The sequence below is a fragment of the Canis aureus genome, chromosome 9, assembly GCF_053574225.1.
Source record: "Canis aureus isolate CA01 chromosome 9, VMU_Caureus_v.1.0, whole genome shotgun sequence".
Taxonomy (NCBI): Eukaryota; Metazoa; Chordata; class Mammalia; order Carnivora; family Canidae; genus Canis; species Canis aureus.
In genome coordinates, this window is record NC_135619.1 from 472,734 (window position 1) to 544,231 (window position 71,498).

The 71,498-nt window shown below is 46.2% G+C and overlaps 2 long non-coding RNA genes across 2 annotated transcripts; both read left to right on the forward strand.

Moving 5' to 3' along the window:
• Window positions 1–316: 316 nt before the first annotated feature.
• On the forward strand, window positions 317–21,411 carry LOC144319984 (uncharacterized). The gene is made up of 3 exons (XR_013385600.1): window positions 317–1,067; window positions 19,462–19,598; window positions 20,846–21,411. It is a non-coding gene; the product is annotated as an uncharacterized LOC144319984 (long non-coding RNA).
• An 891-nt stretch (window positions 21,412–22,302) lies between these two features.
• LOC144319985 (uncharacterized) lies at window positions 22,303–58,508 on the forward strand. Its single transcript, XR_013385601.1, has 3 exons — window positions 22,303–22,524; window positions 56,783–56,919; window positions 58,363–58,508. It is a non-coding gene; the product is annotated as an uncharacterized LOC144319985 (long non-coding RNA).
• The last annotated feature ends 12,990 nt before the right edge of the window (window positions 58,509–71,498 follow it).

Sequence of the window (71,498 nt, forward strand, 5' to 3'; positions counted from 1 at the left end):
GGGTTGAGTGAGTTTTGCAGGATGTGGTAAAAGTCTGGTCCACATTTCATTTCGTGTCCTGTGGGCTCCAATTCCTTGTCCTTAGGTATTTCTGGGGAAACCGGGTGTTGGGCTCTGTTTCAGTGAGATGTTTCCGATGCTAACAGGCCACAGCTGGAGCCTGGATGAGGCAGGTGCGGCCTCTGGAGCACCCAACTCCTCCTGCATGGCCTCCTGCAGCACCTGAGTGTCCTGCAGGGGGCACCCGAACCCAGGCCCCACCCAGGGGTGCGCATGCGCAGTAGTCTTCCTCTGTCTTCACTAACAGGAGCCAGCCTGTGCTGGGGAGGCCTGAGGAGGATATGGGGACGAGTCCACGCTGATGAATCCCAGCCTCCTCAGGACCCGCGGGAAGTCTCAGGGGGAAATTGGGCCGCGTTCACACTGACAGGAGCCCTGGTCTCCTCAGGACCAGCGCTGAAGTTCAGGAAGATATGGGCCCGCATCCACGCTGCCAGGAGCCCTGGGCCACCTCAGGTCCCGCGGGGAGGCTTCAGGAAATTGTGGGCCTGCATCTACGCTGACAGGAGCCCCTGAGCCGCCCCAGGACCCACGGGGACACTTCAGGAAGATGTGGCACCGCTTCCACTCTGGCAGGACCTCCCGGCCCCCTCAGGATATAAGTTGAGGCTTCTGGAAGCTAGGTGCCCCATTCACGGTGACAGGACCCCCATCCTCCTCAGCATCTGCACTTTGGCTTCGGGACGTATGGGGATGCGTCTATGCTGACAGGAGCCTACAGCCTCCTCAGGATTCGCGGTGAGTTTTCTGGGGGACGTGGGGCCATGCCCAGGCTGACAGGAGCCCCGGCCTCCTGAGGACCAGCTGTGAGGGTTCCAGAGGATGTGAGGCATAGTCCACAGTGATAGGAGAATAGGCGTCCTCAGGACCTGCTGACTATGACTCAGGAACATGTGGGGCCACGTCCGCACTCACATGAGCCTGGATTATTCAGGACCCCGTGGAGGACTCTGGAGGCGCCATTGGGGGCCACGTCCACATCAGAAGGGACTACTCACAACCATAGGGTAAGTGAATGGGTAGAATAAATGGTAGGGTCAGGGGAGGGGAGGCAGTTGATGGTTAGGCTTAGGTTAGATGTTAGGAGTTATGATTATGCTTATGGTTACGGATTAGAGGTTAGGTGAGGCATAAGTGTAAGGGTCAGTAGTTAAGAGTTAGGATGGGGGTTAGGGTTAGGGACAGGATTTAGAGTTAGGGTTAGGGTATAGGCTCTAGGGATTAGGGCAGGAGGTTTGGAGTTGGGGTTAGGGTTATGTTAGAGTTATGGTTGGGCTTAGGTTTGCATTTAAGGTTAGGGGTTAGGATGTGAGTTAGGGTTAGGGTTAAGGGTTAGGGGTTAGAGTTAAAGAAGGGCTAGGTTTAGGGTTAGGGCGAGGGTTAGGGTTAGGATAGGGATTAGGGCTAGGGTTAGGGTTAGTGTTTGGTTAGGGGTTAGGTTTAGGGTCAGGTCATGGTCAGGGTATGGATTTGGAAAGGGGTAAGAGATACGGTTAGGGAGTGGGAAAGGGGTTAGTTTTAGGGTACAGGTTAGGGTACAGTTTGGGATATGAGATAGGATTAGTATTAGAGTGTTAGGGTTAGCGTACTGGTTAAGGTTAGGAATAGGATTTGAGTACATTAAGTTAAGGTTAGGGTTAGAGGGTAGGCTTAGGGTTAGATTTAAGGTAGGGGTCAGGCTTAAGGGTTTAGGATAGGTTTAGGAGTTAGGGTGAGGGTTGGCAGGAACATTCAGTGAATGTGTTTCGGTCTTGGGGTTTGTGTTTGGCTTTTAATTAGTGATAGTTCTTGTTTAAGGGTTAGGTTAACGTTAGGATTAAGTGTAGGGTTAGGGTTATGTCTGTGTATGGTTAGAGTTTGGGTCTTGGCATGTGCCTGCACTGGGACTCCTAGTGTCTTGGGCAGTTTAGTTTTATGCACTCTATTTAGGTTTTGGGTTCAAAGATAGCCTGACTCCACCAAGTCAGTGGCCTCCCCAGAGAATCAAAATCCAGGCTTCTGCTGGGGTCAGAATAGACAGGGCAGGCTTCTCCTGAGCTGAGCTAAGGAGGGGATTTGTGCCTTTAAATACTCTATTTGGATTTTCAGTTGCCTTTCTGATTTTATCTCTTGTGTGCACATGTTTCATCAATCATACCAATTATCATTTTAAAGTTTTACTTGAATTCCTGTTTGTAAACACAGTATGATATTGTTTCAGGTTTACCACATAGTGATTCAATCCTTGGATACAACTCCTGGTACTGGTCACAGGTGCCCTCCAGTATCCCCATCCCCTGATTCCCCATTCCCCCACCTTCCTTTGGTGTTGATTAGCTTATTCTCTGTGGTTAAGAGTGTGTATCTTGGTTTGCTTCTCTCATCCCCCCTCTGCCCCTTTGCCAGTTTGTTTGTTTTTTTAAAATTCACATGTGAATGCCATTGTATGGTATTTGGTATCTGTCTTTCTCTGACTGAGTTCATTTGGCATAAGTCTTTTCCACTTTTCCACGTCATTTTAAATGGCTTCATTTCATCCCTTCTGATGACCCAGTGATGTCACAGTGTGTATATTTAGCACATCGTCTCTGCCCATTCTTCTATCGATGGACATCTGGGCTGTATCCACTGATTGGCTTTTGTTGATAACACTGCTAGAAACACTGGGCTGCGTGTTCCTCTTCCAATCTACTAAACTACTTTTGTATCCTCGTGGAAAATACCTAGCTGTGCAATTTTGGAATCGTAGGCTAGCTCTATTTTTAACTTCTTTTTATTTTATTTTTATTTATGATAGTCACAGAGAGAGAGGCAGAGACGCAGGCAGAGGGAGAAGCTGGCTCCATGCACCAGGAGTCCGATGTGCGATTCGAACCCGGGTGTCCAGGATTGTGCCATAGGCCAAAGGCAGGTGCCAAACAACTGTGCCACACAGGGATCCCCGATTTTTAACTTGTCGAGGACCCTCCAAACTTTTCCACAGTGGCTGCACCTGTTCGCATGCACACCAGGAGTGTAACAGGGCTCCCTCTTCTGCATAGCCTCACCAACACCTGTTGTTTCTTGTGTTGTTAATTTTAGCCATTCTGATGGCTGTCAGGTGACATCTCATTGTGGTTTGCATTTCCCTGATGATGGGTGACACTGAGTGTCTCTCCGTGTGTCTGGTGGCCATCTGGATGTCTTGTCAGAGACAAAGTCCATTCACCTCTTCTGCCCATCTGTAGTTGGATAATTTGTATTTAGAATGTTGAGATTTATATTTGCTTTATGTATTTTGCATACTAACTGTTTATTGGATGTGTTGTTTACAAATATCTCCTTTCATTTTGTATGTTGCCTTTTAGCTTTGGTTGTTTCCTTCACTTTGCAGAAGCTTTTGAATTTGATGAAGTCCCAATAGTATTTTTGCTTTTGTTTCCCTCACGTCAGAGGCATATCTAGAAAGAAGACCCAATGGCCAATATCAAAGATGTTGCTGCCTATCTTTTCTTCTTTGTATATGGTTTCAGGTCTCACATTTAGGTCTTTCATCCATTTTGAATTTATTTTTTATATATATGGTGTAAGAAAGTGGTCCAGTTTGATTCTTCTGCATTTGGCTACCTGGTTTTCCCAACACCATTTGTTCTTATCCTGGGGTCAGTGTTAGGGTTTGTTGAAGAGACTGTCTTTGTGCCATTGGATATTACTTCCTGCCTTGTTGTCAATTAATGCATCATAGAGTTACAGGTTTGTATCTTGTTTTGGCTTTCCATTCTGTTTTATTGATCTAAGCATCTCCTGTTGGGAGATTCTTGATTGCAGATTCAATTTATTTGCTGGTTATCTGCCTGTTCAAGTTTTTTATTTCTTCTTTTTCATTTTTGCTATGTTATATATTTCTAGGAATTGATCTATTTCTTCCAGGTTCGAGGTTGCTGGCATATAATTTTTCATAATGTTCTCTTATAATCGTTTGTATTTCTCTAGTGTTGGTTGTTATTTCTCTTTTCTCATTTGTGATTTTATTTGGGTCCTTTCTCATTTTTTATATTTTTTCTTTTTTAAATATTTTATTTATGTATTCATGTGAGACACAGAAAGGCAGAGGTAAAGGCAGAGGGAAAATGAGGCTCCAGCTGGTCCTGATGGTGGACATGATTCCCCCGGACCCCAGGATCATGATCTGAGCCAAAGCAGATGCTCAACCCCTGATACACCAAGGTACCTTGCTGATTCAATTCCTTTGCAAATTATGGGTCTGCTCACATTTTCTATTTCTTCCCATTTCAGTCTTGCTCATTAGCACATTTCTAGGGATTTGTCCATTTCTTACAGGTCCCCCAGTTTGTTAGCGTATAATCATTCATAGTATTCCCTTATAATTGTCTAATTTTTCTGGTGATGATTGTGATCTCATCTCTCATTTGTGATTTATTTATTAAGTCTTTTCTCTTTTCTCATTGATAAGGCTGGCTAGGGCTTGATCCATTTTCTTAATTATTTTGAAGAACCATCTCTTTGTTTCATTATTCCATTCTACTGCTTTGTTGTTTCTGTATTGTTTATTTCTGCTCTCACCTTTTTTTCCCCTTATTCTGTAGTCTTTAGGCTTTTTTTGCTATTCATTTTCCAGACTCTTTAGGTGTAGTGTTAGGTAGTGTATTGGAGACTTCTTGTTTCTTGAGGTAGGCCTGTATTGCTATTCTACTTCCCCCTTAGGACTGCCTTTTCTACATCCTAGAAGTTTGGAGAAACATGTTTTCATTTTAATTTGTTTTAAATTTCCTCTTTAATTTCCTGTTTGCTCCATTCATTCTCTAGTAGGATGTTCATAATCTCCACGTATTTTTGGTCTGTCCAAATTTTTTCTTACTGTCGACTTCGAGTTTCATAACGTCGTGGTCGAAAATGTACAGGGTGTGATATCAACCTTCTTGTACCTGTTGTACCTGTTGAGGGCTGATTTGTGGCCCATGATATGACCTGTTCTGGAGAATGTCCCATGTGCACTTGAAAGGAATGTGTATTCTGCTTTAGGTTGAAATGTTCAGACTATATCTGTTGAGTCCCTGTGGTCCAGTGTGTCAAGGCTATTGTTCCCCTGTTGATTTAATGCATAGATGATCGGTCCATTGATGTAAGTGGGTGTTAACATCCCCTGTCATTGTATTATTATCAGTGAGTTCCTGTATGTTTGTTGTTAATTGGTTTGTATATTTAGGTACTCCCATGTTGGCAGCATAAATATTTATTTGTTGGAACTTTTTTTAAAAATAAATTTATTTTTTATTGGTGTTCAATTGACCAACATACAGAATAACACCCAGTGCTCATCCCGTCAAGTGTCCCACTCAGTGGCCGTCACCCATTCACCCTCTCTTCCCGCCCTCCTCCCCTTCCAGCACCCCTAGTTCATTTCCCAGAGTTAGGAGTCTTTATGTTCTGTCTCCCTTTCTGATATTTCCCACAGGTTTCTTCTCCATTCCCTTATATTCCCTTTCACTATTATTTATATTCCCCAAATGAATGAGAACATACACTGTCCTTCTCCGATTGACTTACTGCACTCAGCATAATACCCTCCAGTTCTATCCATGTTGAAGCAAATGGTGGGTATTTGTCATTTCTAATGGCTGATTAATATTCTATTGTATACATAAACCACATCTTCTTTATCCATTCATGTTTAATGGACACCAGGCTCCTTCCACAGTTTGGCCATTGTTGACATTCCTGCTATAAACATCGGGGTGCAGGTTACCCGGCATTTCATTGCATCTGAATCTTTGGGTAAATCGCCAACAGTGCAATTGCTTGATTGTAGGGAAGGTGTGTTTTTTCTTTTTTTTTCTTTTTTTAATTTATTTATGATAGCCACACTGAGAGAGAGAGAGATGGGGGGGAGGGCAGAGACATAGACAGAGGGAAAGCAGACTCCATGCACTGGGAGCCCGACGTGGGATTCGATCCCGGGTCTCCAGGATCGCGCCCTGGGCCAAAGACAGGCGGCAAACTGCTGCGCCACCCAGGGATACCTTAGTTCTAATTTCAAGGCATTATGGTCTGAGAATATGCAGGGGACAATCCCAATCATTTGGTATCGGTTCAGACCTGATTTGTGACCCAGTATGTGGTCGATTCTGGAGAAAGTTCCATGTGCACTTGAGAAGAATGTGTATTCAGTTGAGTTTGGATATAAAGTTCTGTAGATTTCTGTGAAATCCATCTGGTCCAGTGTATGATTTAAAGGTATCGTTTCTTTGGAGATGTTTTGCTTAGAAGACCTATCGAGGGTAGAAAGAGCTAGATTGAGGGGATCCCTGGGTGGCTCAGCGGTTTAGCGCCTGCCTTCAACCCAGGGTGTGATCCTGGAGTCCCGGGATCAAGTCCCACATCGGGCTCCTTGCGTGGAGCCTGCTTCTCCCTCTGCCTGTGTCTGCCTCTCTCTCTCTCTGTGTCTATCATGAATAAATAAAATCTTTTAAAAAGAAAGAGCTAGATTGAAGTAACCAAGTGTAAGTGTATTATTATCTAAGTATTTCTTCACTTTGGTTATTAATTGGTTTAAATATTTGGCAGCTCCCACATTCGGGGCATTTATATTGAGGATTGTTAAGTCCTCTTATTGGATAGATCGTTTAAGTACGATTTAGTGTCCCTCTTCATCTTTCACTACAGTCTTCGGGGTAAATTTTAGATTATCAGTTATAAGAATGGCTACCCCTGCTCTCTTTTGAGGACCCTTTGAATGGTAAATTTTTCTCCAACATTTCACTTTCAGGTTGTAGGTGTCCTTCTGTCTAATATGAGTCTCTTGTAGACAGCAAATAGATGGGTCCTGCTTTTTTATCCAGTCTGAAACCCTACGCCTTTTGATGGGGTCATTAAGCCTGTTCACGTTCAGAGTTACTATCGACAGATATGAGTTTAGTGTCATCATGATATCTTTTCAGCTCTTGTTTTGTGGATTGTTCCACTGAACTTCTTCTTAAAGGGGAATTTTAAGAGTCCCCCATAAAATTTCTTGCAGAGCTGGTTTGGAGGTCACATATTCTTTCAGTTCCTGCCTGTCTTGGAAGCTCTTTATCTCTCCTTCCATTTTGAATGAGAGCCTTGCTGGATAAAGTATTCTTGGTTGCATGTTCTTCTCATGGAGGACCCTGAATATATCCTGCCAGCCCTTTCTGGGCTGCCAGGTCACTGTGGAGAGGTCTGCTGTTACCCTAATACTCCTCCCCATAAAGGTCAGGATTTTCTTGTCTCTTGCTGCTTTAAGGATCTTCTCTTTATCTTTGGAATTTCAAGCTTCACGATTAAATGTCAAGGTGTTGGACAGTTTTTATTGATTTTAGGGGGGATCTCTCTATTTCCTGGATCTGAATGCCTGTTTGCCTTCCCAGATTAGGAATGTTTTCAGCTAGGATTTGTTCAAATACATATTCTGGCCCTCTGTCTATTTTGGCACCATCGGTAACCCCAATTCCACGTAGGGTTTTCTTCCTCAGGCTGTCGTTTATTTCCCTTAATCTGTCTTCCTTGTCTTTTAATTGTCTGTCTCTTTTTTCCTCAGTTTCTCTCTTTGCCATCAACTTGTCTTCTATGTCACTCACTCGTTCTTCCAACTCTTTATCCCTCGTCGTTAGGACTTCTAGTTTGGATTGCATCTCATTCAATTGATTTTTAATTTCGGCCTGATTAGATCTAAATTCTGCAGTCATGAAGTCTCTTGAGTCCTTTATGCTTTTTTCTAGAGCCACCAGTAGCTGTATAATAGTGTTTCTGAATTTGCTTTCTGACATTGAATTGTAATCCAGATTTTGTAACTGTGGGAGAGACGACTGTTTCTGATTCTTTCTTTTGAGGTGAGGTTTTCCTTCGAGTCATTTTGCTGAGTGCAGAGTGGCCAAGACAAATTGTATTGGGAAAAGGAGAAAAAGAGAGCAGAGAAGGAAGGAAAGAAAAGAGAAAAACGAAAAAGAATAAAGGAAGAAAGAAGGAAAAAAGAGAATAAAAAGAGACAGAAAAAGAAAGAAAGGGAGGAAGTGGAAGGTGAAGCAATCATAAATAAAAAAACATGGGGGGTATCTTCTGATTCTGTATACTTTAAGTTCCTTGACTTCCCGTGGAACTTGTCCGTCTAGCCGGTCTTCTGGGGTAGGGGGCTGTTGTGCTGATTTTCAGGTGTTAGCACGTGGGGGAGCTGCTCTGTCCCCTGCCTGGTGCAGGGCTCAGTGGGGGTAGTTTACCCCGTGAGGCTCCAGGAGGAACAACCCCAGTGTCAGCGACCAGCTCTGGAATCCTGTATTCAGCCCCCGCAGTAACACGGGAGCAGTCCATCTGCAGGTCCTGGAGGCTCTGGGGCTGGGCCGCTGATCTGCTCAGCTCTGGACAGGAGCGTCCTTGGTGTCCTAGGCCCTCTGGGCCTCTGTCTGTCCCGGGGGAGACCGAATCCTGGGCTGTGTCCCGGCACCCTGTGCTCCGGGGCCTGCACTGTTGGATTCTCGCTCCCAGCTGTACAGCCACCTCACTGTGGAGCCACCGCCCGAGCTCCTCCAAGTTGCTCCCAGAGCTCCAAATCCCCCTCTGAATGGAGCCTCTTCCGTTGCAGGAGGCGCCGCTGCCAAGCTGCTCCTGGGCCGTGCAAACACCTCTGTGCAGAGCTGCTCCACCTGAGACCCTCAGAGCTGCTCCCCGGTCAATGCATGTGCCCTGCAGCCCTTAGGGAGCTCGCTGCACTCTCCTGGGAGTGCATGTTTCTATTAGTGTCCCAGGGTGCCCTAGGGCATCCCCGCTTTCCTGGGGTCCTGCTCTGACTCCTTGAAGGGGCCATTCTGCCCTGGAAGATTGGTGAAGCTCCTCCTTCTCCCAGGACAGAGCTCTTCTGCCCTGTGAGCACTCACCCCGGCCATAGCCAGGCTCCTCACAGGGCCCCTCACCCTTGGATGCCTTTTGTTTCTTTATTTCTTTTTCCCGTCTTCCTACCTTTATAGAATCACGAACTTTTCCACTGTAGCATTCAAACTGGTCTCTGTTTAAATCTCAGGCTGAATTCGTAGATTTTCAGGATGATTTGAAGGTTATCTAGGTAATTTCGTGGGGACAGGTGATTTGGGGACCCTACAATTCCGCCATCTTGCCCCTCCTCCTGTATGTTGCCTTTTAGCTTTGGTTGTTTTCTTCATTGTGCGGAAGCTTTTCAATTTGATGAAGTCCCAATAGTATTTTTGCTTTTGTTTCCCTCACCTCAGAGGCATATCTAGAAAGAACATCCAATGGCCAATGTCAACGACGTTGCTGCCTATCTTTTCTTCTTTGTATGGTTTCAGGTCTCACATTTAGGTCTTTCATCCATTTTGAATTTATTTTTTACATACATGATGTAAGAAAGTGGTCCAGTTTGATTCTTCTGCATGTGGTTGCCTGGTTTTCCCAACACCATTTGTTCTTATCCTGGGGTCAGGGTTAGGGTTTGTTGAAGAGACTGTCTTTGTTCCTTTGGATATTCCTTCCTGCCTTGTTGTCGATTAATGGATCATAGAGTTACAGGTTTGTATCTTGTTTCAGATTTCCATTCTGTACTATTGATCTAAGCGTCTCCTGTTGGGAGATTCTTTTTTTTTTTATGATAGTCACACACACACAGAGAGAGAGAGAGAGAGAGAGAGGCAGAGACACAGGCAGAGGGAGAAGCAGGCTCCATGTACCGGGAGCCCGGCGTGGGATTCGATCCTGGGTCTCCAGGATCACGCCCTGGGCCAAGGCAGGTGCCAAACTGCTGCGCCACCCAGGGATCCCCCTGTTGGGAGATTCTTGATTGCTGATTCAATTTATTTGCTGGTATTCTGTCTGCTCAAGTTTCTTATTTCTTCCTTTATCATTTTTGCTATGTTATATATTTCCAGGAATTGATCTATTTCTTCCAGGTTCTAGGTTGCTGGCATATAATTTTTCTTTTTTTTGGCATATAATTTTTCATAATGTTCTCTTATAATCGTTTGCATTTCTGTAGTGTTGGTTGTTATTTCTCTTTTCTCATTTGTGATTTTATTTGGGTCCTTTCTCATCTTTTTATCTTTTTCTTTTTTAAAGATTTTATTTATAGATTCATGAGAGACACAGAGAGGCAGAGGGATAGGCAGAGGGAAAATGAGGCTCCATGCGGGGAGCCTGATGTGCGACTTGATCTCCCAGCTCCCCGGGATCATGACCTGAGCCAAAGCAGATGCTCAACCCCTGAGGCACACAGGTGCCTTGCTGATTCAATTCCTTTGCTAGTTATGGGTCTATTCACATTTTCTATTTCTTCCTATTTCAGTTTTGCTCGTTTGCACATTTCTGGGGATTTGTCCATTTCTTACAGGTCTCCCAGTTTGTTAGCGTATAATTTCTTTGTATTCCCTTATAATTGTCTAATTTTTCTGGTGTTGATTGTGATCTCTCGTCTCTCATTTGTGATTTTATTTATTTAGGTCATTTCTCTTTTCTCATTGATAAGGCTGGCTAGGGCTTGATCCATTTTATTAATTATTTTGAAGAACCAGCTCTTAGTTTTGTTATTCCATTCTACAGTTTTGTGGTTTCTGTATTGTTTATTTCTGCTCTCATCTTTATTTTTTCCCTTCTTCTGTAGTCTTTAGGCTTTGTTTGCTATTCCTTTTCCATCTCCTTTAGGTGTAGGGTTAGGTTGTGTATTGGAGACTTCTTGTTTCTTGAGGTAGGCCTGTATTGCTATGTATTTCCCTCTTAGGACTGCCTTTGCTACATCCCAGAGGTTTGGAGAAACATGTTTTCATTTTCATTTGTTTTTTTTTAATTTTTATTTATTTATGATAGTCACAGAGAGAGAAAGAGAGAGAGGCAGAGACACAGGCAGAGGGAGAAGCAGGCTCCATGCACCGGGAGCCCGACGTGGGACTTGATCCCGGGTCTCCAGGATCGCGCCCTGGGCCAAAGGCAGGTGCCAAACCACTGCACCACCCAGGGATCCCCCTCATTTTCATTTGTTTTAAATTTCCTCGTTAATTTCCTGGTTGCTCCATTCATTCTCTAGTAGGATGTTCATAATCTCCACGTATTATTGGTCTGTCCAATTTTTTTTCTAACTGTCGACTTCAAGTTTCATAGCGTCGTGTTCTGAAAATGTACATGGTGTGATATCAACCTTCTTGTACCTGTTATACCTGTTGAGGGCTGATTTGTGGGCCATGATATGATGTGTTCTGGAGAATGCCCCATGTGCACTTGAAAGGAGTGTGTATTCTGCTTTAGGATGAAATGTTCAGACTATATCTGTTGAGTCCCTGTGCTCCAGTTTGTCAAGGCTATTGTTCCCCTGTTGTTTTTCTGCGTAGACGATTGGTCCATTGACATAAGTGGGTGTAAAAATCCCCTTTCATTGTATTATTATCAGTGATTTCCTGTACGTTTGTTGTTAATTGGTTTCTATATTTAGGTACTCCCATGTTGGCAGCATAAATATTTAGTTGTTTGATCTTGATAGAGAGTCTTTTTAATTATGAAAAAATGCCCTTCTTCATCTCTTCTTACACTATTTGTTCTTTCTTTTTTGAAATTTAAATGTTTTATTTATTTATTCGTGAGAGATACACAGAGGAGCAGAGGAAGAAACATAGCAGAGTGAGAGGCAGTCTCCCCTAAGGGAGGCCGATGATGACTCGATCCTGGGATCCCAGGATTACACCCTGAGCCGAAGGCAGATGCTCAAACACTGAGCCAACACGTGTCCTCCAGGGTTTGGTTTCAAATCTCGTTTGTCTGATATAAGTGTGGGTCCTCCACCTTTCTTTTGATATCCATTAGCGTGATAGACGATTTTCCATCCCCTGACTTTCAATCTGTTGGTGTCTATAGGTCTAAGGTGAGCATCTTGTTGGCAGCGTACAGATGGATGTTGTTTTTTTAATAATAATTTTATTTATCAGAGAGACAGAGAGAGAGAGAGAGTCAGAAAATTATGCAGAGAGAGAAGCAGGCTCCCTACCAGGAGCCCAATATGGGACTCGATCCCAGACTCCAGGATCACACCGTGAGTTAAAGGCAGAGGCTCAACCCCTGAGCCACCCAGGCATCCCGGATCCTGTTTTTTAACTACTCCATACCCTATATCTTTTTTTTTAAGATTTATTTATTTATTTATTCATGATAGTCACACAGAGGGAGACAGAGAAGCAGAGACACAGGCAGAAGGAGAAGCAAGCTCCATGCACCGGGAGCCCAACGTGGGACTCGATCCAGGGTCTCCAGGATCACGCCCTGGGCCAATGGCAGGTGCCAAACCGCTGCGCCACCCAGGGATCCCACCCTATATCTTTTTATTGGAGCATTTAGTCCATCATCATTCAGAGTGACTATTCAAAGATATGAACTTTGTGCCTCTGTGTTACTGGAAGAGTTGGTATTTCTGGTGACGTTCTCTGGTCCTTTCTCGTATTTATGCTTTTGGTCTCTTTTTCCCCCCACTAGAAGAGTCCCTCTTAAAATTCCTTACTGGACTGGTTAAGTGGTCATGAACTCCTTTATATGTTGCCTGTCTGGGAAAATCTTTATCTCTCCTGAATGACACCCTTGCTGAAGAAAGAATTCATACAAATTGGATGGCAATAAAAAGAAATTTAAAAACATAAAGTAAATTCTTGCTAATATAATTGAGGAAAATGTATTTAGGATGAAAACCAGAAGCAGAAAGAGAGGAGGACGGATTTCATCCTCCGTAGCCTTCACAGGGACCTGGTTTCCTTTCCTAGGAGTGGCCCCCCCTCAGGATGATGCTTCCTGCCCCTCTGCCCTCCTTGTTGGAACACAGCCGGTACAGCTCCAGCACCTCTACAGTCGTGGTTTATAGCGTTTTCCATGTATCCTATTGGGGACCACAGCGTTGTGTATGTAACCATCTGGCTGCTGTCTGACAACATTGGGGGGATTCTGACTTTTGTTGCTTTTGAGGTGTGTGTGTCTCTATCACATGCAGCTATCCCGTGCAGCAATCGGATCCTCTGGCTGGGTCACCAAAAAACCCCGAAATGGTTGGCACAAAATCATTTCTGGTCCTGTCTCTGGGCAGTTAGGTGGGCTCTCCTGGCAGTGCCGGGGCTTGCTCGTGCAGTGACTTTCAGCTGGAGGGTCAGCTGAGCTTGAAGTTCCAGCTCGGCCACATTCACATGTCTGGCAGTGGGTCTGGCCACTCCTGGAAGGCACGTGAGGACTTCAGCTGTGTGTGCCTGGTGGCGCCCCTGCAGGGGCTTGTTGGGGCCAAGGTGGTGCCCCCTCCTCTCTCTGGGGGTCTCTACACGCTCCGTGCACAGAGTTCTGGGAGACACAGAAACGGGCTGGCAATGCATTTTGGCACCACAACACTTTATTGACTTTCTACAGCAAACGGGCTCAGAGCCGTGGTTTTGTGTCTTCCCCTGGGGAGGGAGACCTTTCTGTCCTTTAAGGGGAGGGCAAGAATCACACAGGGTGGGGGGTCAGGTGCTGGAGTCCCCCACCTGGGAGCATGTGTGGACTCTGGGTGGGGGCGTGTGTCCTGAGGTTTCAGCCTGAGTGATGGTACTGAGGATATCAGAGCTGACCTGAACCTGCAACTCATGGGCTCCTGTGCTGGGTCCCTGAAGGGCAGCTGGATCCCGGCCTTGGAGCCTCTTTGGGCCCTAGCACCTGGAGGAGCCTGCCTCCTGGTGTGGGTGTGGGTGGGGCCCACCAGCTTGCCCCTCCTCTCTCCACACTGGGTGTCCCAGGATCCCCAGGGCTTCCCTAGATCAGCGACCCGGATCTGTGGGGCACGCCCAGGGCCCAGGAGGCCACATCCAGCTGTGAGAGGGATTGCTCAGCCTGGGGCCAGAATCCAGGGCTGGCCAGGGCCATGGGGGCCTGATTCCGTTAGTCTTTGTGTTGAGACTGGTGGGGGCTCAAGTCAACCCAGCCCCCACAGAGCCTGGGCCCAATCAGCCCAGGTACCTCTGGTTTAGGGCCTGGTGTCCTGTGCAGGGTGTCCTGCCCTCTAGGAATGACAGTGGGCGGAGGCAGGGCACAGTGGTTCCTCTGATTCACTCATCTGCTCACACACTGTCAGGGGCTCCCTGCCATCCCTCCTCCCTGCAACCCCTGGGTACTCTATGGGACACCCGGGATTCTGATGGGAGCAGGGTATCCAGAGAACCCCAGGGAGGCTGATCATGTCCCACAGGGGGCAGCTAGATTGGGTCCTTGCTCGGGGCCGATGGTGTGGTGGTGGATGGTGTGGGGGCATGGGTATGATGGTGGTGGAATGTGGGGAATGGTGTAGGGGGGATGGTGTTGGGGTATACTGTGGTTGAGTGTTGTGTGAGGCTGTGTGTGTTTGAGGGGGATGGGGTAGGGGCGATGCCATGGGGGATGATGGTGTTAGGGGATGGTGTGGGTCTGGGGAATGGGGGGATGGCGTGGGGGCCGGCAGACAAAGGGCATCCCATTTCTCTAAGATGCACACAGAGACGTCTACAAATAAAGGCGACCCCATTCTGGGGTTTGTTGTAACACCTGCCGCTGTGGCCCCATGTGGTGAGTGCAGGGCCCTGGCTGTACCAGGGGCATTATCTGGGGGTCATCATAATATGTATGTTTTCAAATTGCAAATTGTCTCAAATTAAATGCACAGAATTTAGAAATATATAAAACACTGAGAGTGGGTGTCACTCTGAACCGTCCGACCCTCATGGGATCGATGTGTGTCCTGCTCCAGCCGCGGACATGCCGCTCAGACCCCAGGTCCGGTTCCTATGCCCCATGTCTCCCACCCCATCCCCTGCTTCTCAGGGGGCCGTCCCTCTCCCCTTTGGTGTTCAGCTCCCATGGGAACCCCTGGAGACCACATCCTTGTGGCCTCCTCATCCCTGAGGCCCCGGAGGTGTGGTCATCCCCATCACCCTACCATGGAGCTGTGTGTTGTTGGCTGCTATTGCTCCCCCTGGCCTCAGAGGCCCCATTTACCTTACCCAAAAGCCTCTGAGGCCCGGAAGCCCCCTGGCCCAGCAGCCTCACCCGTCCGCCTAGCAGTCCTAAAACATGATGTGGCTGCTGAACTTCCTGATGACGTCCAGGTCTACCTGCGTGATGTCCCTGGAGGAGACCAGGGCATCCTGCTTCATTTCCTGTGGGAAAACCGGGGAGGAGGAGCAGGCGTCAGGAACAGAGACCCGACCTGTCACGAGGTGCCGTGCTGGGCAGGGAGCCCTGGGGCCACCATGGGAGTGTGTCCGGCCGAAACCTCCTTCCTTCCTCTGGGAGGCCAGGGAAGGCGGGAGTGCCCACCGTGCCCGTGGGACCTGTGTGACGGCCTGCGCCCAGCTGTTGTAGGCAGGGAGGTGACTGAGTTTCACCCTGGGTGGGAGGGGATATGGGTTCAGTCAAGGTGGGAGGGAACATGGGGGTGTTGTGCCCAAGATTGCGAATCCGAGAAACCACTAAGGAGCTGACACCAATGCAAACACACAAGGGTTGATTTCCAAACTCGAGCTTGCGACCAAGTACACCCAACACAGCGGAGCAGGGACTTGGACCCCGAGGTGGGTTTTAACTTAGTTTTAAGGGCTTGTCTTGGGGTCCTCCAAAAGGGCTGGAGCAATTCCTCAAGTTCTGTTTACATTTTGATATGGGGCCTTCAAGGATATTAAGCTCTGCTCTCATTCTTTTTTTTTTTTTTTTTTTTTTTTTTCTGCTCTCATTCTAATAGGCACTTCCAACCCTTGGCATGGGCTCGGTTTCATTCTGTTGTGGGGCTTTCAAAGACATTAAGCTGTAAACTTTGTTTTTTTCCTGTAACTGAAATAATGTAAATTTCAGCTCTTCTTCACAGGGGCCTGGGATGGCTGGACTTGTTCGAACACTGAACTTAAAGTAGAAAGGCCTTCATTTTCTCGGCCTCTTTGCATTCCGTCCCATCCTATCTAGCTCTTTCCCCCTTCCCTGGAGCTCCTAAGAGAGCAAATGACCTCAGCTTGGCAGCGTGTGTTGGGGGACAGGCCCAGGGATTTGGGATCAGGAAGACCTGGCTCGTGGGCGTCCCAGCTGTGCAGCGGGATTCCATGCTGCAGACTCTTATTCCCTAAGGCTATCTAGACAACTGAGTTTGTATATAGAAAAGCTCTCCTTTATCTTTAAAAGATGAGGAGCGAGTCAAAGCGTTTTTACTCTGGCCATCTAATTGCTCAGATTCCAATCTGAGACATATTTCCTGTTAATAAGGATAATTTACTATCCGTAGTACTATGGTTAAAATATTCTGACACAAGTAATTCAGAAGGATGAGGGTTTCTCATCTCTTTCTTCACAGCTCAGTCACTCCTCAGGAAATGCATCTTTATGGATTTGGAAAGAACTGAGAGTCATTATTACCAATGGTCCGATTATTTTGTGAAGGATTCTTCCCTGAGATTCTTCCCGTTTCAACTGACACTGAAACACTGTGAACTCTTTTGAAGACAAATGTCAAGGAAATAAATGTTATGCATTGATAATTTTAAATGCACTTGCAATATGGTGTCTATTATACTAGAAGTATTTTTATCTGATATTTGCTATTTATTATCTGTTCCTGCTTTTCAGGTTGAGGAGGCATTATACGTGTTCATAATTGTCTTTCTTTCCTTCTGATATGAAATTCTTACTTTGTTTCCATCAAAGGAACTCTTTAAGAATAAGGCAAAAGTTAATTCAACGATTCTTAAAATGTCTTCACACTTGGAGCCTGATTCATTTAAGTCGATTTTCATAATAAATCTTATTAATTAGGAAAAAAACAAAGATTTATAGAGAAATTGAGAAGATATTACAGTGCATTCACATGCACTTGCTCTCAATTTCTCCAATTATTGATATCTTATATTACTACAGTACAAATATTACCTAAGGAATCAAATTTAAAATAGTCGCATTAACCAAAGACCATACTTTATTCAGATTTCCTTAGTTTTTGCTAAGTTACCATCCCTCATATCACATTCCATTTGTCCTCCTGTTTTCTTAGGCTCCTCTGGATTGTGACAGTCTTTCAGCCTTTCCTTGTTGTTGTTGCACTGGAACACTTTGAGAAGTAGAGTATTTTGTAAACTTTCCCTCATTTGGGACATGTCTGTCATTTATCTCATAATTGAACTGTTTTGTGGATTATATACAGAGATATACTGCCATTTTCATTATATCATATAAAGGATAGATACTATCAACATGATTTAGCAGTCTTGGTATCAATCTGGTCACCTTGCTGTGGTAGTGTTTGTCAGCTTTCTCCACAGTAAACTGATTCTTTATTATTATTAATTATTATTTTTATTATTATTATTATATTATCAATATTATCAATATTGATCATATATATTGATCAATATATCAATATCAATATAATATATTATCAATATTATTTTAACTTTTTCATATTATATTTTGTAGAAGGAAGTTACTATGTGTATTCCACACTTAAGAGTGGGAAGCTATGCTCATGAACTTGACGGTGCAATGTCTGCACAAATTGTTTAAAATTCTTCTACATGGGAGATTTCTCTTCCTTGTGGGTTTGTTTCTTCTGCAAAGATGTTTTTTATTTATTTGAGAGAGAGAGGAGAGAAAAAGCATGAGTGAGAGGGACATAGGGAGAGAGAAAAGCGTGTTCCCTTCTGAGCCTGCCTTGGGACCTGGATCATGATCTGAGTTTAATGCAGAAGCTTAACTAACTGAGCCACACAGGTGTCACTCCTTTCTTTCTTTCTTTCTTTCTTTCTTTCTTTCTTTCTTTCTTTCTTTCTTTCTTTCTCTTTCTGTTTTTTATAATAATTTTATTCTTGAATTGGTGTTCAATTTGCCAACCTACAGAAAAACACCCAGTGCTCATCCCGTCAAGTGTCCCCCTCAGTGCCCATCACACACTTACCCCCACCGCCCGCCCTCCTCCCCTTCCATCACCCTTAGTTCATTTCCCTAAGTTAGGAGTCTTTATGTTCTGTCTCCCTTTCTGATATTTCCCACACATTTCTTCTCCGTTCCCTTATATTCCCTTTCACTATTATCTATATTCCCCAAATGAATGAGAACATACAATGTTTGTCCTTCTCTGATTGACTTACTTCACTCAGCATGATACCTTCCAGTTACATCCACGTTGAAGCAAATGGTGGTTATTTGTCGTTTCTAATGTCTGAGCAAGGCCCACCTTTTCTCTCTCTTCATCTTCTGAGTCTCCTACGGTATGAATGTTACTGTTTTAATAAGTGACTGACTTCCCTACTTCTGTGTCTGTGGTCCAGAACCTTTCCTGTTTTTAAGGCTTCCACTTGGAACTGCATCTCAGTTATAGCATTTTTAACATTGGCCTGACTAGATTTTAGTTGTTTTATTTCTACAGGAAGGGATTCTCTAGTTTTCTTCTGTGCTCTTTTTCCAGCCCAGCTGCTATCTTTATAATCATTGTTTTAAACTGTAGTTAGACATCATATATGTGTATTGATGAACTTCCTGGCTGTGAGTAGAACCTCATGTTATTTTATGGAGGTGAATTTCTCCATCTCATTATTTCTTCCAGAAAAGAAAGAAGGAAGAAAAAGAAAAACAAAGAAAAACAATAACAACAGCCCTCCCCCCCGCACAAGAAAACCAATAGATTATTTTGGCCTGCTTGTTAAAAGATTCTAAATCCCAAAATAGAAACAAATAAGGTGGTCCGTGGGTGGCGCAACGGTTTAGCGCCTGCCTTTGGCCCAGGGCATGATCCTGTAGACTCTGGATTGAATCCCACGTCGGGCTCCCAGTGCATGGAGCCTGATTCTCCCTCTGCCTGTGTCTCTGCCTCTCTCTCTCTCTCTCTGTCTTTTTCTCTCTGTTTGTGACTATCATAAATAAATTGAAAAAAATTTAAAAAAATCACAATGAAGTACCATGAAAGTAAAAATTAGAAATATCTAAGGTACATACATAAAAATTAAAATAAGGCAATTAATAAAAAAGTCAAAGAAAATGATTGAAAATAGAGCACAAAGTACAACGGAATCTAGACCCTACTTTCCAGGCAGAGCTGAAGCTCAGCAGCCTCTGTGGTCCGACAACTTGGTGGCAGCGAATGGTCTATGTGGGTGTGCAGATGGGCCGTGGTGTTGATTGTCAGGTGCACATCTCCCTGGGAGTTGCACCTGCGGGGGCAGAGGCGTGGTGGGCATCAGCGTCTCTGGGCTCCAGCGGACAGCGCTGTGCTGCTCCCTGAGACCCGGCCCTGATGGGCGGGATGCGGGTGGGGACGCTGGGTCCTCTGGCTCTGGGGCTGAGCATCCCGCCCCCCAGTCTGCTGGGGCCTCCACAGAAGAGCCCCCAAGCCCCCGGGTCTCCGCCTCTTCTCTCAGAACCCTGCATTCACTCGACTTGTGTCCGAGCTTCTTTTATTTTTTTTTTTCTCAGACTGTTGAGCCCAAGATTGCAAATCCGAGAAACCATCGAGAAGCCGACACTGATGCAAACACACGAGGGTTTATTTATAAGCTCGAGCTTGTGTCCAAGTATACCCGACACAGTGGAGCAGGGACTTGGACCCCCAGGTGGGTTTTAGCTTAGTTTTAAGAGCTGGTCTCGGGGAACTCCCGAAGGGTGGATCAATTACTAAAGTTCTGTTTACATTTTGATATGGGGCCTTCAAGGGCATTGAGATCTGTTCTAATAGGGCCTTCATGCCCTTGGCCTGGGCTCAATTTTTATTCTACTGTTGGGCTTGCTGTGTCCTGACAATGAGCCCTCAGGAAGGAAATGACGGACATGACTCCCTTCTCAGGAGCATCACAGAGAATAAATAATGAGACTGAACCAAAGGAGCACAAGACTTGTACACTGAGCCACACCAGGCTCTGGGAGGCCGTCCTGGGCTCGTGGGTTGGGAGCCTCATCTTGTGAAAATGTCGGTAGTTCCTGAAGGCACCCTCAATTTCAATGTCATTCCTGTAAAATCATGGTGGCAGATCCTATAAATAGGAAAAAAAAAATAACCTGTGACATCCATCCGCCCCCACAAATGACCCCGGACAGCAAATCAGTATTGGAGAAGCAGGACAGAGCGGGACGCAGCACTTTCCTATTTCAAACGATGTCACAGAGACACAGGATAAAGCAGTGTTGTCCTCGGGATCCCACCTGGCTCTGTAAGTTAAGCATCCGGCTCCTGACCTCACCTCCGGTCCTGATCACGGGGTCGTGAGTTCTAACCCTGGGCTGGTCCATGGATGAGGCCTGACGCCTACTTAAACAAACTAGACCCAGGAGGGTTGGTCCCAGCATAAGCTGAAGGAGCAGAACAGAGAGTCTAGAAGGAAACGTGCTCTGATACAACTGTTTTTTTAAAATTAATTTAAACCAAATTAATTAACGTATAGTGTATTATACTTTCAGAGGAAGAATTCAGGGATTCACCAGTTGGAGATAACCACAGTGCTCGTGACATCACATGCCCTCCTTCATGCTGGTCCCCTGTTATCCCCTCCCCCATCCCCTCCCCTGCAGCAACACTCAGTTTGTTTCCTATAATTAAGAGTCTGTATTTCCTGCATCTGTGTTCATCTTATTTGTTTTTCCTTCCCTTCACAGATGTTCTGGTTTGCTTCTTTAATTCCACCTATGAATGACACCACAGGGTCATTCTGTTTTCCGAATGACCTATTTCACTTAGGATGATCCCTCTAGTTCTATGCATGACATTGCAAATGGCAAGATTTCCTTCTCTTTGATAACTGAGTACCATTCCTTTCTCTATGACCATCATCTATCTCCCATCCTCTTTATCCCTCATCTGCCACAGGGCACCGAGGCTCCTCCCACAGTGTGGCAATGTGGACCCCGCTGCTGTGGACATTGGGGTGCAGTTGTCCCACGTCTCACTGCATCTGTATCTTCGGAGTGAGCTCCAGGCCGTACACCTGCTGGTCGCAGGGCGGCTCTATTTGCAACTTCCTGAGGAGCCTCCACACTGTTTCCAGGGTGCCTGCAGCAGCCCACGGTCCCGCCCACAGTGGAAGAGGGTTGAGTGAGTTTTACAGGACATGGTAAAAGTCTGGTCCACATTTCGTTTCGCGTCCTTTGGGCTCCAATTCTTTCTCCTTAAGTATTTTTGGGGAAGCCGGGTGTTGGGCTCTTTTTCAGGCAGATGTTTCCGAAGATAACAGGCCACAGCTAGAGCCTGGAAGGAGGCAGAGGTGGGCCCAGAGACGGGCACGCTGCCTCCTGCACAGCCTCCTGTAGCGACTGAGCATCCCGCAGTGGGTGCCCGAGTCCAGGCACCGCCCAGGGGGCATGCATGTGCAGTAGGCCTCCTTTGCCTGCACTAACAGGAGCCAGCCTGTGCTGGGGAGGCCTGAGGAAGACGTGGGGACATGTCCACGTGGATGAGCCACAGCCTCCTCAGATACTACGCGGAGCCTTCAGGGGGATATTGGGCAGCGTTCATTATGACAGGAGCCTCAGTCTCTTCAGGACACACGGTGAGGCTTCAGGAAGATGTGGGCCAACATCCACCCTGACAAGAGACCCTGGGCCGCTTCCGGCCCTGCGGGGAGGCTTCAGGAAATTGTGGGCCCTCACCCACCCTGACAGGAGCCCCTGGGCTGCCTCAGGACCCGCGGGGAGGCTTCAGTAAGATGTGGGCCTGCATCCACGCTGACAGGAGCCCCTGGGCCACCTGAGGACATGCCTGGAGGCTTCTGAAAGATGTGGCGCTGTGTCCACTCTGGCAGGAGCTAACTGGCTCCTCAGGTCATAAGTTGAGGCTTCTGGAAGCTGGGGGCAGCATCCACAGTGACAGGAGCCCCAGCCATTCAGAACCTGTGGTGTCACTTTGGGAGGACGTGGGGCCACGTCCACACAACAGACACTGATGTCCTCAGGACACCCGGTGTAGTCTTCAGGAAATATGGAGATGCGTCCATGCAGACAGAAGACCCCAGCCTTGTCAGAGCCTGTGGTGAGGCCTAAGGAAGATGTGGATGCTGAATCCACACTGACAGGAGTCTCCAGCCTCCTCAGGACGCACTGTGAAGGATCGGGATGATTTGGGGCCACGTCCGTGCTGACAGGAGCTCCCAGGCTCCTCAAGTCTTATGGTGAGGCAGAGGAAAATGTGGGGCCATGTCCTCCTCAGGACCTGCACTTTGGCTTCGGGACACATGAGGCTGCGTCTAGGCTGACAGGAACCCACAGCCTCCTCAGGACCCACTGTGAGTTTTCTAGGGGACGTGTGTCCATGTCCAGGTTGACAGGAACCTCCAGCATCCTGAGAACCTGCTGTGAGGCTTCCAGAGTATGTGAGGCATAATCCAGGTTGACAGGAGACCCGGGTCCTCAGTACCCGCTGACTATGACTCAGGAACACGTGGGGCCACGTCCCCACTCACAGGAGCCCGGCTTCCTCAGGACCCGCTGGAGGACTCTGGAGGCGCCGTTGGGGGCCACGTCCATGTCAGAAGGGACTCCTCAGAACTCTGGGTAAGTGAATGGGTAGAATGAATGGTAAGACAGGGGAGGGGAAGCAGTTGGTGGTTAGTCTTAGGTTAGATGTTAGGGGTTAGTGATTATGCTTATGGTTACGGATTAAAGGTTAGGGTGAGGGATAAGGGTAAGGTTCAGTTGTTAGGAGTTAGGATCGGGGTTTGGATTAGGGACAGGAGTTAGACTTAGGGTTAGGGTTTAGAATTTAGGGATTAGGGCAGGAGGTTACGAGTTGGGGTTTGGGTTATGGTTAGAGTTAGGGTTGGGCTAGGTTTGCAGTTGGGGTTAGGGGTTAAGGTGTGAGTTAGGGTTAGGGGTTAGTTTTAGGGTTTAGAGGTAAGTTAGGGCTAGGTTTAGGGTTAGGGCGAGGGTTAGTTTTAGGGTAGGGGTTAGGGCTAGGGTTAGGGTTAGTGTTTGATTAGGGGTTATGGTGAGGGTTAGGTCAGGGTCAGGGCACGGTTTTGGAAAAGGGTAAGAGAGGGTTAGGCAGTGGGTTAGGGATTTCTTTTAGGGTAGGGTTAGGGTACACTTTGGGATATGAGATAGGATTAGTATTAGAGGGTTAGGGTTAGGGTACAGGTTAAGGTTAGGAATAGGATTTGAGTACATTAAGATAAGGTTAGGGTTAGAGGTTAGGGTTAGGGTTAGATTTAAGGTAAGGGTCACGGTTAAGGGTTTAGAATAGGTTTAGGGGTTAGGGTGAGGGTTGGCAGGAAGGTTTAGTGAATGTGTTTCGGTCTTGGGGTTTGTGTTTGGTTTTTGATTAGTGATATTTCTTGTTTAAGGGTTATGTTAACATTAGACTTAAGTGGAGGGTTAGGCTTATGTCTGTGTATGGTTAGAGTTTGTGTCTTGGCATGTGCCTGCACTGGGACTCCTAGCATTTGGGCAGTTTAGTTTTATGCACTCTATTTAGGTTTTGAGTTCAAACATAGCCTGACTCCACCAAGTCAGTGGCCTCCCCAGAGAATCAAAATCCATGCTTCTGCTGGGGTGAGAATAGGCATGGCAGGATTCTCCTGAGCTGAGCTAAGGAGGGGATTTGTGGCTCTAAAGACTCTTTGTTTGGATTTTCAGTTGCCTTTCTGACTTTATCTCTTTTGCGCACATGTTTTCTCTATACTACCAATTATTATTTTAAAGATTTATTTGAATTCCTCTTTATAAACACAGTATGATGTAGTTTCAGGTTTCCACATAGTGATTCAACCCTTGAATCCAACGCCTGGTTCTGGTCAGGGGTGACCTCCACTATCCCCATCCCCTGATTCCCCATCCCCCCCTCCTTCCTCTGGTATTTATTAGTTTATTCACTGTGGTTAAAATGTGTTCCTTGGCTTGCATCTCTCATCCTTCCATTGGCCCCTTTGCCAATTTGTTTGGTTTCTTAAAATTCAGATGTGAATGCAATTGTATGGTATTTGGTATCTGTCTTTCTCTGACTGAGTTCATTTAGCATAGGTCCCTTACACTTCTCCCACGTCATTGTAAATGGATTCCTTTCATCCCTTCTGATGACCAAGTGATGTCGCAGTGTGTATGTTTACCACATCGTCTCTGCCCATTCATCTGTCGATGGACATCTGGGCTGTATACACAGTTTTGCTGTTGTTGATAATGCTGCTACCAACACTAGGCTGTGTGTTCCTCTTCAAATCTACTAAACTACTTTTGTATCCTCAGGGTAAATACCTAGCTGTGCAATTTTGGTATCGTAGGGTAGCTCTATTTTTAACTTCTTTTTTTTAAGTTTTTTTATGATAGTCACAGAGAGAGAGGCAGAGACACAGGCAGAGGGACATGCAGGCTACATGTACCGGGAGTCTCATGTTGGATTTGATCCTGGGTCTCCAGGATCACGCACTGGGCCAAAGGGAGGTGCCATACGGATTCGTCACCCAGGGATCCCCTATTTTTAACTTCTCGAGGACCCTCCAGACTGTTTTCCACAGTGGCTGCACCTTTATGTATTCATGAGAGACACAGAGAGGCAGAGGTATAGGCAGAGGGAAAATGAGGCTCCATGTGGGGAGCCTGATGTGGGACGTGCTCCCCCAGGACCCCGGGATCATGACCTGAGCCAAAGCACATGCTCAACCACTGAGGCACCCAGGTGCCTTGCTGATTCAATTCCTTTGCTAGTTATGGGTCTGTTCATATTTTCTATTTCTTCCTATTTCAGTTTTGCTCGTTTACACATTTCTAGGGATTTGTCCATTTCTTCCAGTTCTCCCAGTTTGTTAGTGTATAATCTTGCATAGTATTCCCTTATAATTGTCTTATTTTTCTGGTGTTGATTGAGATCTCTCTTCTCTCATTTGTGATTTTATTTATTTAGGTTTTCTCTTTTCTCGTTGATAAGGCTGGCTAGGGCTTGATCCATTTTATTAATTATTTTGAAGAACCAGCTCTTAGTTTCGCTATTCCATTCTACTGTTTTGTTGTTTCTGTATTGTTTATTTGTGCTCTCATCTTTATTTTCCCCCTGTTCTATAGGCTTTAGGCTTTGTTTACTAATCATTTTCCAGCTTCTTAAGGTGTAGGGTTAGGCTGTGTATTGGAGACTTCTTGTTTCTTGAGGTAGGCCTGTATTGCTATGTACTTCCCTTGTACGACTGCCTTTGCTACATCCCAGAGGTTTGGAGAAACATGTTTTCATTTTCATTTGTTTTAAATTTCCTCTTTAATTTCCTGGTTGCTCCATTCATTCTCTAGTAGGATGTTCATAATCTCCACGTATTTTTGGTCTGTCCAAATTTGTTCTTACTGTCGACTTCGAGTTTCATAGCCTCATTGTCCAAAAATGTATATGGTGTGATACCAACCTTCTTCTACCTGTTGTACCTGTTGAGGGCTGATTTGTGGGCCATGATATGATCTGTTCTGGAGAATGTCCCATGTGCACTTGAAAGGAATGTGTATTCTGCTTTAGGAATAAATGTTCAGACTATATCTGTTGAGTCCCTGTGGTCCAGTGTGTCAAGGCTGTTGTTCCCCTGTTGATTTTCTGCATAGACGATCGGTCCATGACATAAGTGGGTGTTAAAATCCCCTATCATTGTATTATTATCAGTGTGTTCCTGTACTTTTGTTGTTAATTGGTTACTATATTTCGGTACTCCCATGTTGGCAGCATAAATATTTAGTTGTTTGGACTTTGTATTTCCCTGATGGCAAGTGATGCAGAGCACTTTTTCATGTTCATGTTGGCCATGGCAATGTCTTCCTCTGTGAGATTTCTCTTCATGTCTTTTGCCCATTTCATGATTGGATTCTTTGTCTCTTTGTTGTTGATTTTAAGAAGTTCTTTATCGATCTTTGAAACTAGCCCTTTATCTGATACGTCATTTGCAAATATCTTCTCCATTCTTTAGGTTATCTTTTAGTTCTGTTGACTGTATCCTTTGCTATGCAAAAGGTTCTTATCTTGAAGAAGTCACAATAGTTCATTTTTGCTTTTGTTTATTTTGCCTTTGTGGATGTATCTCCAAGAAGTTACTGTGGCCAAGTTCAAAAAACTTATTGCCTGTGTTCTCCTCTAGGATTTTGATGGACTCTTGTCTCACATTTAGATCTTTCATCCATTTTGCGATTATCTTTGTGTATGCTGAAAGAGAGTGGTCTAGTTTCATTCTTCTGCATGTGTATGTCCATTTTCCCAGCACCATTTATTGAAGAGTCTGTCTTTCTTCCAATCGATAGTCTTTACACCTTTATTGAATATTAGTTGACCATAAAGTTCAGGGTCCACTTCTGGGTTCTCTCTTCTGTTCCATTGATCCATTTGTCTGTTTTTGTGCCAGTACCACACTGTCTTGAACCACAGCTTTGTCGTACACCCTGAAATCTGGTATTGTGAAGCCCCAGATATGGCTGTCTTTTTTAAAATTCACCTCGCTATTCAAGGTCTTTTCTGATTCCACACAAGTCTTTTTTTATTATGATAGTCACACACAAACACACAGAGAGAGAGAGGCAGAGACACAGTCAGAGGGAGAAGCAGGCTCCATGCACCGGGAGGCTGACATGGGATTCTATCCCAGGTCTCCATGATCGTGCCCTGGGCCAAAACAGGTGCCAAATGGCTGCGCCATCCAGGGATCCTGATTACACACAAATATTAAAATAATTAGTTCTAAGTCTCTTTAGAAAGTCCATGGTATTTTGATAGGGTTTGCATTAAAGGTGAACATTGCCTTGGTAAAATTGACATTTTCACAATGTTAATTCTGCCAATCCATGAGCATGGAATATTTTTCCATCTCTTTGTGTCTTCCTCAATTTCTTTCAGAAGTGTTCTATAGTTTTTAGGGTATAGATCCTTTAACTCCATCGTTAGGTTTATTCCTAGGTATCTTATGCTTTTGGGTGCAATTTTAAATGAGATTGACTCCTTAATTTCTCTTTCTTCAGTCTCATTGTTAGTGTATAGAAATGCCATTGATTGCCAGGCATTGATTTTGTATCCTTGAATGCTACTAAATTGCTGTATGAGTTCTAGCAACCTTGGGGTGGAGGCTTTTGGGTTTTCTATGTAGAGTATCATGTCATCGGTGAAGAGGGAGAGTTTAACTTCTTCTTTGCCAATTTGAATGCCTTTATTTCTTTTTGTTGTCTGATTGCTGAGGCAGGACTTCCAGTACTATGTTGAATAACCGTGGTGAGAGTGGACATCCGTGTATTGTTCCTGATCTTAGGGGAAAGGCTCCCAGTGCTTCCCCATTGAGAATGATATTTGTAGTGGGCTTTTCATAGATGGCTTTTAAGATGTCGAGGAATGTTCCCTCTATCCCTATGCTCTGAAGTGTTTTGACCAGGAATGGATGCTCTATTTTGTCAAATGCTTTCTCTGTATCTAATGAGATGATCACATGGTTCTTGGTTTTTCTCTTGCTGATGTGATGAATCACATTGATTGTTTTACGAGTGTTAAACCAGCCTTATGTCCCAGGGATAAATCCTACTAGGTCATGGTGAATAATTTTCTTAATGTATTGTTGGATCCTATTGGCTAGGATCTTGTTGAGAATTTTTGCATCCATGTTCATCAGGGCTATTGATCTATAATTCTCCTTTTTGGTGGGGTCTTTGTCTGGTTTTGGAATTAAGGTGATGCTGGCTTCATAGAACGAATTTGGAAGGACTCCATCTCTTTCTATCTTTTCAAACAGCTTTAGTAGGATAGGTATGGTTTCTTCTTTAAACGTTTGATAGAATTCCCCTGGGAAGCCATCTGGCCCTGGACTTTTGTGTCTTGGGACGTTTTGGATGACTGCTTCAATTTCCTCCCTGGTTATTGTCCTGTTTAGGTTTTCTATTTCTTCCTGTTGCAGTTTTGGTAGTTTGTGTCTTTCCAGGAATGCGTCCATTTCTTCTAGATTGCCTAATTTATTGGCGTATGGCTGTTCATAATGTTTTTAAAATCGTATGTATTTCCTTGGTGTTGGTAGTGACCTCTCCTTTCTCATTCATGATTTTATTAATTTGAGTCTTCTCTCTCTTCTTTTTAATAAGGTTGGCTAATGGTTTATCTATCTTATTAATTCGTTCAAAGAACCAACTACTCGTTCTGTTGATCTGTTCCACAGTTCTTCTGGTCTCGATTTCCTTGAGTTCTGCTCGAATTTTAATTAACTCTCTTCTTCTGTTGGGTGTAGGATCTATCTGCTTTTTCTTCCTCTAGCCCCTTTATGTGTAAGGTTAGCTTTTGTATTTGAGTAGTTTCCTGTTTCTGAATGGATTCTTGTATTGTTATGTATTTTCCCCTTAGGACTGCTTTTGCTGCATCCCAAAGATTTTGAATGGTTGTGTGTTCATTCTCATTAGTTTCCATGTATCTTTTTAATTCTTCCTTCATTTCCTGGTTGACCCTTTCGTCTTTTAGCAGGATGATCCTTCACCTCCACATGTTTGAGGTCCTTCCAAACTTCTTGTTGTGATTTAGTTCTAATTTCAATTCATTATGGTCTGAGAATATGCAGGGGACGATCCCAATCCCTTGGTATTGGTTCAGACCCTATTTGTGACCCAGTATGTGATCTATTCTGGAGAAAGTTCCATGTGCACTTGAGAAGAATGTGTATTTTGTTCAGTCTTGATGTAAAGTTCTGTAGATTTCTATGAAATCCATCTGCTCCAGTGTATCATTTAAAGCTCTTCTTTCTTTGGAAATGTTGTCCTTAGAAACCTATCGAGGGTAGAAAGAGCTAGATTGAAGTCACCAAGTATAAGTGTATTATTATCTATGTATTTCTTCACTTTGGTTATTAATTGGTTTAAATATTTGGCAGCTCCTACATTCTGGGCATATATTGAGGATTGTAAAGTCCTCTTGTTGGATAGATCCCTTAAGTATGATTTAGTGTCCCTCTTCATCTCTCTCTACAGTCTTCTGGGTAAATTTTAGTTTATCTGATATAAGGATGGCTACCCCTGCTCTCTTTTGAGGACCCTTTGAATGGTAAATTTTTCTCCAACATTTCATTTTCAGGTTGTAGGTGTCCTTCTGTCTAATATGAGTCTCTTGTAGACAGCAAATAGATGGGTCCTGCTTTTTTATCCAGTCTGAAACCCTACGCCTTTTGATGGGGTCATTAAGCCTGTTCACGTTCAGAGTTACTATCGACAGATATGAGTTTAGTGTCATCATGATATCTTTTCAGCTCTTGTTTTGTGGATTGTTCCACTGAACTTCTTAAAGGGGAATTTTAAGAGTCCCCCATAAAATTTCTTGCAGAGCAGGTTTGGAGGTCACATATTCTTTCAGTTCCTGCCTGTCTTGGAAGCTCTTTATCTCTCCTTCCATTTTGAATGAGAGCCTTGCTGGATAAAGTATTCTTGGTTGCATGTTCTTCTCATGGAGGACCCTGAATATATCCTGCCAGCCCTTTCTGGGCTGCCAGGTCACTGTGGAGAGGTCTGCTGTTACCCTAGTGCTCCTCCCCATAAAGGTCAGGATTTTCTTGTCTCTTGCTGCTTTAAGGATCTTCTCTTTATCTTTGGAATTTGCAAGCTTCACTATTAAATGTCGAGGTGTTGGACAGTTTTTATTGATTTTAGGGGGGATCTCTCTATTTCCTGGATCTGAATGCCTGTTTGCCTTCCCAGATTAGGAATGTTTTCAGCTAGGATTTGTTCAAATACTTATTCTGGCCCTCTGTCCATTTTGGCACCCTTGGGAACCCCAATTACACTTAGGTTTTTCTTCCTCAGGCTGTCGTTTATTTCCCTTAATCTGTCTTCCTTGTCTTTTAATTGTCTGTATCTTTTTCCCTCAGTTTCCTTCTTTGCCATCAACTTGTCTTCTATGTCACTCACTTGTTCTTCCACCTCGTTATCCCTTGTCGTTAGGACTTCCAGTTTGGATTGCATCTCATTCAATTGCTTTTTAATTTCGGCCTGATTGGATCTAAATTCTGCAGTCATGAAGTCTCTTGAGTCCTTTATGCTTTTTTCTAGAGCCATCAGTAGCTGTATAGTAGTGCTTCTGAATTGGCTTTCTGACATTGAATTGTAATCCAGATTTTGTAACTCTGTGAGAGAGACGACTGTTTCTGATTCTTTCTTTTGAGGAGAGGCTTTCCTTCTAGTCATTTTGATGAGTGCAGAGTGGCCAAAAACAAATTGAATTGGGAATAGGACAAAAAGAGAGGAGAGAAAGAAGGAAAGAAAAGAAAAAAGGAAAAAGAATAAAGGAAGAAAGAAGGAAAAAAGAGAATAAAAAGAGAAAGAAAAGAAAGAAAGTGGAGAAAGAGGGTGGGGGTAGCCATCAGAAATAAAAAAAAACATGGGGGAGTATCTTCTGATTCTGTATACTTTAAGTCTCTTGACCTCCCTTGGACTTGTCCATCTAGCTGGTCTTTCAGGGGAGGGGCCTGTTGTGTGGATTTACAGGTGTTAGCACGTGGGGGAGCTGCTCTGTCCCCTGCCTGGTGCAGGGCTCAGTGCAGTTAGTTTACCCCGTGAGGCCCCAGGAGGAACAACCCCAGTGGCAGCGGTCAGCTCTGGAAACCTCTATTCAGCCCCCGCAGTAACTCGGGAGCAGTCCATCTGCAGGGCCTGGAGGCTCTTGGGCAGGGCCACTGATCTGCTCAGCTCTGAGCAGGAGCGTTCTTGCTATCCTGGGCCCTCCGTGCCTCTGCCTGTCCCAGCAGAGGCCAAATCCTGGGCTGTGTCCTGGTGCCCTGTGCTCCGGGGCCTGCGCTGTTGGATTCTCGCTCCTGGCCATACAGCTGCCTCACTGCAGAGCCACCGCCCAAGCCCCTCCGAGTTCCTCCTGGAGCCGCGCAGCCCCTCCACACGGCGCCTCTTCCTTTGCAGGAGACGCCACCGCCAAGGTGCTCCCGGGGCCGCTCAAACCCCTACACACAGAGCAACCGCCGGAGCCTCTCAGTACTACTCACTGGTCAATGCATGTGCCCTGCAGCCCTTAGGGAGCTCGGTGCACTCTCCTGGTAGTGCAGGTCTCTGTTAGTGTCCCAGGGAGCCCTACGGCATCCCCGCCCTCCTGGGGTTCTTCTCTGACTCCTTGAAGGTGCCATTCCGCCCTGGAAGATTGGTGCAGCTCCTCCTTCTCCCAGGACAGAGCTCTTCTGTCCTGTGGACACTCACCCCGGCCTTAGCCGGGCTCCTCTCAGGGCCCTTCACACTTGGATGCCTTTTGTTTCTTTATTTTTTTTCCCGTCTTCCTGCCTTGATAGAATCACGAACTTTTCTCACTGTAGCATTCGATCTGGGCTCTGTTTAAATCTCAGGCCAAATTCGTAGATTTTCAGGATGATTTGAGGGTTATCTAGGTAATTTGGTGGGGACAGGTGATTTGGGGACTCTACACTTCCGCCATCTTGCCCCTCCTCCTGTATGTTGCCTTTTAGCTTTGTTTGTTTCCTTCACTTTGCAGAAGATTTTCAATTTGTTGAAGTCCCAATAGTATTTTTGCTTTGTTTCCCTCACCTCAGAGGCATATCTAGAAAGAAGATCCAATGGCCAATGTCAAAGACATTGCTGCCTATCTTTTCTTCTTTGTATGGTTTCAGGTCTCACATTTAGGTCTTTCATCCATTTTGAATTTATTTTTTATATAGATGGTGTAAGAAAGTGGTCCAGTTTCATTCTTCTGCATGTGGCTGCCTGGTTTTCCCAACACCATTTGTTCTTATCCTGGGGTCAGGGTTAGGGTTTCTTGAAGAGACTGTCTTTGTGCCTTTGGATATTCCTTCCTGCCTCGTTGTCAATTAATGGATCATAGAGTTACAGGTTTGTATCTTGTTTTGGCTTTCCATTCTGTTCTATTGATCTAAGTGTCTCCTGTTGGGAGATTCTTGATTGCTAATTCAATTTCTCTGCTGGTTATCTGTCGGTTCAAGTTTCTTATTTCTTCCTTTTTCATTTTTGCTGTTATATATTTCCAGGAATTGATCTATTTCTTCCAGATTCTAGGTTTCTGGCATATAATTTTTCTTAATGTTCTCTTATAATCGTTTGTTTTTCTGTAGCGTTGGTTGATATTTCTCTTTTCTCATTTGTGATTTTATTTGGGTCCTTTCTCATCTTTTTATCTTTTTTCTTTTTTAAAGATTTTATTTATCTATTCATGAGAAACACAGAGAGGCAGAGGTATAGGTAGAGGGAAAATGAGGCTCCATGCAGGGAGCCTGATGTGTGATGTGATCCCCTAGGACCCTGGGAACATGACCTGAGCCAAAGAAGATGCTCAACCACTGAGGCACCTAGGTGACTAGGTGCAATTCCTAGCTAGCAATTCCTTTGCTAGTTATGGGTCTGTTCACATTTTCTATTTCTTCCTATTTCAGTTTTGCTCATTTGCACATTTCTAGGGATTTGTCCATTTCTTCCAGGTCTCCAAATTTGTTTGCGTATAATTTCATAGTATTCCCTTATAATTGTCTAATTTTTCTGCTGTTGATTGAGATCTCTCTTCTCTCACTTGTGATTTTATTTATTTAGGTCTTTTCTCTTTTCTCATTGATAAGGCTGCCTATGGTTTGATCCATTTTATTAATTATTTTGAAGAACCAGCTCTTAGATTCGTTATTCCATTCTACTGTTTTGTTGTTTCTGTATTGTTTATTTCTGCTCTCATCTTTATTTTTTCCCTTCTTCTGTAGGCTTTAGGCTTTGTTTGCTATTCCTTTACCAGCTCCTTTAGGTATAGGGTTAGGTTGTGTTTTGGAGACTTCTTGTTTTTTGAGGTAGGCCTGTATTGCTTTGTACTTCCCAGTTAGGACTGCCTTTGCTAAATCCCAGAGTTTTGGAGAAACATGTTTACATTTTCATTTGTTTTAAATTTCCTCTTTAATTTCCTGGTTGCTCCGTTCATTCTCTAGTAGGATGTTCATAATCTCCAAGTATTTTTTGTCTGTCCGATTTTTTTTCTTACTGTTGGCTTCGAGTCTCATAGTGTCGTGTTCCGAAAATGTACAGCATGTGATATCAACCTTCTTGTACCTGTTGAGGGCTGATTTGTGGGCCATGATATGATCTGTTCTGGAGAATGTCCCATGTGCACTTGAAAGGAATGTGTATTCTGCTTTAGGAAAAAATATTCAGACTATATGTGTTGAGTCCCTGTGGTCCAGTGTGTCAAGGCTATTGTTCACCTGTTGATTTTCTGCATAGACGATCGGTCCATTACCATAAGTGGGTGTTAAAATCCCCTGTCATTGTATTATTATCAGTGAGTTCCTGTATGTTTGTTGTTAATTGGTTTCTATATTTAGGTACTCCCATGTTGGCAGCATAAATATTTAGTTGTTGGATCTTTGTTTTAAATAAATTTATTTTTTATTGGTGTTGAATTGACCAACATACCGAATAACACCCAGTGCTCATCCCATCAAGTGTCCCCCTCAGTGCCCATCACCCATTCACCCCCACTTCCCGCCCTCCTCCCCTTCTAGCACCCCTAGTTCATTTCTCAGAGTTAGGAGTCTTTATGTTCTGTCTCCCTTTCTGATATTTCCTACACAATTCTTCTCCATTCCCTTGTATTGCCTTTCACTATTATTTATATTCCCCAAATGAATGAGAACATACACTGTTTGTCCTTTTTCGATTGACTTACTTCACTCAGCATAATACCTTCCAGTTCCATCCATGTTGAATTAAATGGTGGGTATCTGTCATTTCTAATGGCTGAGTAATATTCCATTGTATACATAAACCACATCTTCTTTATCCATTCAATTTTCAATGGACACCGAGGCTCCTTCCACAGTTTGGTTATTGTGGACATTCCTAATATAAACATCGAGGTGCCAGTGTCCCGGCGTTTCATTGCATCTGAATCTTTGGGGTAAATCCTCAACAGTGCAATTTCTGGGTCGTTGTGCAATTCTATTTTTATCTCATTGAGGAACCTCCACAGAGTTTTCCAGAGTGGCTACACCAGTTCACATTCCCACCAACAGTGGTTTCTATATTTAGGTACTCCCATGTTGGCAACATAAATATTTTGTTGTTTGATCATGATATAGAGTCTTTTTAATTATGAAATAATGCCCTTCTTCATCTCTTCTTACAGTATTTGTTCTTTCTTTTTTGAAATTTAAAATCTTTATTTATTTATTCATGAGAATTACACAGAGAAGCAGAGGAAGGAACATAGAGTGAGAGGCAGGCTCCCCAAAGGGATGCTAATGTGGGACTTGATCCTGGGATCCCAGGATCACACCCTGAGCCGAAGGCAGATGCTCAACCACTGAGCCACCAGGTGTCCCCCAGGGTTTGGTTTCAAATCTCATTTGTCTGATATAATTATGGGTCCTCCAGCTTTCTTTTGATATCCATTAGCGTCATAGATTATTTTCTATCCCCTGACTTTCAATCTGTTGGTGTCTATAGGTCTAAGGTGAGCATCTTGTAGTCAGCATACAGATGGATGTTGTTTTTTTAATAATAATTTTATTTATGATAGTGTGAGAGAGAGCGAGAGAGAGAGAGAGAGAGAGAGGCAGAAAATTAGGCAGAGAGAGAAACAGGCTCCCCACCAGGAGCCCAATATGGGACTCGTTCCAAGACTCCAGGATCACACCCTGATTCAAAGGCAGAGGCTCAACCCCTGAGCCACCCAGACATCCCCGATCCTGTTTTTTAACCCCCTCTGATACCCTATATCTTTTTATTGGAGCATTTAGTCTATCAGCATTCAGAGTGATTATTCAAAGATATGAACTTTGTGCATTTGTGTTCCCGGAAGAGTTGGTGTTTCTGGTGATGTTCTCTGGGCCTTTCTTGTCTTTGTTGCTTTTGGTCTCTTTTTTTCCCCCACTAGGAGAGTCCATCTTAAAATTCCGTACTGGACTGGTTAATTGGTCATGAACTCCTTTATATGTTGCCTGTCTGGGAAAATCTTTCTCCCTCCTTCTCTCCTGTATGACACCCTTGCTGAAGAAAGAATTGATACAAATTGGACTCCAATAAAAACAAATTTAAAAACTTAAAATAAATTTTTGCTATTTTGATTGAGGAAAATGGCATTTAAGAGGAAAAGCAGAAGCTGAAAGAGAGGAGGACAGATTTCACCCTCCGTAGCCTTCATAGGGACCTGGTTTCCTTTCCTAGGAGGGCCCCCCACCTCCGGAGGATGCTTCCTGCCCCTCTGTCCTCCTTTTTAGAACAGAGCAAAGACATCTCCGTACCTCCAACACCTCTGCAGTCATGGCTTATAGCGTTTTCCAAATATCCTACTGGGGACCACATTGTAGTGTATGTAACCATCTGGCTGCTGTTTGACAACATTGGGGGGATTCCGACTTTTGTGGTTTTGAGCTGCGTGTGTGTCTATCACATGCAGCTATCCCGTGCAGCCATCAGATCCTCTGGCTGGGTCACCCAAAACCCCGAAATTGTTGGCAGAACATCATTTCTGGTGCTGGCGCTGGGCGGCTAGCTGGGCTCTCCTGGCCATGCTGGGGCTCACTACTGCAGGAACTTTCAGCTGGAGGGTCAGCAGAGCTGGAAGTTCCGGCTCAGCCACATTCCCATGTACAGCAGTGGATCCGGCCTCCCCTAGAAGGCACGTGGGGAGGTCAGCTGTGTGTGCCTGGAGGTGCCCCTGCAGGGGCTGGTTGGGGCCTAGGTGGTGCTCCCTCCTCCTTTCTGGGGGTCTCTCCATGCCCCGTGCACATAGTTCTGGGAGACACAGAAATGGGTTGGCTCTGAATTTTCACACCACAACACTTTATTGACTTTCTACAGCAAAGGCTCAGAGCCATGAGTTCGTGCCTTCCCCTGGGGAAGGAGACCTTTCTGTCCTTTAAGGGGGGGCAAGAATCACACGGGGTCGGGGGGCGGGTGCTGGAGTCCCCCACCCAGGAGAATGTGTGGACTCCGGGTGGGGGCAACTGTCCTGAGGTTTCACCCTGATTGACGGTTCTGAGGACAGCAGAGCTAACCTGGACCTGTCGCTCATGGCCTCCTGCTCTGGGTCCCCGCAGGGCAGCAGGACCCCGGCTTCAGGCTCTCTGGGGCTGGAGCACCTGGAGGAGTCTGCCTCCTGGTGTGGGTGTGGGTGGGCCCCACTGGCTTACCCCTCCTCTCCCCACACTGGTGTGTCCTGGGATCCCCAGGGCTGCCCTAGATCAACGACCTGTATCTGTGGGGCACGCCCAGGGCCCAGGAGGCCACACCCAGCTCTGAGAGGGCTCACTCAGCCCAGGGCCAGAATCCAGGGCTGGCCAGGGCCATGGGGGCCTGATTCCATTAGTCTTTGAGTTGGGACTGGTGTGGGCTCAAATCAACGCAGCCCCCAAAGAGCCTGGGCCCAAGTCAGCCCAGGTCCCTCTGGGTAAGGGGCTGGTGTCCTGTGCAGGTTGTGCCGCCCTCCAGGAGAAAGAGTAGGAGGAGGCAGGGCACAGTGCTTCCTCTGCTCCATGCACCTGCACCCACCCTGTCGGGGGCTCCCTGTCTTTCCTCCTCCCTGCAACCCCTGGATACACTATGGGACACCGGACTTCTGATGGTAGCAGGCTGTCCAGAGAACCATGGGGAGGCTGACCATGATCCACAGGGGGCAGCTGCACCGGGTCCTTCTGAGGGGCAATGGTGTGTGAGTGGATGGTGTGGGGGCAGGGGTATGATGGTGGTGGATTGAGGGGGATGGTGTAGGGGGGATGGTGTTGGGGTATAGTGTGGGTGGGGTTTGTTTGGGGTTGTGTGGGTTTGAGGGGGATGGTGTAGGGGGGATGCCATGAGGGATAATGATGTAGGGGGATAGTGTGTGAGTGGGGAATGAAGGGGATGGCGTGGGGGGCCTCGGACACAGGGCATCCCCTTTCTCTAAGATGCACACCGAGACATCTACAGATAAAGGCGACCACAGTCTTAGGTTTATTGTGACACCTGTCTCAGGGACCCCGTGTGGTCAGTTCAGGGCCCTGGCTGGACTGGGCGCATTATCTGGGGGTCATCATACTATGTATGTTTACAAATTGCAAGTTGTCTCAAATTAAATGCATAGAATTTAGAAATATAAAAAGCACCGAGGGTGGGTGTCACTCTGACCCTTCAGACCCTCATCGGATCAATGTGTGTCCTCCTCCAGTCACAGCCATGCAACCTGCCCCCAGGTCCCCTTAATGCCCCCCATGACCCCCACCCAGGCACCTGGTTTTCAGGGTGCCGTCCGTCACCCCTTTGGGGATCAGCTCACATGGCAACCCCTGGAGGCCCCATCCTAGTGGCCTCCTCATCCCTGAGACACCAGAGGTAGAGACACGGAGGTCATCCTCAGCACCCTACCATGCCGCTGTGTTTTGTTGGCTGCTGTTCTTCCCCCGGCCTCAGAAGCCCCATGTTCCCTTCCCAGAAGCCACCAGTCCTCCCCCGGGTCCCAATCCCCCCTGGCACCTCAGCCTCACCCTACCCCGTAGTAGTCCCAAAACATGATGTGACTGCTGAACGTCATGTTGATGTCCAGGTCCACATGCTTGATGTCCCTGGAGGAGACCAGGGCCTCTTATTTCATTTCCTGTGTGAATACCATGGAGGAGGAGCCAGCGTCAGGGACTCAGACCCCCACATGTCACCAGGTGCCATCCTGGGCAGGGAGCCCAGGGGCCACCACGGGATTGTGTCCTGCCGAATCCTCCTTCCTTCCCCTGGGAAGCTGGGGATGGCGGGAGTGCCCAGCATGCCCATGGACCTGTGTGAGGGCCTGTGCCCAGCTGTTGTGTGCGGGGAGGTGACTTAGGGTCAGCCTGGGTGGGAGGGGACAGGGGGTCAGTCCAGGTGGGAAGGGGACATGGGGGTGTTGTGCCCAAGATGGCGAATCCGAGAAACCACTAAGGAGCCGACACTGATGCAAACAACGAGGGTTGTTATACAAACTCGAGTATGGGTCCAAGTATACCCCACAGAGTGGAGCAGGGACTTGGACCCCGAGGACTGTTTTAGCTTAGTTTTAAGGGCCTGGTCTCGGGGACCTCCAGAAGGGCTGGAGCAATTCCTCAAGTTCTGTTCACTTTTTGATATGGGGCCTTCAAGGGCATTGAGCACTCTTCTCATTCTAATAAGGGCTTCCAGCCCTTGGTTTCGGCTCAGTTTTTATTCTATTCTGGAGCATTCTGGACATTAAGCTGTAAATTTTTGTTTTTTTCCTGTAACTGAAGTAATGTAAATTTCAGCTCTTCTTCACAGGGGCCTGGGATTGCTGGACTTGTGCAAATGCTGAACTTAAAGTGGAATGGTCGTAATGTTCTCGGCTTCCACGCGTCCCGTCCCATACTCTCTAGCTCCTGCCACCCTCCCCGGAGCTCCTAAGAGAGCAATTGCAAATGACCTCAGCGTGGCAGCCTGTGTTGGGGGACAAGCCCCGGTATTTGTGATCAGGAAGACCTGGAGATCGGCGTATCGGCTATGCAGTGTGATTTGATGCTGCAGACTCTTATTCCCTAAGGCTATCTTGACAACTGACTTTGTACATAGAAAAGTTCTCCTTTGCCTTTATTTTTTTTTTAATTTTTTATTTATTTATGATAGTTACAGAGAGAAAGAGAGGCAGAGACACAGGCAGAGGGAGAAGCAGGCTGCATGCACCAGGAGCCCGATGTGGGATTCGATCCTGGGTCTCCAGGATCGCGCCCTGGCCAAAGGCAGGTGCCAAACCGCTGCGCCACCCAGGGATCCCATCTCCTTTGCCTTTAAAAGATGAGGAGCAAGTCAAAGCGTTTTTTCTCTGCCCATCTGATTGCTCAGATTCCAATCTGAGACGTATTGACTGTTAATATGGATAAAGTACTATCCGTAGTAGTATTGTTAAAATATTCTGACACTAGTAATTCAGAGGGATGATGCTTTCTCAACTATTTCTTCACAGCTCAGTCACTCATCAGAAAATGCATCTTTATGGATTTGGAAATAACTGAGAGACATTATTACCAATGGTCCTATTATTATGTGAAGGATTCTTCCCTGAAATTCTTCCCCTGTTTCAACTGACACTGAAACACTGTGAACTCTTTGGAAGACAAATGTCAAGGAGATAAATTTTATGCCTTGCTAATTTTAAATGCACTTGCAATATGGTGTCTATTATAATAGAAATTTTTTAATCTGATTTTTGCTATTTATTATCCTTTCCTGCTTTTCAGGTTGAGAAGGCATTGTACGTGTTCATAACTGTTTTTCTTTCCTTCTGATATAAAATTTTTACTTTGTTCCCAACGAAGGAACTCTCTAAGAATAAGGCAAAAGTTACTTCAACTATTCTTGAAATGTCTTCACACTTGGAGCCTGATTTATTTAACTCAATTTTCAAAATAAATCTTATTTATTGGAATAAAAACAAAGATTTATAGGGAAATTGAGAAGATAGTAAGAAAATTCTCATTCACTTGCACTCAATTTTTCCAATTATTGGTATATTAGTATGGTTCAAATATTAGCTAATGAATCAATATTAAAATATTTGCATTAACCAAGGACAATGCTTTATTCAGATTTCCATAGTTTTTGCTAAGTTACCATTCCTCATATCACACTCCATTTGTCCTCATGTTTTCTTAGGCTCCTCTGGATTGTGACAGTCTTTCAGCCTTTCCTTGTTGTCGTTGAATTGGAATGCTTTGAGAAGTAGAGTAATTTGTAAAATTTCCCTCAGTTGGGACATGTCTGTTGTTTATCTCATGATTGAACTGTTTTTGTGGATTATATACAGAGATATACTGCTTTTTTATTATATCATATAAAGGATAGATACTATCAACATAATTTATCAGTCTTGGTATCCATCTGATCATCTTGCTGATGTAGTGTTTGTCAGCTTTCTCCGTAGTAAAGTGATTCTTTATTGTTATTGTTATTATTATTATTAATATTATATTATCATTATTTTTTAAGTTTTTCATAATATATTTTGTAGAAGGAAGTTACTATGTGTATTGCACACATAAGAGTGGGAAGCTATGCTCATGAACTTGAGGGTGGAATGTCTGCACAAATTCTTTGAAATTCTTCTACATGGGAGATTTCTCTTCATTCTGGGTTTGTTTGTGTCTTTTTCAAAGACGCTATTTAATTAATTGAGAGAGAGAGGAGAGAAAAACCATGAGCGAGAGGGACAGAGGGAGAAGGAGAAGCAGGTTCCCTGCTGAACAGGGAGTCTTCCTTGGGACCTGGATCATGATCTGAGTCTAAGTCAGAAGCTTAAATGTCTGAGCCACCCAGGTGCCACTTTTTCTTCCTTCTTTTTTTTTTCTTAATAATAAATTTATTTTTTGTGTGTGTGTTCAATTTGCCCACATACAGAATAACACCCAGTGCTCATCCCATCAACTGCCCCCCTCAGTGCCCAGAACACATTCACCCCCACCCCAGCCCTCCTCCCCTACCATCACCCCTAGTTCGTTTCCCAGAGTTAGGAGTCTTTATGTTCTGTTTCCCTTTCTGATATTTCCCACACATTCCTTCTCCCTTCCCTTATATTCCCTTTCACTATTATTTATATTCCCCAAGTGAATGAGAACATACAATGTTTGTCCTTCTCTGATTGAGTTACTTCACTCAGCATAATGCCTTCCAGTTACATCCACGTTGAAGCAAATGGTGGGTATTTGTCATTTATAATGGCTAATCAAGGCCCACCTTTTCTCTCTCTTCATCTTCTGAGTCTCCTATGATATGAATGTTATTGCTTTAATAAGTGGCTGAGTTCCCTATGTCTGCCTCTGTAGTCCATAACCTTCCTTGTTTTTAAGGCTTCCACTTGGGACTGCATCTCAGTTATAGCATTTTTAACGTTGGCTTGACTAGATTTTAGTTCTTTTATTTCTACAGTAAGGGATTCTCTAGTTTTCTTCTGTGCTCTTTTTCCAGCCCAGCTGCTATCTTTATAATCATTGTTTTAAACTGTATTTAGACATCATATATGTGAATGGATGAACTTCCTGGCTGTGAGTACTACCTCATGTTATTTTATGAAGGTGAATTTCTCCATCTCATTATTTTTTCCAACAAAGAAAGAAGGAAGAAAAAGAAAAACCAAGAAAAACAATAAAAACTGCCCTCCTAAAAGAACACCAGATTATTTTGGCCTGCTTGTTAAAAGATTCTAAATCCCAAAATAAGAAACACAATTAAAGTACCATGAAACTAAACATAAGAAATATATAAGGTACATACATAAAATTTAAAATAAGGCAATTTATAAACTAGAATCAAAGAAAATGCATGAAAATAAAGCACAAAGTACAAAGGAAGCTAGACCCTACTTTCCAGGCAGAGCTGAAGCTCTGCAGCCTCAGCGGTCCAACAACTTGGTGGCAGCAAGTGGTCCGTGCGGGGTCTGGGAATGGCCCGTGGCGCTGATTGTCAGGTGCACATCTGCCTGGGAGATGCACCTGTGGGGTCTGAGGTGGGGTGGGCTTCAGCGCCTCTGGCCTCCAGCGGTTGGCACTGTGCTGCTCCCTGAGTCTCCGTGCTAATGGGAGGGATGCGGGTGGGGATGCTGGGTCCTCTAGCTCTGGGGCTGAGCATCCTGCCCCCAGTCTGCAGGCCCACCACAGAAGAGCCGCCAAGCCCCCGGGTCTCTGCTGCTCTCAGAATCCTGCTTTCACTCTGCTCTCATCCGAGTTTCTTTTGGTTTTGTTTTTTATCTCAGTCTGTTGTGCCCAAGATTGCGAATTCGAGAAACCACTGAGAAGCCGACACGAATGCAAACACATGAGGGTTTATTTACAAGATCAAGCTAGTGTCCTAGTATACCCGACAGAGTGGAGCAGGGTCTTGGACCCCGATGTGGGTTTTTGCTTAGTTTTAAGGGCTGGTCTTGGGGACCTCCAGAAGGGCTGGAGCAATTCCTCAAGTTCTGTTTACATTTTGATATGGGACCTTCAAGGGCATTGAGCTCTGTTCTCATTCTAATAGGGCCTTCCTGTCCTAGTCCTGGGCTCAGTTTTGATTCTATTGTGGGTCTTTCTAGGACACTATACTGTAATCAGCAAAGGTTCCACACCTGGAAGGGGGACGTACACTGTCCCTATATGCTGAAGATGCGGTGCTAGAAGAAGGAAACCCGAGAGCCTCCACCAAAACCTGTTAGAACTAAGGAGTGAGTTCAGTAAAGTCACGGACACAAACTGACCCTACAGAGCAGAGATGCCTTGCTGTGTCCCGACAATGAGCACTCAGGAAAAAAATGAAGTATGTGACTCCCTTCTCAGGAGCATCAAGGAGAATTAATAATGAGACTGAACCAAAGGAGCACAAGACTTCTGCACTGAGCCATACCAGGCTCTGGGAGGCCGTCCTGGGCTCGTGGGATGAGAGCCTCATCTTGTGAAAATGTCCACAGTTCCTGAATCCACCCTCAGATTCAATATCATTCCTATCAAAATCATGGTGGCAGATCTTCGAAATAGGAAAAAAAAAACCCATAACATCCATTCGCCCCCACAAATGACCCCGGACAGCAAATCAGTATTGGAGAAGCAGGAGAGAGCAGAACGCAGCACTTTCCTATTTCAAATGATGTCACAGAGACACAGGATAAAGCAGTGTGGTTCTCGGGCCCCCAGCTGGCTCTGTTGGTCAAGCGTCTGACTCCTGACCTCACCTCCGGTCCTGATCTCAGGGGTCATGAGTTCTAGCCCTGGGCTGGGCCATGGATGAGGCATGGAGCCTATTTAGACAAACCAGACCCACGGTGGATGGTCCCGGTATAAGCTGAATGAGCAAAACTGAGAGTCTAGAAGGAAATGTGCTCTGATACAAATGATTTTTTAACTTAATTTAATTTAAACCCAATTAATTAATGTATAGTGTATTATACTTTCAGAGGAAGAATTCAGGGATTCACCAGTTGGAGATAGCAGTGCACGTGACATCACGTGCCCTCCTTCATGCCGGTCCCCTGTTATCCCCAACCTCCAGCACCACTCAGTTTGTTTCCTATCATTAAGAGTCTGTATTTCCTGCATCTGTTTTTATCATGTTTGTTTTTCCTTCCCTTTACAGTTGTTATCTGCTTTGTTTCTTTAATTCCACCTATGAATGACACCACACGGTCATTCTCTTTCCCGACTGATTTATTTCACTTAACATGATCCTTCTAGTTCTATCCACATCATTGCAAATGGCAAGATTTCCTTCTCTTTGATAGCTGAGTACCATTCCTCTCTCTATGACCATCATCTATCTCCCGTCCTCTTTATCCATCATCTGCCCGAGGGCACCAAGGCTCCTCCCACAGTGTGGCTACTGTGGACCCGGCTGCAGTGAAAATTGGGGTGCAGGTGTCCTGAGTCTCACTGCATCTGTATCTTCAGAGTGAGCTCCAGGCCGTTCACCTGCTGGTCGCAGGACGGCTCTATTTGTAACTTCCTGAGGAGCCTCCACACTGTCCAGGGCGGCTACACTAGCCCACAGTCCCACCCACAGTGGCAGAGTGTTGAGTGAGTTCTGCAGGACGTGGTAAAAGTCTGGTCCACATTTCATTTCGTGTCCTGTGGCTGCAATTCCTTGTCCTTAAGTATTTCTGGGGAATCCGGGTGTTGGGCTCCATTTCAGCGAGATGTTTCCAAAGCTAACAGGCCACAGCTGGAACCTGGATGAGGCAGGTGTGGCCTGTGGAGCACCCGACTCTTCCTGCATGGCCTCCTGCAGCGCCTGAGCGTCCCGCAGGTGGCGCCCGACCCCAGGCCCCACCCAGCGGTGTGCATGTGCAGTAGGCATCCTCTGCCTTCACTAACAGGAGCCAGCCTGTGCTGGGGAGGCCTGAGGAGGACATGGGGACGAGTCCACGCTGATGAATCCCAGCCTCCTCAGGACCCGCGGGAAGTCTCATGGGGAAATTGGGCCACGTTCACGCTGACAGGAGCCCTGGTCTCCTCAGGACCAGCAGTGAGGTTCAGGAAGATGTGGGCCCGCATCACGCTGCCAGGAGCCCTGAGCCGCCTCAGGTCCTGCGGGGAGGCTTCAGGAAATTGTGGGCCCGCATCTATGCTGACAGGAGCCTCTGAGCTGCTTCAGGACCCACGGGGACACTTCAGGAAGATGTGGCACCGCTTCCACTCTGGCAGGAGCTCCAGGCCCCCTCCGGACATAAGTTGAGGCTTCTGGAAGCTGGGTGCCCCATTCACAGTGACAGGACCCCCATCATCCTCAGCACCTGCACTTTGGCTTTGGGACTTATGGGGATGTGTCTATGCTGATAGGAGCCCTTCCTCAGGACTTGCGGTGAGTTTTCTGGGGGACGTGGGGCCATGCCCAGGCTGACAGGACCCCCCGGCCTCCTAAGGAGCTGCTGTGAGGGTTCCAGAGGATGTGAGGCATAGTCCACAGTGATAGGAGAATAGGCGTCCTCAGGACCTGCTGACTATGACTCAGGAACATGTGGGGCCACGTCCACACTCACATGATCCTGGATTACTCAGGACCCCGTGGAGGACTCTGGAGGCGCCATTGGGGGCCACGTCCATATCAGAAGGGACTACTCACAAGCATAGGGTAAGTGAATGAGTAGAATAAATGGTAGGGTCAGGGGAGGGGAGGCAGTTGGTGGTTAGGCTTAGGTTAGATGTTAGGAGTTATGATTATGCTTATGGTTACAGATTAGAGGTTAGGTGAGGCATAAGTGTAAGGGTCAGTAGTTAAGAGTTAGGATGGGGGTTAGGGTTAGGGACAGGATTTAGAGTTAGGGTTAGGGTTTAGGCTCTAGGGATTAGGGCAGGAGGTTTGGAGTTGGGGTTAGGGTTATGGTTAGAGTTAGGGTTGGGCTTAGGTTTGCATTTAAGGTTAGGGGTTAGGGTGTGAGCTAGGGTTAAGGGTTAGGGGTTAGAGTTAAAGAAGGGCTAGGTTTAGGGTTAGGGCGAGGGTTAGGGTTAGGATAGGGATTAGGGCTAGGGTTAGGGTTAGTGTTTGGTTAGGTGTTAGGTTTAGGTTCAGGTCAGGGTCAGGGTACGGATTTGGAAAAGGGTAAGAGATACGGTTAGGGAGTGGGTTAGGGGTTAGTTTTAGGGGACGGGTTAGGGTACAGTTTGGGGTATGAGATAGGATTAGTATTAGAGTGTTAGGGTTAGGGTACTGGTTAAGGTTAGGAATAGTATTTGAGTATATTAAGTTAAGGTTAGGGTTAGAAGGTAGGCTTAGGTTTAGATTTAAGGTAGGGGTCAGGCTTAAGGGTTTAGAATAGGTTTAGGAGTTAGGGTGAGGGTTGGCAGGAAGGTTTAGTGAATGTGTTTCGGTCTTGGGGTTTGTGTTTGGTTTTTGATTAGTGATGGGTCTTGTTTAAGGTTTAGGTTAACATTAGTATTAAGTGTAGGGTAAGGGTTATGTCTGTGTATGGTTAGAGTTTGGGTCTTGGCATGTGCCTCACTGGGACTCCTAGTATCTTGGGCAGTTTAGTTTTATGCACTCTATTTAGGTTTTGGGTTCAAAGATAGCCTGACTCCACCAAGTCAGTGGCCTCCCCAGAGAATCAAAATCCATGCTTCTGCTGGGGTGAGAATAGACAGGGCAGGCTTCTCTCGAGCTGAGCTAAGGAGGGGATTTGTGCCTCTAAATACTCTATTTGGATTTTCAGTTGCCTTTATGATTTTATCTCTTGTGTGCACATGTTTCATCAATACTACCAATTATCATTTTAAAGTTTTACTTGAATTCCTGTTTGTAAACACAGTATGATATACTTTCAGGTTTACCACATAGTGATTTAATCCTTGGAGACAACTCCTGGTACTGGTCACAGGTGCCCTCCAGTATCCCCATCCCCTGATTCCCCTTTCCCCCACCATCATCTGGTGTTGATTAGTTTATTCTCTGTGGTTAAGTGTGTGTATCTTGGTTTGCTTCTCTCAACCCCCCTCTGCCCCTTTGCCAGTTTGTTTGGTTTTTTAAAATTCACATGTGAATGCCATTGTATGGTATTTGGTATCTGTCTTTCTCTGACTGACTGAGTTCATTTGGCATAAGTCCTTTCCACTTCTCCCACGTCATTTTAAATGGCTTCATTTCATCCCTTCTGATGACCCAGTGATGTCACAGTGTGTATATTTAGAACATCGTCTCTTCCCATTCTTCTGTCGATGGACATCTGGGCTGTATCCACAGATTGGCTTTTGTTGATAACGCTGCTGCAAACACTGGGCTGCGTGTCCCTCTTCCAATCTACTAAACTACTTTTGTATCCTTGTGGTAAATACCTAGCTGTGCAATTTTGGAATCATAGGTTAGCTCTATTTTTAACTTCTTTTTATTTTATTTTTTTATGATAGTCACAGAGAGAGAGGCAGAGACACAGGCAGAGGGAGAAGCTGGCTCCATGCACCAAGAGTCCGAAGTACAATTCAATCCCAGGTGTCCAGGGTTGCGCCATGGGCCAAAGGCAGGTGCCAATCTGCTGCGCCACCCAGGGATCCCCTATTTTTAAAATTTTGAGGACCCTCCACACTGTTTTCCACAGTGGTTGTACATTTTCGCATGCCCACCAGGAGTGTAAGGGGGCTCTCCTTCTCCATAGCCTCACCAACACCTGTTGTTTCTTTTGCTGTTAATTTTAGCCAATCTGATGGCTGTCAGGTGACATCTCATTGTGGTTTGCATTTCCCTGATGATGGGTGACGCTGAGTGTCTCTCCGTGTGTCTGGTGGCCATCTGGATGTCTTGTCAGAGACAAAGTCCATTCATCTCTTCTGCCCATCTGTAGTTGGATAATTTGTGTTTAGGATGCTGAGATTTATATTTGCTTTATGTATTTTGCATATTAACTCTTTATTGGATGGGTTGTTTATAAATATCTCCTCTCATTTTGTATGTTGCCTTTTAGCTTTGGTTGTTTCCTTCACTTTGCAGAAGCTTTTACATTTGATGAAGTCCCAATAGTATTTTTGCTTTTGTTTCCCTCATGTCAGAGGCATATCTAGAAAGAAGATCCAATGACCAATATCAAAGACGTTGCTGCCTACCTTTTCTTCTTTGTATATGGTTTCAGGTCTCACATTTAGGTCTTTCATCCATTTTGAATTTATTTTTTATATATATGGTGTAAGAAAGTGGTCCAGTTTGATTCTTCTGCATGTGGCTGCCTGGTTTTCCCAACACTATTTGTTCTTTTCCTGGGGTCAGGTTTAGGTTTTGTTGAAGAGACTGTCTTTGTGCCATTGGATATTCCTTGCTGCCTTGTTGTCGATTAATTGATCATAGAGTTACAGGTTTGTATCTTGTTTCGGCTTTCCATTCTGTTCTGTTGATCTAAGCATCTCCTGTTGGGAGATCCTTGATTGCTGATTCAATTTCGTTGCTGGTTATATGTCTGTTCAAGTTTCTTATTTCTTCCTTTTTCATTTTTGCTATGTTATATATTTCCAGGAATTGATCTATTTCTTCCAGGTTCTAGGTTGCTGGCATATAATTTTTCATAATGTTCTCTTATAATCGTTTCTATTTCTCTAGTGTTGGTTGTTATTTCTCTTTTCCCATTTGTGATTTTATTTGGGTCCTTTCTCACTTTTTATCTTTTTTCTTTTTTAAATATTTTATTTATGTATTCATGTGAGACACAGAAAGGCAGAGGTAAAGGCAGAGGGAAAATGAGCCTCCAGTGGGTCCTGATGTTGGACATGATTCCCCCAGACCCCGGGATCATGATCTGAGCCAAAGCAGATGCTCAACCCCTGATGCACCCAGGTACCTTGCTGATTCAATTCCTTTGCTCATTATAGGTCTGTTCACATTTTCTATTTCTTTCTATTTCAGTTCTGCTCGTTTGCACATTTCTAGGGATTTGTCCATTTCTTCCAGGTCTTCCAGTTTGTTTGCGTATAATTTCATAGTATTCCCTTATCATTGTCTAATTTTGTTGGTGTTGATTGTGATCTCTCTTCTCTCATCTGTTACTTTATTTATTTATGTCTTTTCTCTTTTCTCATTGATAAAGCTTGTTAGGGCTTGATCCATTTTATTAATTATTTTGAAGAACCAGCTCTTAGTTTCGTTATTCCATTCTACTGTTTTGTTGTTTCTGTATTGTTTATTTCTGCTCTCATCATTATTTTTTCCCTCTTCTGTAGGCTTTAGGCTTTGTTTGCTATTTCTTTTCCAGCTCCTTTAGGTGTAGGGTTAGGTTGTGTATTGGAGACTTCTTGTTTCTTGAGGTAGTCCTGTATTGCTATGTACTTACCTCTTAGGACTGCCTTTGCTACATCCCAGAGTTTTGGAAAAACATATTTTCATTTTCATTTGTTTTAAATTTCCTGTTTAATTTCCTGGTTGATCCATTCATTCTCTAGTAGGATGTTCATAATCTCCACGTATTTTTTATCTGTCCAAATTTTTTTTCTTACTGTCGACTTCGAGTTTCATAGCATCGTGTTCCGAAAATATACAGCATGTTATATCAACCTTCTTGTACCTGTTGTACCTGTTGAGGGCTGATTTGTGGCCCATGATATGATCTGTTCTGGAGAATGTCCCATGTGCACTTGAAAGGAATGTGTATTTTGCTTTAGGAAGAAATGTTCAGACTATATCTGTTGAGTCCCTGTGGTCCAGTGTGTCAAGGCTATTGTTCCCCTGTTGATTTTCTGCATAGACGATCGGTCCATTGCCATAAGTGGGTGTTAAAACCCCTGTCATTGTATTATTATCAGTGAGTTCCTGTATGTTTGTTGTTAATTGGTTTGTATATTTAGGTACTCCCATGTTGGCAGCATAAATATTTAGTTGTTGGATCTTTTTTTTTAAATAAATTTATTTTGTATTGATGTTGAATTGACCAACATTCCGAATAACACCTAGTGCTCATCCCATAATATGTCCCCCTAAGTGCCCATCACCCATTCACCCACACTTCCACCCTCCTCCCCTCCCAGCACCCCTAGTTCGTTTCCCAGAGTTAGGAGTCTTTATGTTCTGTCTCCCTTTCTGATAATTCCTACACAATTCTTCTCCATTCCCTTATATTCCCTTTCAGTATTATTTATATTCACCAAATGAATGAGAACACACACTGTTTGTCCTTCTCCGATCGACTTACTTCACTCAGTATAATACCTTCCAGTTCCATCCACATTGAAGCAAATGGTGGGTATCTGTCATTTCTAATGGCTGAGTAATATTCCATTGTATACATAAACCACATCTTCTGTATCTATTAATCTTTTGATGCACAGCGAGGCTCCTTCCACAGTTTGTCTATTGTGGACATTCCTAATATAAACATCAGGGTGCAGGTGTCCCGGCGTTTCATTGCATCTGAATCTTTGGGGTAAATCCCCAACAGTGCAATTTCTGGGTCGTTGTGCAGGTCTATTTTTTTCTCATTGAGGGACCGCCACAGAGTTTTCCAGAGTGGCTGCACCAGTTCACATTCCCACCAACAGTGGTTTCTATATTTAGATACTCCCATGTTGGCAGCATAAATATTTAGTTGTTTGATCTTGATAGAGAGTCTTTTTAATTATGAAATAATGCCCTTCTTCATCTCTTCTTACAGTATTTGTTCTTTCTTTTTTGAAATTTAAAATCTTTATTTATTCATGAGAATTACACAGAGAAGCAGAGGAAGGAACATAGAGTGAGAGGCAGGCTCCCCAAAGGGAGCCTGATGTGGGACTCGATCCTGGGATCCCAGGATCACACCCTGAGCCGAAGGCACATGCTCAACCACTGAGCCACCAGGTGTCCCCCAGGGTTTGGTTTCAAATCTCGTTTGTCTGATATAAGTATGGGTCCTCCATCTTTCTTTTGATATCTATTAGCGTCATAAATGATTTTCTATCCCCTGACTTTCAGTCTGTTGGTGTCTATAGGTCTAAGGTGAGCATCTAGTAGGCAGCGTACAGATGGATGTTGTTTTTTAATAATAATGTTATTTATGATAGTGTGTGTGTGTGTGTGTGTGTGTGTGTGTGAGAGAGAGAGAGAGAGAGAGAGAGAGAGAGAGGCAGAAAATTAGGCAGAGAGAGAAACAGGGTCCCCACCAGGAGCCCAATATGGGACTCGATCCCAGACTCCAGGATCACACCCTGAGTCAAAGGCAGAGGGTCAAACCCTGAGCCACCCAGGCATCCCAGATCCTGCTTTTTAAGCCACTCTGGTACCCTATATCTTTTGATTGAAGCATTTAGTCTATCAGCATTCAGAGTGATTATTCAAAGATATGAAATTTGTGCATTTGTGTTACCAGAAGAGTTGGTGTTTCTGGTGACATTCTCTCGGCCTTTCTAGTCTTTGTTGCTTTTGGTCTCTTTTTTTCCCCCACTAGAAGAGTCCGTCTTAAAATTCCTTACTGGACTGGTTAAGTGGTCCTGAACTCCTTTATATGTTGCCTGTCTGGGAAAATCTTTATCTCTCTTTCCCTCCTGAATGACACACTTGCTGAAGAAAGAATTCATACAAATTAGACTCCAATAAAAAGAAATTTAAAAACAAAAAAAAATTCATGCTAATATGATTGAGGAAAATGGCATTTAGGAGGAAAACCAGAAGCAGAAAGAGAGGAGGACAGATTTCACCCTCCGTAGCCTTCATAGGGACCTGGTGTCCTTTCCTAGGAGTGCCCCCAATCCGGAGGATGCTTCCTGCCCCTCTGCCCTCCTTGTTGGAACACAAGCAGGCACATCTACGTGCCTCCAGCACCTCTGCAGTCATGGCTTATAGCGTTTTCCATGTATCCTATTGGGGACCACAGCTTAGTGTATGTAACCATCTGGCTGCTGTTTGACAACATTGGGGGATTCTGACTTTTGTTGGTTTTGAGGTGCATGTGTGTCTATCACATGCAGCTATCCCATGCAGCTATCGGATCCTCTGTCTGGGTCACCCAAAACCCCAAAATGGTTGGCAGAATAACATTTCTGATGCTGGCGCTTGGCGGCTAGCTGAGCTCTCCTGGCTACGCCAGGGCTAACTCGTGCAGGAACTTTCAGCTGGAGGGCCAGCTGAGCGGAAGTTCCGGCTCGGCCACATTCCCATGTCCGGCAGTGGGTCAGGCCTTCCCTGGAAGGCACGTGGGGACATCAGCTGTGTTTGCCTGGCGGTGCCCCTGCAGGGGCTGGTTGGGGCCTAGGTGGTGCCCCCTCCTCCTCTCTGGGGGTCTCTCCACGCCCCGTGCACAGAATTCTGGGAGACACAAAAATGGGCTGGCTGTGCATTTTCGCACCGCATCACTTTATTGACTTTCTACAGCAAATGGGCTCAGAGCTGTGGGTGCGTGCCTTCCCCTGGGGAAGGAGACTTTTCTGTCCTTTAAGTGGGGGCAAGAATCACACGGGGTGGGTGGGCTGGTGATGGAGTCCCCCACCTGGGAGCATGTGTGGACTCCGGGTGGGGGCGTGTGTCCTTAGGTTTCAGCCTGAGTGACGGTTCTGCGGACAGCAGAGCTGACCTGGACCTGTAGCTCATGGGCTCATGTTCTGGGTCCCCGCAGGGCAGCTGGACCCCGGCCTTGGGCCCTCTAGGGTCCCAGTACCTGGAGGAGCCTGCCTCATGGTGTGGGTGCGGGTGTGGCCCACCGGCTTACCCCTCCACTCCCGACACTGGTGTGTCTTGGGATCCCCAGGGCTGCCCTAGATAAGCGACCTGTATCTGTGTGACATACCCAGGGCCCAGTAGGCCACATCCAGCTTTGAGAGGGCTCGCTGAGCCCGGCGCCAGAATCCAGGGTTGTCGAGGGCCATGGGGGCCTGATTCCATTAGTCTTTGAGTTGGGACTGGTGTGGGCTCAAATCAACCCAGCCCCCACAGAGCCTGGGCCCAAGTCAGCCCAGGTCTCTCTGGGTTAGGGCCTGGTGTCCTGTGCAGGGTGTCCCACCCTCCAGGAGGGACAGAGGGTGGAGGCAGGGCACAGTGTGTCCTCTGCACCACTCTCCTGCACACACACTGTCCGGGGCTCCCTGCCTTCCCTCCTCCCTGCAACCCCTGGTACTCAATGGGACACCCAGGCTTCTGATGGGAGTAGGGTATCCAGAGAACCCCGGGGAGTCTGAGCATGTCCCACAGGGTGCAGCTGCACTGGGTCCTTGCTCGGGGCCGATGGTGTGGTGGTGGATGGTGTGGGGGCATGGGTATGATGGTGGTGGGGTGTGGGGGATGGTGTAGGGGGGATGGTGTTGGGGTATAGTGTGGGTGGGGATTGTGTGAGGCTGTGTGTGTGTGAGGGGGATGGTGTAGGGGCTATGCCATGGGGGATGATGATGTTAGGGGATGGTGTGGGTCTGGGGAATGGGAGGATGGTGTGGGGGGCCGGCGGACACAGGGCATCCTCTTTCTCTAAGATGCACACTGAGACGTCCACAGATAAAAGTGACCCCAGTCTGGGGTATGCTATGACACCTGCCCCTGGGGCCCCGTGTGGTGAGTACAGGGCCCTGGCTGGACCAGGGGCATTATCTGGGGGTCATCATACAATGTATGTTTACAAATTTCAAATTGTCTCAAATTTAATGCATAGAATTTAGAAATATATGAAGTCCTAAGGGTGGGTATCACCCTGACCTGTCCGACCCTCATCAGATCGATGTGTGTCTTCCTCCAGTCACCGCCATTCACCCTGCCCCCAGGTCCCCTTACTGGCCCGACGGCCCCCACCCCAGCCCCTGCTTTTCAGGGGGCCGTCCCTCACCCTTTTGGGGTTCAGCTAACATGGCAATCCCTGGAGGCCGCGTCCTAGTGGCCTCCTCATCCCTGAGACCCCGAGGGTGGGGGCACGGTGTTCATCCACAACAACCTACCATGCAGCCATGTGTTGTTGGCTGCTGTTCTTCTCCCAGGCTCTGAAGCCCCATGTTCCCTACCCAGAAGCCCCTGGTCCTCCCAGGTCCCGATCCCCCTGGCCCCTCAGCTTCACCCTAACCCATAGTAGTCCCAAAACATGACGTGACTGCTGAATATCCTGTTGACGTCCAGGTCCCCCAGCGTGATGTCCCTAGAGGAGACCAGGGCCTCCTCCTTCATTTCCTGTGGGAAAACCGGGGAGGAGGAGCTGGCGTCAGGGACACAGACCCTAACCTGTCTGTCCTGGGCAGGGAGCCCTGGGGCCACCATGGAGTGGGTACTGCCAAAACCTCCTTCCTTCCTCTGGGAGGCCAGGGATGGTGAGAGTGCACACTGTGCCCATGGGACCTGTGTGACGGCCTGTGCCCAGCTGTTGTAGGGAGGGAGGTGACTGAGTGTCACCCTGGGTGGGAGGGGATAGCGGTTCAACCAAGGTGGGAGGGAACATGGGGGTATTGTGCCCAAGATTGCGAATCCGAGAAACCACTAAGGAGCTGACACCAATGCAAACACACAAGGGTTGATTTCCAAACTCGAGCTTGCGTCCAAGTATACCCAACACTGCGGAGCAGGGACTTGGACCCTGAGGTGGGTTTTAGCTTAGTTTTAAGGGCTTGTCTCGGGGTCCTCCAGAAGGGCTGGAGCAATTCCTCAAGTTCTGTTTACATTTTGTTATGAGGCCTTCAAGGGTATTGAACTCTGCTCTCATTCTAATAGGCGCTTCCAGCCCTTGGCATGGGCTCAGTTTCATTCTATTGTGGGGCTTTCTAGGACATTAAGCTGTAAACTTTTGTTTGTTTTTTTTTCCTGTAATTGAAGTAATGTAAATTTCAGCTCTTCTTCACAGGGGCCTGGGATGGCTGGTCTTGTTCGAACACTGAACTTAAAGTAGAAAGGCCTTCATTTTCTCAGCCTCCTTGCATCCAGTCCCATCCTATCTAGCTCTTTCCCCTTCCCTGGAGCTCCTAAGAGAGCAATTGCAAATGACCCCAGCTTGGCAGCCTGTGTTGGGAGACAGGCCCAGGGATTTGGGATCAGGAAGACCTGGGGCATGGGTGTCCCAGCTGTGCAGCGGGATTCCATGCTGCAGACTCTTATTCCCTAAGGCTATCTTGACAACTGACTTTGTACATAGAAAAGCTGTCCTTTATCTTTAAAAGATGAGGAGCAAGTCAAAGTTTTTTTTCTCTGCCCATCTAATTGCTCAGATTCCAATCTGAGATGTATTGCCTGTTACTAAGAATAATTTACTATCCGTAGTACTATGGTTAAAATATTCTGACACAAGTAATTCAAAGGGATGAGGGTTTCTCATCTCTTTATTCACAGCTCAGTCACTCATCAAGAAATGAGTCAATTTTCAAAATAAATCTTATTTATTAGGAAAAAAACAAAGATTTATAGGGAATTGAGGGAATTCATAGGGAAATTGAGAAGATAGTACAGAGCATTCGCATGCATTGGCACTCAATTTCTCCAATTATTGATATCTTATATTAGTACGGTACAAATATGAGCTAATGAATCAATATTAAAATATTCGCATTAACCAAAGACCATACTTTATTCAGATTTCCTTAGCTTTTGCTAAGTTACCATCCCTCATATCACATTCCATTTGTCCTCCTGTTTTCTTAGGCTCCTCTGGATTGTAACAGTCTTTCAGCCTTTCCTTGTTGTTGTTGAACTGGAACACTTTGAGAAGTAGAGTATTTTGTAAAATTTCCCTTAGTTGGGACATGTCTGTTGTTTATCTCATGACTGAACTGTTTTTGTGGATTATATACAGAGATATACTGCCATTTTCATTATATCATATAAAGGATAGATACTATCAACATGATTTATCAGTCTTGGTATCGATCTGATCATCTTGCTGAGGTAGTGTTTGTCAGCTTTCTCTGTAGTAAAGTGATTCTTTTATTATTATTATTATTATTATTATCATTATTATTTTAAGTTTTTCATAATATATTTTGCAGAAGGAAGTTACTATGTGTTTTCCACACATAAGAGTGGGAAGCTATGCTCATGAACTTGAGTGTGGTATGTCTGCACGAATTGTTTGAAATTCTTCTACATGGGAGATTTCTCTTCCTTCTGAGTTTGTTTGTTTCTTTTTCAAAGATGTTATTTATTTATATGAGAGAGAGAGAGAGAGGAGAAGAAGCATGAGCGAGAGGGGCAGAGGGAGAGGGAGAAGCAGGTTCCCTGCTAAACAGGGAGCCTGCCTTGGGACCTGGATCATGATCTGAGCCTAATGCAGAAGCTTAACTGACTGAGCCACCCAGGTGCCACTCCTTTCTTTCTTTCTTTCTTTCTTTCTTTCTTTCTTTCTTTCTTTCTTTCTTTCTTTTTTTATCTTTCTTTCTTTCTTTCATTGTTTCTATTTCTTTCTTTCTTTATTTCTTTCTTTTATTTTAATAATAATTTTATTTTTTATTGGTGTTCAATTTGCCAGCATACAGAATAACACCCAGTGCTAATCCCGTCAAGTGCCCCCCTCAGTGCCCATCACACATTCACCCCCACCACCCGCCCTCCTCCCCTTCCATCACCCCTAGTTCATTTCCCTGAGTTAGGAGTCTTTTTTTTTAATTTTATTTATGATAGTCACACACACACAGAGAGAGAAAGAGAGGCAGAGACATAGGCAGAGGGAGAAGCAGGCTCCATGCATCGGCAACCCGATGTGGGATTCGATCCCGGGTCTCCAGGATCGCACCCTGGACCAAAGGCAGGCGCTAAACCGCTGCGCCACCCAGGGATCCCCTGAGTTAGGAGTCTTTATGTTCTGTCTCCCTTTCTGATATTTCCCACACATTTCTTCTCCGTTCCCTTATATTCCCTTTCACTATTATCTATATTCCCCAAATGAATGAGAACATACAATGTTTGTCCTTCTCTGATTGACTTACTTCACTCAGCATAATACCTTCCAGTTACATCCACGTTGAAGCAAATGGTGGTTATTTGTCGTTTCTAATGTCTGAGCAAGGCCCACCTGTTCTCTCTCTTCAGCTTCTGAGTCTCCTAAGATATGAATGTTATTTTTTAATAAGTGGCTGACTTCCCTACGTCTGTCTCTGTGGTCCATAACCTTTCTTGTTTTTATGGCTTCCACGTGGGACTGCATCTCAGTTATAGCATTTTTAACGTTGGCCTGACTAGATTTTAGTTGTTTTACTTCTACAGTAAGGGATTCTCTAGTTTTCCTCTGTGCTCTTTATCCAGCCCAGCTGCTATCTTTATAATCATTGTTTTAAAATGTAGTTAGACATCATATATGTGTATTGATGGACTTCCTGGCTGTGAGTACTATCTCATGTTATTTTATGGAGGTGAATTTCTCCATCTCATTACCTTTTCCAGAAAAGAAAGAGGGAAGAAAAAGAAAAACCAAGGAAAACAATAATAACTGCTCTCCAAAAAAAAAAAAAAAACACCAGATTATTTTGGCCTGCATTTCAAAAGATTCTAAACCCCAAATATGAAACACAATTAAAGTACCATGAAAGTAAAATTAAGAAATATATAAGGTACATACATAAAATTAAAATAAGAAATTAATAAAAAAATCAAGGAAAATAAATGACAGTAAAGCACAAAGTACAAAGAAAGGTATATCCTACTTTCCAGGCAGAGCTGAATCTCTGCATCCTCTGTGGTCCGACAACTTGGTGGCAGTGAGTGGTCTGTGCAGGGTCTGGGGATGGGCTCTGGCGCTGATTATCAGGTGCACATCTGTGTGGTAGATGCACCTGCGGAGTCAGAGGTGGGGTGGGCATCAGCACCTCTGGCCTCCAGTGAGCGGCACAGTGCTGCTCCTTGAGACCCCCCCCCCATGGGCCGGATGCAGGTGGGGTCTCTGGGTCCTCTGGCTCTGGGGCTGAGCATCCTGCCCCCCAGTCTGCATGGGCCTCCACAGAAGAGCTCCCAAGTCCCTGGGTCTCCACCGATTCTCTCAGAACCCTGCATTTACTCTACCTGCGTCTGAGCTTCTTTTGGCTTTGTTTTTTTATCTCAGAGTGTTGTGCCCAAGATTGTGAATCCGAGAAACCACCGAGAAGCCGACACTGATGCAAACACATGAGGGTTTATTTACAAGCTAGAGCTTGTGTGCAAGTATACCTGACAGAGTGGAGCAGGGACTTGGACCCCGAGGTGGGTTTTAGCTTAGTTTTAAGGGCTGGTCTCAGGGACCTCCAGAAGGGGTGGAGCAATTCCTCAAGTTCTGTTTACATTTTGATATGGGACATTCAAGGGCATTGAGCTCTGTTCTCATTCTAATAGAGGCTTCCTGTCCTTGGCCTTGACTCAGTTTTGTTTCTATTGTGGGGCTTTCTAGGAAATTAAGCTGTAAACTTTTGCTTTTTCCGGTAACTGAAGTAATGTTAATTTCAGCTGTTCTTCACAGGGACCTGGGATGGCTGGACTTGTGCTAACACTGAATTTAAATTGGTATGGCCTTAATTTTCTAGGCCTCCAGGCTTCCAGTCACATCCTATCTAGCTCCTTCCCCCTTCCCCAGAGCTCCTAAGAGAGCAATTGAAAATGACCTCAGCGTGGCAGCCTGTGTTGGGGGACAGGCCCAGGGATTTCGAATCAGGAAGACCTGGGGCACGGGCTTCCCAGATGTGCAGGGGGATTCCATGCTGCAGACTCTTATTCCCTAAGGCTATCTTGACAATAGACTTTGTACATAAAAAAGCTCTCCTTTGTCTTTAAAAGATGAAGAGCGAGTCAAAGCATTTTTTCTCTGCCCATCTGATTGCTCAGATTCCAATCTGAGACATATTTCCTGTTAATAAGGATAATTTACTATCCGTGGTACTATGGTCAAAATATTCTGACACAAGTAATTCAGAGGGATGAGGGTTTCTCATCTCTTTCTTCACAGCTCAGTCACTCATCAGGAAATGCATCTTTATGGATTTGGAAAGAACTGAGAGACATTATTACCGTGGTCCTATTATTTATGTGAAGGATCCTTCCCTGAGATTCTTCCCGTTTCAACTGACACTGAAACACTTTGAACTCTTTGGAAGTCAAATGTCAAGGAAATAAATGTTATGCATCGCTAATTTTAAATGCACTTGCAATATGGTGTCTATTGTACTAGAAGTATTTTTATCTGATTTTTGCTATTTATTATCTTTTCCTGCTTTTCAGGTTGAGGAGGCATTATACGTGTTCATAAGTGTTTTTCTTTCCTTTGATCTAAAATTCTTAATTGTTTCCATCAAAGGAACTCTTTAAAAATAAGGCAAAAGTTAATTCAACAATTCTTAAAATGTCTTCACACTTGGAGCCTGATTCATTTAAGTCAATTTTCAAAATAAATCTTATTTATTAGGAAAAAAACAAAGATTTATAGGGAAACTGAGAAGATAGTACAGAGCATTCGCATGCATTTGCACTCAATTTCTCCAATTATTGATATCTTATATTAATACGGTACAAATATGAGCTAATGAATCAATATTAAAAAATTCGCATTAAACAAAGACAAAAAAAAAAAACAAAGACCATAGTTTATTCAGATTTCCTTAGTTTTTGCTAAGTTACCAATCCTCAAATCACATTCCATTTGTCCTCTTTCCTTAGGCTCATCTGGATTGTGACAGTCTTTCAGCCTTTTCTTGTTGTTGAACTGGAACACTTTGACAAGTAGAGTATTTTGTAAAATTTCCCTCAGTTGGGACATGTCTGTTGTTTATCTCATGACTGAACTGTTTTTGTGGATTATATACAGAGATATACTGCCATTTTCATTATATCATATAAAGGATAGATACTATCAACATGATTTATCAGTCTTGGTATCGATCTGATCATCTTGCTGATGTAGTGTTTGTCAGCTTTCTCAGTAGTAAACTGATTCTTTATTATTATTATTTATTATTATTATTATATTATCATTATTATTTTAAGGTTTTCATATTATATTTTGTAGAAGGAAGTTACTATGTGTATTCCACACTTAAGAGTGGGAAGCTATGCTCATGAACTTGAGGGTGGAATGTCTTCAAAATTGTTTGAAATTATTCTACATGGGCAATTTCTCTTTCTTGTGGATTTGTTTGTTTCTTTTTCAAAGATGTTTTTTATTTATTTGAGAGAGAGAGTAGAGATAAAGCATGAGCGAGAGGGGAAGAGGGAGAGGGAGAAGCAGGTTCTCTGTTGAACAGGGAGCCTGCCTTGGGACCTGGATCATGATCTGAGCCTAAGGCAGAAGCTTAACTGACAGAGCCACACAGGTGCCACTCTTTCTTCCTTCCTTCCTTCCTTCCTTCCTTCCTTCCTTCCTTCCTTCCTTCTTTTCTTTCTTTCTTTCTTTCTTTCTTTCTTTCTTTCTTTCTTTTTCTTTCTTTTCTTTCTTTTCAATACAGCAACATCTGAGGAATTCCTCCCTCAGATGGGAGCTACATACTAACTTCCAAACCTGAGAACCTACCTGAAAGCTCACTCTGGGGAACTTCCCTCTCGGAGATGAGCTGAAACGTGGTCCTTCCCAGTTCCACACTGCCTGCAGATACACTTATAAACATCCTCACTAGACATGTTTGTTAGAAGCTCATGGGATGCAAGGGGCAAGCTGCAGGCTTCAAGGTTGTGTCTCCAGGTGCAGTAAAGCGGTATTCATGGAACATCCTGAATTACAATGCTGCCACGTTCTCATGCCCATCAGAACGCAGTTAGTAGAAAGCTGGCCTCCAGGCATGCCTCCTTTGAAAGCTGAGCTCAGGGCAGGAGCCTCCCGCATCCTGCCTGCCCGTAGTCGTAGCTGCTAACATCCTTATATTAGGTGTTCGGAGAGGTTGGAGAAATGTCAGTGGAAGTGTCAGGACTGTACTCATATGTATCTGAGTTCAATAGAGCGATTTCCAACATCCATGTTCAATTAGAGTGTAGCCCCTGTATACCTCGTCTCGATAAGTGTCTAGCAGACATCGGCCTGCAAAGCAAACACACTTCTGCGAGTTCAACTTATGGCCTGTACCTCCCCCATCCTGACTGCCTGTATGTTCCACGTCCACAGCATTTCGTTGTATCCGGGACAGTAGCGGAGTGAAAACCACGTGTCTCCCTTGTCAATTTTGTGCATAGCAGACAGCTGCCATCAAGGCATGCACGCTCCTTTGGATTGAGCTTATGGCTTGTACCTCCCACATGCTGACGGCCTGTATGCTTCACTTCCAAAGGATTTCGTCCAATACGGGACGCAAGTTTTGCAAGAGGCAAGTGTCTCTTAGTTCCATCCAGCAACTTCTGAGGAATTCCTCCCTCAGAGGGGTGCTACATACTAACTTCCAAACCTGAGTAACTAGCTGAAAGCTCTCTCTCTGCGGAATTTCCTTCTGCGAGATGAGCTTACACGTGGTCCTTCCCAGTTCCACACTGCCTGCAGATGCAGTTATGAACATCCTCACTAGACAGGTTTTCAGAAACTCATGGGACGCAAGGGCCAGCTGCAGGCTTCAAGGTTGTGTCTCCAGGTGCAGTAAAGCGGTATTCATTGTAAGTATACCGCCTTACAATGCTGTCACGTTCTCATGGCCATCAGAACAAGCTAGTAGAAAGCTGGCTTCTAGGCATGCTTCCTTTTGAGAGCTAAGCTCAGGTCAGGACCCTCCCTCATCCTTCAGCCTGTAGATGTAACTACTAATATGCTTATGTTAAGTGCTGGGAGAGGGCGGCGAAATGCTTGCGGAAGTGTCAGGCCTGTACTCACGATTATCTGAGTTGAATACAGTGATTTCAAACGGGCTTCTTCAAAGAGTGTAGCCAATTTCTAACTCCCATGTACGACTGGGTAGCAGTCATCTGCCTCCCAGGCGTACACACTTTTGAGAGTTGAGCTTATGGCCTGTATTTCTCACATCCTGCCTGCAGGTACCCTTCGCTGCAAACAGGCCTAGGCTCGAGGCGTGACTGAAGTGTTGTGAGAGGTAAGTGGAAAGTCCTGGCACACAAGACTAGTGCCTCCAAGCACAATCCAGCGATTTATTAGTAATTCCTGTCTTAGACAGGTGTTACCTACTTAGTTCAATACGTGAGAAGCTGGCTGAACCCTGAGTCCAAAAGCATCTCTCTTCTGAGAGTTGAATTCACACCCAGTTCCTCACAGTTCCACACTGCCTGCAGAATGAGTTTTGAACATCTTCACCTGAGACGTTTGTCAGAAGCTTATGAGACGCAAGTGGAATAATGCAGGCCTGGAAGGTATCTCCAGGTGCAGGAGACTGGTATTCTTCGAACCTTCTGTGTTAGAAGACTGCTATGGTCTCACGGCCATTAGAATGAAGCTAGTGGAAAACTGGCTTCTAGCCTTGCTCACTTGTGAGATCTGAGCTCAGGGCAGGACCCTCCCGAATCCTGCCTGCCCATTGTCATAGCTGCTAACATCCTTAAGTGAGGTGCTGGGAGAGTTTGGAGAAATGCCAGTGGAAGTGTAAGGACTCTACTCACGTGTATCTGAGTTCAATACAGGGATTGCCAATGTCCTTGTTCAATTAGAGTGTAGCTCAATATACCTCGCCTCGATAAGTGTCTAGCAGACATCGGCCTGCAAAGCGTACACACTTCTGAGAGTTGAGCTTATGGCCTGTACCTCCCCCATCCTGACTACATGGACGTTCCACTTCCACAGCATTTCGGTCTATGCGGGAGAGGAGCGGAGTGAGAACCAAGTGTCTGCCTTGTCAATTTCGCACCTAGGGACAGCTGCCTCCCAGGAATGCACACTCCTTTGGATTGAGCTTAGGACTTGAACCTCCCACAGGTTGACCGCCTATACGCTATGCTTCTAAAGGATTTTGTTCGATATGTGATGCAAGTTTTGTGAGAGGCAAGTGTCTCTTAGCTCCATCCAGCGAATTCTGAGGAATTCCTCCCTCAGATGGGATCTCCATACTAACTTCGAAACCTGAGTACCTAGCTGAAAGCTCTCTCTCTGGGGAACTTCCCTTTCGGAGATGAGCTGACACGCGGTCCTTCCCAGTTCCACACTGCCTGCAGATGCAGTTACGAAAATCCTCACTAAACATGTTTGTCTGAAGCTCATGGGATGCAAGGGCCAGCTGCAGGCTTCAATGGTTGTGTCTCCAGGTGCAGTAGAGCAGTATTCATGGAACGTCCTGCCTTACAATGCTGCTACGTTCTCATGGCCATCCGAACGAGCTAGTAAAAAGCTGGCTTCTAGGCAAGCTTCCTTCTGAGAGCTGAGCTCATGGAAGGACCCTCCCGCATCCTGCCTGCCCATACACGTACCTGCTAATATGCTTATGTTAGGTGCTGGGAGACGTCGGTGAAATGCATGTGGAAGTTTCAGGCCCGTACTCCTGATTATCTGAATTGAATACAGCTATTTCAAACGGCCTTCTTCAGAGTGTAGCTAGTTTCTAACTCCCATGAACGAGTGGGTAGCAGACATCTGCCTCCCATGCATACACACTTCTGAGAGTTGAGCTTATGGCCTGTATTTCCCACATCCTGCCTGCAGGTACACTTCGCTGCTAAAAGGCCTAGGCTCGATGCATGACTGAAGTGTTGTGAGAGGTAAGTGGAAAGTCCCGGCACAAGACTAGTGCCTCCAAGCTCAATCCAGCGACTTCCTAGTAATTCCTGTCTTAGACAGGTGCTACATACTAATTTCCATACGTGAGAAGCTATCTGAACCCCGAGTCCAAAAGAGTCTCTCTTCTGAGAGTTGAATTCACACCGAGTCCCTCACAGTTCCACACTGCCTGCAGAATGAGTTTTGATCATCTTCACCAGAGCCGTTTGTCAGAAGCTTGTGAGACGCAAGTGGAATAATGCAGGCCTGGAAGGTGTCTCCAGGTGCAGTAGAGTGGTAATCTTGGAACCTCCTGAATTAGAATACTGATACATTCTCACTGCCATAAGAACGCAGCTAGTTGAAAGCTGACTTCTAGGCATGCTTCCTTGTACGAGCTGAGGTCAGGGCAGGACCGTCCCGCATCCTGACTGCCTGTAGACATAAGTCCTAGCATCTTTATGTTAGGTGCTGGAAGAGGTTGTGTGAAAAGCATGTGGAAGTGACAGGCCTGACTCACGTATATCTGTGTTAAATGCAGCGATTGCCAACGTCCTTATTTAATTAGACTGTACCTCGGTTCTACCTCCCATAAATAAGTGTCTAGCAGACATCTGCCTGTAAAGCATACACACTTCTGAGAGTTGAAATTATGTCCTGTACCTCCCACATGCTGACTGCAGGTACACTTCGCTCCTATCAGGCCTAGGCTTGAATCGTGACAGAAGGGTTGTGAGAGGTTAGTGGAAGGTGCCGGCCCACACGCCTAGTGTCTCCAAGCCCAATCCAGAGATATGTGAGGAACTGCACTCTACGATTGGTGCTACATAGTAAGTACATGAGAAGCTAGTGGAACGCAGTGTCCAAAGGGTACTTTCTTCTGAGACATGAGCTCACCTCCAGCCCCTCACAGTTCCACATGGCCTTCAGATGAAATTTCAAACATCTTCACTAGACGTGTTGGTCAGAAGCTCATAGGACAAAAGGAGCTAGCTGCAGGCTTCAATGTTTGTGTCTCTAGGTGCAGTAGAGCGGTATACATGGAACCTCCTGACTTACAATGTAGCTACATTCTCACGGCCATATGAACGCAGCTAGTGGAAAGGTGCATTTGAGGCATGCTGCTGAGGATCAGAGTCACCCGTTCCAGGTGAGGCCCAGGTGGGGCCAGAGTCACCTGGTACAGAAGAGGCCAAAGTGAGGACAAGAGTTACCGGGTCCAGGTGAGGCCAACCGGCAGGCCATGCAGAGGAACCATATCCCGATGATGCCCAGGTACGGACCAGAGTTACCAGGTCCAGGTGAGGCCAACCTGAAGGCCATGCAGTGGAACCATGTCCCGATGATGCCCAGGTAGGGACGAGAGTCACCAGGTCCAGATGAGGCCCAGATGGGGAGCATATTCACTAGGTCCACGTGAGGCCCAGTTGAGGACCAGAGTCACCAGGTCTGGTCGAGGCCTAGAGGGGTACCAGAATCACCTGGTCCAGGTGACATCCAGATGGGGACCAGAGTCACCAGGTCAGGGTGAGGCCCAGAGAGGTTCCAGAGTCATCATGTCCAGGTGAGGCTCAGGTGTGGAACAGAGTAACCAGGTACCGATGATGCCCAGGTGAGGACCAGAGTCACCAGATCTGGGTGATGCGCAGATAGGATCAGAGTCACCAGTTCCAGGTGAGGCCAAGAAGGAGTCCACAGCAATCAGGCCCAGGTGGAGAACAAAGTCACCAGGACTGGGTGAGGCCCAGATGGGGACCAGATTCACCAGGTCCAGGTGAGTCCCAGGTGGTGACCAGAGTCCCCGGGTCTGGGTGAAGACCAGGTAAGGACCAGATTCACCAGGTCCAAGAGGCCCACGTGGGGACCTGAGTCACCAGGTATGGGTGAGGCCCAGGTGGCAACCCCACTCACCAGGTCCAGGCGAGGCCAACCTGCAGGCCAGAGTCACCAGATCCACTTGAGGCCCTGGTGGGGACTGGAGTCACCAGGTAAATGTGAGTCTACAAGAACACCACAGTCACCAGGTCCAGGTGTGGTTCATGTGGGAACGAGAGTCACCAGGTCCAGGTGAGACCCAGGTGGGGACCACAGTCACCAGGTCCAGATTGAGGCCTAGGTGGGGGGCCCAGAGTCATCAGGGCCAGGTGAGGCCAAAGTGTGGAGCAAAGTTATCATGTCCAGGTGAAGCCCAGGTGGGGAACAGAGTAACCATGTCCCACTGATGCCAGGTGGGACAAGAGTCACAAGGTCCAGACGAGGACTAAGTGAGGAGTAGATTCACCAGGTCCTGTTGAGGCCCAGTTGAGGACCAGTGTCCCCAGCTCTGGGTGAGTCCCAGAGGGGGACCAGAGTCACCTGGTTCTGGTGATATCCAGGTGGGGACCAGAGTCACCACGTCAGGGTGAGGCCCAGAGGGGGACGAGAATCACTAGGTCCAGGTGAGGCCCTGATGTGGAACTGAGAAACAAGGTCCCATGATGCCCATATGAGGACCTGAGTCACCAGGTCCAGGTGAGGTCCCTGTGGGAACCAGTCACCTCATCCAGGTGAAGCCCAGGTGAGACCACAGTCACCAGGTCAGGGTGAGGTCCAGAGGGGGACCAGAGTCACCAGGTCCAGGTGAGGCCCAGGTATATAAGAGAGTAACCAGGTCCCAATGATGCCCAGGTAAGGACCAGAGTCAACAGGTCCAGGTGAGGCCCAAATATGGATCAGAGTCATTTTGTTCCAGGTGAGGCCAGATGGAGACCACAGGAACCAGGTCCAGGAGAGCCCCATATTGGAACCAGAGCCACCAGATCCAGGTGAGGTCTAGGTGGGACCACAGTCACAAGGTCCAGGTGAGGCCCAGGTGGCAACAGGATTCACCAAGTCCAGGTGAGGCCCAGTTGGTGACCAGTCACCAGATCCAGGTGAGGACCAGCTAAGGACCAGATTCACCAGGTCCAAGTGAAGCCCAAGGGGTGACCAGAGTCACCAGGTAAGGGTGAGGCCCAGAGGGGGAACCAGAGTAACCATTTTAGTTTGAGGCCCAGAATGGGACCAGAGGTCCCTGGTCAAAGTGAGGCCCAGGTGTGGAATAGAGTATCCAGGTCCCAATGATGCCTGGGTGAGGACCAGAGTCACTAGGGCCATGCAGGGCCCAGATGGGGATCAGAATCACTAGGTCCTGGTGAGGCATAGAATAAGACCACAGTCACCAGTATCAGGTGAGCACCTTGTGGGAACAAGAGCCATCTATCCAGCTGAGTCCCAGGTCTATGTGAGGCCCACGTGAGGACCAGATTCATCAGGTCGAATTGAGGCATAGCTGGGGACAAGAGTCACCAGGTCTGGGTGAGGCCTAGGTGGGGCAAGATTCAGCAGTTCTGAGTTAGGTCAAAGTGGGGACGAGAGACACCAGGTCCAGGTGAGGCCAAACTGAGGACCAGAGTCACCAGATCCAGGTGAGGTCCATATTGGAAAGAGAGTCACCAGGTCCAGGAGAGGTCCAGGTGGGGACCAGAGTCACCAGATCCAGGTGAAGTCCAGGTGGGGACCAGAGTCACCAGATCCAGGTGAAGCCCAGGTGGGGACCAGAGTCACTAGGTCCAGATGAGGCCCAGGTGAGGACCAGAGTTACCAGGTACACGTGAGGCCCCGGTGGGGATCAGAGGCAATAGGTCCATGTGAGGCCGGCTTGGGGACCATGGTCAACAGGTCTACTTGAGGCCCAGGTGTGGAACACAGTAACCAGGTCCAGGTGAGTCCCCGGTGGTGACAAGTCACCACATCCAGGTGAGGCCCAGGTGGGGACCAGGATCACCAGGTACAGGGGAGGCCCTTGAAAGAACGAGAGTCAACAGTTCGAGGTCAGGCGCAGGTGGTAACCAGGGTCAGCAGGTCCAAGTCAGGCCAAAGTGGGGTTCACAGTCACTAGGGCACAGTGAGACCCAGAGGGGGACCAAAGTCACCTGGTCCAGGTGAGGTCCAGTTGTGGAACACAGTCACCGGGTCCCAATTATGCCCAGTTGAGGACCATGGTCAACAGGGCCAGGTGAGGCCCAGATGGGGATCGGAGTCTCCAAATCCAGGTGAAGCCCAGGTGGGGACCACAGTCACCAGATCCAGGGTAGTCTCAGTTGCAGACCAGAATCACCAGGCCCAGGTGAGGTGCAGGTGGCAACCACACTCACCAGGTCCCAGTGAGGCCCTGGTGGGGACCAGAGTCACGAGGTACATGAGAAGCTAGAAACACTGCAGACACCAGGTCCACATGATGTCCATGTGGGAATGAGAATCACCAGTTACAGGTGAGGACCAGGTGGAGATCCGACTCTCCAGGTCCAGGTGAGACCCAGGTGGGAACCAGTGTCACAATGTCCAGGTGTGGCCCAGGTGAAGACCAGAGTTAATAGGTCCAGCTGGGTCACTGTTAGTGAACAGTGTAACCATATCCTGATGCTATCCAGGTGGGTACCAGAGACACCAGGTCCTGGTGAGGCCCAGGTGGGACCAGAGACATGAGGTCCAGGTGAGGTCCCGATGGGAACCACAGTCACCAGGTCAGGTGAGGCCATGCTGAGGATCAGAGTCACCAGTTACAGGTGAGGCCCAGGTGGAGCCAGAGTCACCTGGTACAGAAGAGGCCAAAGTCAGGACCAGAGTTACCAGGATCAGGTCAGTCCCAGTGGGGAATAGAGTAACCATGTCCCGATGATGCCCAGGTAGAACCAGAGTCACCAGGTCCAGATGAGGCGCAGGTGGGGAGCATATTCACTAGGTCCCGGTGAGGCCCAGTTGAGGACCAGAGTCACCAGGTCTAGTTGAGGCCTAGAGGGGTACCAGATTCACCTGGTCCATGTGACATCACCCCCCTACATGGGGACCAGAGTCACCATGTCAGGGTGAGGCCCAGAGGGGATCCAGAGTCATCATGTCCAGGTGAGGCTCAGGTGTGGAACAGAGTATCCAGGTCATAATGGTCCACAGGTGAGGACCAGAGTCACCAGATCTGGGTGAGGCCCAGTTAGGATCAGAGTCACCAGTTCCAGGTGAGGCCAAGAAGGAGTCCACAGCAATCAGGTCCAGGTGGGGAACAAAGTCACCAGGACTGCATGAGGCCCAGATGGGGACCAGATTCACCAGGTCCAGGTGAGGCCCAGGTGGTGACCAGAGTTACCAGTTCCGGGTGAGGACCAGGTAAGGACCAGATTCACCAGGTCCAACTGAGGCCCACATGGGGACCTGTGTCACCAGGTATGGGTGAGGCCCAGGTGGCAACCCCACTCACCAGGTCCAGGTGAGGCCAACCTGCAGGCCAGAGTCACCAGATCCAGGTGAGGCCCTGGTGGGGACTGGAATCACCAGGTAAATGTGAGTCTACAAGAACACCACAGTCACCAGGTCCAGATGTGGGTCATGTGGGAACGAGAGTCACCAGGTCCTGGTGAGACCCAGGTGGGGACCACAGTCACCAAGTCCAGATTGAGGCCTAGGTGGGGCCCAGAGTCATCAGGGCCAGGTGAGGCCAAAGTGTGGAGTGAAGTTATCAGGTCCAGTTGAGTCCCAGGTGAGAACCAGTCACCTCGTCCAGGTGAGGCCCACAAGAGTAGTGCCTCCAAGCTCAATCCCACGACTTCCTAATAATTCCTGTCTTAGACTGGTGCTACATACTAAGTTCCATACTAGCTAATTGAACCCTGCATCCAACGGCAACTTACATCCTAGAGTTGGGCTCACACGCAGTCCCTCACAGTTCCACACTGACTGCAGAATGTGTTTCCAACGTCTTCACCAGAGAAGCTTGTCAGAAGCTTGTGAGACGCAAGTGGAATAATGCAAGCCTGGAAGGTGTCTCCAGGTGAAGTAGAGTGGTATTCTTGGAACCTCCTGAGTTAGAATACTGCTGCATTCTCAGGGCCAGAAGAATGCAGCTAGTTGAAAGCTGGCTTCTAGACATGCTTCCTTGTGAGAGTTGAGGTGAGGACAGGACCCTCCCGCAACCTGACTGCCTGTAGACATAGGTCCTAACATCCTTATGTTAGGTGCTGGAAGAGGTTGTGAAAAGCATGTAGACATTTCAGGCTTGTAGTCACTTGTAACTGAGTTCAATACAGCGATTTCCAACAGCCTTGTTCAATTAAAGTGTAGCTAGGTTCTAACTCCCATAAAAGAGTGGCTAGCAGAGCCTGCAAGGCATACACGCTTCTCAGAGTTGAGCTTATGGCCTGTACTTCCCACAATCTGATGGCCTGTACGGATCGCTTCCACAGCATTCCGTTCTATGCGGGACTATAGCCAAGTGAGAACCAAGTGTCTGCATTGTCAATTCACGACTAACGGACACCTGCCTCCAAGTGATGCACACTCCTTTGGATGAGCTTATGGCTTGTTTCTCCCACATGCTGACCGCCTGTACCTTTCACTTCGAAAGGACGTCGTTTGATACGGAACACAAGTTTTGTGAGAGGCAAGTGTCTCCTAGCCCAATCCAACTTCTGAGTAATTCCTCCCTCAGAAGGGAGCTACATACTAACTTCCAAACCTGAGTACCTAGTTGAAAGCTGTCTCTCTGGGGAACTTCCTTCTGAAAGATGAGCTGACACGCGGTCCTTCCCAGTTCCACACTGCCTGCAGATGGAGTTACGAACATCCTCACTAGACATGTTTGTCAGACGCTCATGGGACGCAAGGGGCAAGCTGCAGGCTTCAAGGTTGTGTCTCCAGGTGCAGTAGAGCTTTATTCATGGAACGACCTGACTTCCAACGCTGTAAAGTTTGAGTTAGGTTACGGGTTAGGGTTAGGGTTAGGGTCCTGTTTAAGCTTAGAGTTAGGGTTAGGGTTAGGGTTAGGGTTCAGGTTAGGGTTAGGGGTAGGCTACGGGTTAGGATTAGGTTTAGGGTTAGGGTTAGGTTACGGGTTAGGTTACGGGTTAGGGTTAGGGTACGGGTTAGGGTTAAAGTTAGGGTACTGTTTAGGGTTAGGGTTAGGTTACGAGTTAGGGTTAGGGATAGGGTAAGGGTTAAGGTTAGGATTAGGTTAGGGTTAAGGTTAGGATTAGGGATTGGGTTTCGTTAGGTTTAGGGTTGGGGTAAGATTAGGGTTAGGGTATGGGTTAGAGTTTGGGTTAGGGTACGGGTGAGGCTTAGGGTAAGCGTTAGGGTACGGGTTAGGATTAGGGTACGGGTTAAGGTTAGGTTTAGGGTTAGTGTATGGGATAGGGTTAGGTTTAGGGTACTGTTCAGCGTTAGGGTTAGGGTTAGGATACAGGTTAGGGTTACGGTTAGGGTTAGAGTACAGGTTAGGGTTAGAGTTAGAGTTTGGGTTATGTTTAGGGTTCGGGTTCGGGTTAGGCTACGGGTTAGGGTTAGTGTTAGGGTTATGATTAGGGTTCGGTTTAGGCTTAGGTTAGGGTACAGATTAGGGTTAGGGTACGGGTTAGGGTACGGGTTAGGGTAGGTTACGGTTAGGGTTAGTGTTAGGGTTAGGTTTCGGTTAGGGTTAGGGGTAGGGTTAGTCTTTAGGGTTAGGGCTAGGGTTAGGGTACTGTTTAGGGTTAGGTATAGTGTTAGGTTTAGGTTATGGGTTAGGGTTAGGTTATGGGTTAGGGTTAGGGTTCGGGTTAGGGTATGGGATATGTTTTGGGTTAGGGTTAGGGAACGGGTTAGGGTTAGGGTTGGGGTTAGGGTTAGGCTTAGGGTACGGGTTCAGGTTAGGGTTAGGGGTAGGGTATAGGTTTGTTTATGGGTTAGGGTATGGCTACGGTTACGGGTTAGTGTACGGGTTAGGGTTTGGGTTAGGGAACGGGATAGGATTAGGGTTTGGGTACGGGTTAGGGTACAGGTTAGGGTACAGGTTACGTTATGGTTTAGGGTTAGGGTACAGGTTAGAGTTAGGGTTCAGGTTAGGGTTAGGGTTAGGTTTAGGGTACGGGTTAGGTTTAGGGTCACGGTATGGGTTAGGGTACGGATTAGGGTTAGGGTTAGGGTACGGCTTAGGGTTAGGTTTAGGGTTAGGGTTAGGGTTAAGGTACATGTTAGGGTTAGGGCACTGTTTAGGGTTAGGTTAGGGTTAGGTTTAGTTTATGGGTTAGGGTTAGGGTTACGGTTAGTTTATGTGTTAGGGATACGGTTAGGGTGAGGGTTACAGTTAGGTTAGGTTTAGGGTTAGGTTTAGAGATAGGGTTAGGGTTATGATTAGAGTTAGCGTTTGGTTTAGGGTAGTTTTAGTGTTAGGGTACGGGTTATGTTTAGGGTTAGGGTAGGGTATGGTATAGGGTTAGGGTACGGGTTAGGGTTAATTTTAGGGTTAGGTTTAGGGTACGGGTTAGGGTTAGTGTTAGGGTACCATTTAGGGTTAGTGTACGGGTTAGCGTTATGGTTGGGGTTAGCGTAAGGGTTAGGGCACGGGTTAGGGTTAGGTTTAGGTTATTGTTTGGGTTAGGGTCAGGGTTAGATTTAGGTTACGTGTTAGGGTTAGGGTATGGGTTAGTGTTAGGATACGGGTTAGGGTTAGTGTACGGGTTAAGGTTGGGGTTAGGGTATGGCTCAGGGTTAGGGTACAGGTTAGGGTTAGGGTACGGTTTACGGTTAGGATTCGGTTAGGGTTAGGGTACAGGTTAGGGTAAGGTTTAGGTTTAGGTTTAGGGTTAAGTGTTGAGTTTAAGGGTTACGGAGAGCATTAGAGGTTAGGGTTAGGGGTTAGGGTTAGGGGTAGTGTTAGCGTTAGGGTTAGGGTTAAGGTTTGGGGTTACTGATAGGGTTTGGGGTTAGGGTTAGGGTTTGGGTTAGGGTTAGGGTTAAGGGTAGGGTTAAGGGTTAGGGTTAGGGATTACGGGTTTTGGTTAGGGTTAGGGGTTAGGTTTTGGGTTAGGGTTCGGGTTAAGGGTTAGGGTTAAGGGTTAGGGTTAGGGGTAGGGTTAGGGGTTAGGGGTTAGCGGTTAGGGGTTAGGGCTAGGGTTAGTGGTTAGGTGTTAGGGTTAGGGTTAGTGTTAGGGTTAAGGTTAGGGGTTAAGGTTAGGGTTAGTGTTTAGGGTTGGGTTTGGGTTAGTGTTAGGATTAGGGTTACGGTTAGGGTTAGGGTTAAGGGTTAGGGTTAAAGGTTAGTGTTAGGTTTAGGGTTAGTGGTTAGGGGTTCAGGTTAGGGTTAGGGGTAGGGGTAGGGGTTAAGGTTAGGGTTAGGGGTTAGGGTTAGCTTTTGGTT